The sequence below is a fragment of the Fukomys damarensis genome, unplaced genomic scaffold, assembly GCF_012274545.1.
Source record: "Fukomys damarensis isolate Sample0158 unplaced genomic scaffold, DMR_v1.0_HiC HiC_scaffold_12, whole genome shotgun sequence".
In the NCBI taxonomy this organism is placed as follows: domain Eukaryota; kingdom Metazoa; phylum Chordata; class Mammalia; order Rodentia; family Bathyergidae; genus Fukomys; species Fukomys damarensis.
The window spans coordinates 6,685,924-6,756,784 of NW_022900924.1; the positions used below are offsets into that span (position 1 = coordinate 6,685,924).

General features: G+C 46.8%; 2 protein-coding genes and 1 pseudogene across 4 annotated transcripts in view; 1 reads left to right on the top strand and 2 right to left on the bottom strand.

Annotated features, from left to right (window-relative positions):
• The first annotated feature begins 16,163 nt into the window (after nt 1-16,163).
• Nucleotides 16,164-46,474, top strand: Upb1 (beta-ureidopropionase 1). The gene is made up of 10 exons (XM_010603907.3): nt 16,164-16,357; nt 21,804-21,975; nt 24,022-24,109; nt 28,898-28,992; nt 35,930-36,091; nt 37,911-38,080; nt 41,758-41,839; nt 43,144-43,186; nt 44,409-44,563; nt 46,131-46,474. Exons 1-10 carry the CDS (start codon nt 16,254-16,256, stop codon nt 46,212-46,214), a joined length of 1,155 nt encoding a protein of 384 aa, XP_010602209.1. The 5' UTR covers nt 16,164-16,253; the 3' UTR covers nt 46,215-46,474.
• Nucleotides 46,475-60,885: 14,411 nt separating this feature from the next.
• Nucleotides 60,886-70,861, bottom strand: part of Gucd1 (guanylyl cyclase domain containing 1) — a 19,737-nt gene continuing 9,761 nt past the window's right edge. For all 3 annotated transcript variants that reach the window (XM_033762358.1, XM_033762359.1, XM_033762360.1), the window contains exons 4-6: nt 64,841-64,932; nt 62,691-62,932; nt 60,886-62,083 (exon numbers count right to left, since the gene is read on the bottom strand). In XM_033762358.1, coding sequence (XP_033618249.1) covers nt 61,992-62,083; nt 62,691-62,932; nt 64,841-64,932 — 426 coding nt within the window. In that variant the 3' untranslated portion in view covers nt 60,886-61,991. The remainder of the gene's footprint in view (nt 62,084-62,690; nt 62,933-64,840; nt 64,933-70,861) is intronic.
• On the bottom strand, nt 64,941-66,346 carry LOC104848122 (annotated as a pseudogene).

Below are 70,861 nucleotides of genomic sequence, written 5' to 3' on the forward strand. Positions count from 1 at the left end.
GATCCAATTTAAAAATGGATAACAGACATAAATAGGCCTCAAAGGATGACATAGAAATGGCCAGCGGGTATATTAAAAAAATGCTCAACATCACAAATCATCAGGGAAGTGTACATCAAAACCCCAGTGAGGGCCAGGGATTTAGCTCAGTAGTTCCGCCGCCTGCCTCATAAGCGCAAGGACCGAGTTTGATCCCCAGTACCAAAAAAAAAAAAACAAAAAACAACAACAAAAAAAACAAAACCCTGTGATATATCACCTCATTTCAGTTAGACTGGCTGTTATTGAAAAGACAAAAGATTGCAAACACTGGTAAGGATGTAGAGAAAATGGAACCTTACACATTACTGGTAGGATTGTGATTTAGTGCTGCCGTCATGATTCTGCAAGTACACTAATGGATATATATCTGAAGGAAATAAAATTAATACAAAGAGACATTATACTCCTGTGTTTGCTGCACCGATATCTATTCAAATAATAAAGAGGTGGAAACAACCTAAGCATCCATCGATAGACAGATAAAGAATACAGTATATATAGGCATATAGTATATAGAATATAGTGTATGTAATATATATAGTATATAGAATATAGTATATATAGGTATATGTAGTGGTGCCTGCCTATCATCCCAGCTACTGAGGGGGCTGAGGCAGGAGAATCACAAGTTTGAGCCCAGCCTGGGCAACTTTCAGAGAGACCTGGTCTCAAAATTTAAAAATTTAAAAAGGCCCGGTCATGTAGCTTAGTGGAAGGCCCTGGGTTTAATACCAAATCCCTGCCCCCCCCAAAAAAAGACAAAAACATTACACACACACACACACACACACACACACACACTCATACACACACGACACAATACTATTCAGACATACAAAGGATGAAATCTTATTTATGACATGAATGGAACTAGAAGTTACTATGTTAAGTGAAATAAGCCAGGCACAGAAAGACAACTTTCATATGATCTCACTCTTGTGAAATCTAAAAAAGTTGATCTCATAGTGGTTGAGAGTAAATAGTGGTTACCAGCTGCGGAGAAGCATGAGGAAGAAAGAATGGAGAAACATTAGTCCATGGGTATAAGTTATAGTTAGACGGAAAAAATAAATTCCGCCATTCTATTGCACAGTGGGGAAACTATTGATAATGGTAGTGTGCTACGTATTTCAGAAAAGTTGGAAAGAATTTTGAGTATTTTTACCACAAAGAAATAATAAAAATTTGAGAAGATATCCTTAACCTGATTTGAGCATTATATAACACGTGTGGGGGGGGTGTGAGTGAAAACATCATGGGGCCAGCTGTAGTGGTGCACACCTGTAATCCCACCACTTGGGAGGGTGAGGCAGGAGGATCAGTGTAAATGTGAGGTCACCTGCCACCCTGGGTTACATAACAAGACCCGGTTTTTAAAAAAAAATCACATAGCGGGGCACGGTGACGCACGTCCGTTATCCCAGCACTGGGGAGGCTGAGGCAGGAGGATTGCTGTGAGTTCAAGACTAGCCTGGGCTACATAGTGAGTTCCAGGTCAGTCTCAGCTACATAGTGAGACCCTGTTTCAAAAAAAAAATTGCATAGTATCTATACATATATATGTACATATATACCTGTATACATATATACATATTTATGTTAATTAAAGACCACAAATATACACACAATATTTATTTATTTATTTTTATTTTTTTGGTACTGGGGATCCAGGGATCATACTTGGAACCTTGTGCTTGCGAAGCAGGCAGCAGAATCGCTGAGCTAGATCCCTGGCCCTATACACAATTTTTAAAAGAAAAAAAAAAAGGTGTATTAGAATGACCAATGGTGAATGGCATCAAAAATCTAGCAAGAGAATTAGGTTTCAAAGTCTATTCTTGTACTGAGTAGACCTCAGTACAGGGGAAAAAATCCAGACCAGCTTTGATCCGCAGAAGAGGACAGTAAGAAGTCAGAGGGGCTCCGGATTAGATCACTGGCCCCTAAGTTTCGTGAACATCACAATGTGGGGCTGGATGCATGCGACCTTCACCAGGCTTTTAGAAAAAGGGAAACCATGAAATAATCAGAGTGATAAAGAAGGATCTTGAACTCAATTTTGGGAACGTGATCCAAGAAGACTTTGACAGGTATTAGAACGGGCACATGTGTGGATGTTTCTGCTTCTGTTTAAACGGTGGACAGTTATAGTAACAGATGAAACTTCTGCCGGTGTTGTGAAAACTTCACCTTACATGGCTATCATTAATTGCTCTGTCCAAGTGGTGTTTGTATCCCCCCACCCCAGTGCTGGGGATAACTCCCAGGGCCTCATGCATGGTCTTAAGCACTCTACCACTGTGCTACACCCCCGTCCAGGCTCTGGATTCTGATTTCTATTAGTGAGGATCAGCTCTACAGAACTGCAGGTCTTGTTTGGCCTATTCTGATGTGAGTAATAGCATCTGCCCTCTTCATCCACGGAGAAGGTGGGCAAACCAGGGGACTGACGCTTGAGACTCTGAATTCTGAAATAACCCGTGGCAGTTACTACATCATTGTTTCTGCCTGAAAAACAATTTGGACCTTGAAACTTTTCTTCTTGGATGCCTTACAACTGGGCTGACAAGGTCTCACAGGCCTGAGCCTGGCAGCGTCTCTAGAATAGCAAAAGCAGTTGCAGATCCTTAGTGTTATGGTTGGAAGAAAGTCGACCACACCCTGTTAGATTCCCCTCCCCTACCAGGACATCAACACAGTATTTCAGACCTCCAGAGTCAGCAGTGCGCCCTAGCAGAGTAAACGCTGAAGGAGGCTTGTACTATTTTTATGGCATTTTCAGTGACTTTCCACTGAGCTGTGGGAAAATTTGACAGTTGACTGTGGCTGAATCATAACCCAGAGGTCCTGACCACTCAGATCTTTTAAGATTCCTTTCATTCCTTTCCCGAAAGGGGAACCTGGCAAACTCCAATTGGTTAATCCCATTTACCTTCTGTTCCTTGCCACTACATATAGGTGCAGAGTTGTGAGCTCTCGGTGGTGGCAAAACGTATCAGAATAACGAACAGATCTAGAAGCTGTAATTATAATAGCTTATGTTTACCTAATATGTATGGTTTCAGGCACTTTTTATAGATTTTTTTTATTGATTCTTCACAATAACACGGGAAAGTATTTACACACTACTGGCACAGGTAAAATAGCTCCTGCTTTTAAAATGCTTAAGATCTAATCAATGTCTACTTCATAAATAATTATCTATAAATCAATGTGTCAGGTATCGTAACAAAGATATACAGAAGATGGGACTGTTACAGTGGGAAAAATTAATCTGAAAAGGCAGTGCTGGAAGACAGACACACAGAAACAGGAGGAATAAGGCCGCGGATTTGGCTCCGTGGTTCCGCCGCCTGCCTCACAAGCGCAAGGACCCTAGTTCGATCCCTGGTACCAAAAAAAAAAGAAATAGGAGGAATGAGCTTTCTGGCTAAGACGGCCTCCCAGCTGACACGACGATGCGGGCAAGATCCTCGAGGGAGGAGAGGATGGCGGAGCGGTGAGACTGGAGAGGGGCCAGGATGCGAGACATTTCACACGCAGTGGTGACAGCAACCCGTTCGCTGTAAGAGCAAAGAACCAGGCTTCAGTTTTTAAGTTTGGGAAACTCAAAGAAGGGTATTGGGAGGAAAATAAATTCATTTTAAGGTTTTCTGAGTTGAAAATCAACTGTTCTATTTCAGGAGAGTATAATAGCCCTTAATATAATAAGATTCAGAAATGAGACTTCTAAAATTGTTAGCAACCAGGCTTGAGTTGTACAGTAATAAAGAATTTCAAAATACTAATTAGGCCCTATCCTGCTTGGATGGTCTGCATGTGTTTTCTCTTTTACTTTCTCCTCTCAGCCAGTCTCTCTGATCCATTGTTTGGGATCTCATTTTTTCCACGGAAGGGAGATCTGATGATTAAAGTAACAAAGCTGAATTCTAAATGTACAAGAATCCATCAATCAAAAAGTAATTTCCACAACGCCTTTCTTTCTTTTTTTTTCCTTTTGGGTTACTGAGGAATGAACCCAGGGCCTGGCTCGTGCTAGGCAAGCTCCACTGCTGAGCTACAACCACCCCGCCCTGAAATTCTTCCTTGCTTAACACTGCTCTCAAACTTTTTCAGAGTTGCTCTTAGAGTGGATCTGCAATCCAACCCGGATATCCAATTACAGGTGCTCTCTGATTAAAGATGGGGCCATGCCTAGATTGTAAATCGAAAGTATCTTTAAGTCCTTAAGTGAAAACATCGCAACAACAGTAAAACCTCACAGCTGTGCTTTATTTGTAAATATCTCCAACCTGATGATCCACTAACAGCTGAGTTTAACTCTCTCTTTCTTCCTTTCTTTCTCTCTCTTTCTTTCCTTCTTTCTTTCATTTCTCTTTCCTCCTCTTCCTCTCTGTGTCTCTGTCTGTCTCTCTTCCTTTGTAAAATCTATCAGAGAGAGAGGAGGGATGATATTTCTTGAGTATCAACAGTAAGATTATTGGCAGAGGCTGCATTTTAGGCAGGTTCGAAATGGGCTTTCCAAACCTTCTTAGAAGAGGTAACATCACTGTAGGGAAGGTGGATGAAAATTAACTATTTGAGCTCCTACTGAGAGCTGAGCATTACACTGCTAATTATTTCAGATCTGCTTTTCATTTCATTCTTGAAGTAAGTATTATCATCTTATGGTAATGAAAGATAAAGGAGCTGGTCCTGCTTGTACTTCTAGCCACTGGGGAGGCTAAGGCAGGAGGATCGCTGGAGTCCAGGAGTTTAGGGCACCCCTGGGCAGCATAGTGAGATACCATTAAAAAAAAGAGTGAGGTCCAAAAGAGTTAAGTAACTTACTCAGGGCTGTAAAACCTATGCATACAAAAGTGGAAACTTAAAAACTTGGGGGTTTTTCTATGGTGCCATACTGCTTCTGATAAAATGATATGCATTACTTCCCAATGGAGGGGAGAGTTATTAAATAGTCTTACTAATGTGTAACCCTATATTTTATGCCTGTAAATTCAATGCTTTCTTAGTTTCACTTGTTTCCCTACTGTGTTCTGTACCGATTAGCTCAGGAAAAATATTGAGGGAAATATGAGCAACTCAGCCATGAAAGTTTGTCAGATTTTCTGCTAAGCCTGTGTCATAGAAACAGACCATCAGAAATAGAAATGTCTTTAAATCGGGCGTGATGGTGCACGCCTGTAATCCCAGCACTCGGGAGGCTGAGGCAGGAAGACTGCTGTGAGTTCAAGACCAGCCTGGGCTACACAGTGAGTTCCAGGTCAGTCTCAACTACATAGTGAGACCCTGTCTCAAAACACCAAAAAAAAAAAAGAAAGAAAGAAAGAAACAAGAAAAAGGAAATGTCTTTGGATAGTCAAGCTTGATCTCTCTGATTAAAATAGCATTGTATGGGTTGTGTCTGTTATAATACAGGCCAAGAAGCAAACGGCATTTCCTTCCCCTTATACAACATTTTTGAATGAAAGCTATGGTGTATTTGCCATCAGGGGCTTCGTCCATGCACCGTTAGCTGAAACTTTAAATTTTACTTGTTCCTTCTTTGAATCCTATCCGTTCACCACTGGAATACTATGCACCTTTATATATAGCAGATTCTTATCCTATTGTAAGCCGAGTTGGAAGCCAGCAGGCTTGAATTATTTAAAAGAAAAACATTTCCACTTGTCTTGCCAAGTACATTGATCAATGCTCTCTTAAGTGGTGTAATCACCTCCTCTCATTTTGTAAGCTCCCCACTCTCTGTAGGTGACTAAGCAGTCTGCAATCTTCCTTCCTTTAATTGGATAACTTTTAGACTCGTAATTTATCCTTCCGGTTTTTACAACTTTATGCAGTCATTTTCTCCTGTGAACATGAGAAAGGTTTCACAGCTAGAGTTTTTCTTCAGCACACACCTCACTAGCACTCTCTAGTTCTGTCTCGTACACATCGTCCCTAGCACAACTGTCTCTCCTCTTGAGTTCCAGACACACTGGCCACTCTGCAATGGTTGTCCTTTCTGTTGTTGTCGTTTTCCTGCTTCTTAGATTGACCTGTCTTTCTGGCTCAGAGGTTTGTCCTCCCCTCTTCTGGATCTGTGTGGCATTTTTGGTAATGTTATTGCCTAACACTGTGAACACAGCTACTGTGCTGTGTCTATACAGTTTGTCAACTATAGGCCTTGTGCAATGCCTAGCACCGTGCCTGGCACATAGAACATGCTCAAGAAACAGAAGCCTTCATTATCCTTATGATCATGAGAGCAGACACCATATATGACGTATTCCTATTTGACCTCAGTGTCTGGCACAAGGTCTGGGTCATTCCATATGTATTTATAAAATCAACCAGTGAACAGAACGAGTGTTGAGTGGCACTTGTGAGACAAACCGTGTAGCTTGCTATGAACCTGATGAAACTAATTCCATGGAGTGTGGATAGGAAAAGTACATGATTTAAAGAAATGGAGTTGTGCTGCCCAAATCATGACCCTCAGAAGCCCAGCAGAGGGCCTTGGATTTGGCCCAGTGGTGGTGCAAGGTCCAGAGTTTGAGTCCCTGAACCACACACACACACACACACACACACACCCTTGATGCTGAAGGGATGCCTGATTCTTACAGGGCACTGAAACTTACAACTTCAGCACTCACAGAAACCCAGAGGTGTGGAGCTAGGCTCCTGGGATTTAGCAACGGCAGTTAGGAAGCTCAAGTCTACGTTAGAAAGTCCAGCAAGAATTAGCAGGGCTTAATACCTAGCGTGAGACTCAAAATCCAGACTCTAGGCTTGGACAATGCTAAATTAAAAGAGGGCTGTGTAGCCAGGTGTGGTAGAGCACACCTGTAATCCTAGCACTCTGGCTGAGGTAGGAGGATGGCAAGTTTGAGCCCAACCTGGGCAACTTAGTGACTTAGCAAGACCACGTCTCAAAATTTAAAAAAAAAATTAAAAATAGGACTGGGGATGTAGCTCAATGAGAGGGTTCAATCTCAGGAGTAGATGCACTGTGCACAGATATCAGAGAGAGACCGGGGTCTCAGGAAACAAAACTGAGATTGAATCACTGGCCGGAGTGCAGGGATAGATATCGGAGCAAGACTGAGATCTGAGGAACACAAATTCTGGAGCTAAGGCCAGGACTGGTCTAATGCTTAAGATGGGCTCAACTTGCCAGCAGTGAGGTTGTTTAGAACCTGACAAGTTATTACAAAACTGTAAGCCTTCTACCTGCTGGTTAGTACAAAGTACAGCTGCTCAGAGTGCAGTGTGAGGCTTTCGGGTTGCCAGTCATCTATAAATGAATCTGTTTGGCCTGACCGAACAGCTCTCTCACTCTTTCTACACATTTGTTTCGCACCAAGACTGTGTGTTGCTTGGCCTCCTAATCCCCACACAGAGTCTTATCCCCCATCTTAACCCCAGGTACGACCATTTCCAAGTTGAAACTGTTCCTTGTGAACATGGGATGGTTGTTTCATCCCCTATTTCTGGGACTAGAACGCCCTTCCCTAAGTAGTTCCAGAATCTTGGTTCACATGCTCTTGTGACAGAGTGGTCCTTGAGCTCGCTTCAAACCCAAACAAAGCACACTTTAAAAAAAAGTAATAATAATTAGTCATAATCCAATCTGCCCATGGCCTAGTTCTGCAGTAATATGACATCTCCTGACTTTCACTCCTTCAGTTTGTCTCTTATGGTGCTATCGCCTGCTCAGGTTTTTGTTGTTGTTGCTGTTGTTGTTGTTTTGGCTCACGTTACAGCAGTCCACGCATATCGTGGCTTCTGTAGTTCACCTCCCCTCTCACAGTTGACTTTCTTCTACAATACTCCCACCAAGTGGTCATCTAGACCGCGTCTGAACACCCTAAATGGTTGAAAACTCATAGCTTGCAGACTGCCTGGCTCATCTTTTGACATCATCTGTTGGAAGTAACTGTATCGGCTGAAATATGCTTTTTGTAGTTTCTTTTTCTTTTCCTTTTTTGAGGCAAGGTCTTACTACGTCATCTGCGCTGGCCTTAAAGTCTTTATGCATCCCAGGATGGCCTCGAACTTGTGATCCTCCTGCCTTAGTCTCCAAAGTACTAGAACTACTGACGTGTGCCCCATGCCTGGCTACCTCCTTTACTTTCCTTCCATCGACTGCGGATCCCCTCCTTAAAAATAAATAGGACAAGTGCCAGGGATTTAGCTCAGTGGTTCCAGCGCCTGCCTCGCAAGCACAAGGACCCGAGTTTGATCCCTGGTACAAATTAATTAATTAATTAATTTAAAAAATAATAAATAGGACAAATAAAAACCTCTTATATGTAACCCCCTCCAGAAATCTAAGTAGCAATATTCAAGTTCATGTGCTTTGTTTTGCTAGATGAATGGTCTCAGAAACTTCAACTCTTATTGATGTTGCTAGATGGTCTCTCTAACATCTTCTCTCTCTTTTTTTTTTTCCCTCTCCCTTTTCATAGAATACAGACCTCTTCTGGACATTATACATTTCATAATTTGAGACTTTATCAGCTCTTATGGTAGCCACAAAGCACTGCAGACTCACATTGAGCTTACAGGGAGGAGAACATCCCTGAATGCTACCTATATAGTTACAGATCCCACTACATACTTACCCAATTGTTTTAAGGAGAGCAGGTAGTGGAGAGAAAGCCTCATTTACTACATTGGTACTATGATGGCATAAACTTTGATGAAATTAGTCAGCTTCGATGTTCTCAGATTATAGCCTCCCTCAAAATTATCCACCTTTCAAAAATATTCTATTTATCACCAGAAGAACTGGTAGGAACACTATATTGATCCAAACCGAAGCCATTATTACCACTGGAAAAGTAACTCACAGAGAAGTATCTAGTACACTAAAGGTGGTATAATTTTAGTTTTCCATAGGAGAATTATATTCAAACACTGTTCCCTCGACTGAAAATAACATAGAGCTCAGAATGGGAGCACACACCCATCATCCCAGCTACTCAGGGACTGAGACAGGAGTTCAAAGCCAGCATGAGCAATTTAGGGAGACCCTATCTTTAAATTTTTTTGAAATGTTGGGCCGGGGATTTAATGCAGTGGTTCCACACCTGCCTTGCAAGCACAAGGACCCGAGTTTGATCCCTGGTATCAAAAAAAAAAAAAAAAAGCGAGCAAAACAAAATAAACATGAAACAAAAAGGGGATAGGTATTACTTTTCAATAAAGAAATTGAGAGCTGAAACAGGTGTAACTTGTCTATTATTATAGGTCTAAAAGGGATGGAATGGCTAAAGCCACTCCACTGCAAGTCATACCCAGCCCTCGGCCTTGAAACATTAATATTGAAGTTTCTCCGAGAGGTGTTAGGCCGTATGTGGTATATGTGCTGTTGTGGTCAGTTTTTGTGCTACTGGGGGTTGAACCCAGGGCCTTCACATTGAGCTGCATTCCCTGCAGCTCTTTTTAATTTTTTTTTTTTCTTTTTAAGACAGGGCCTCACTAAATCTCTAAGCTCCCCAAGCTGGGCTTGAACTTGTGACCCTTCTGCCTCAATTTCTCGGAGTACTAGGATGAAAGGAGTGCACCATCGCATCTGGCTAATTATCCAGACTTAAAACAGCCTTGCAACCCACCCAATAATACAATTATAGAATTTATAAGAGTTAGCCCAATATCTTTAATTGGAGACTAGGCAATAATATCAGAGAATTTCCCTAAAGCTATAGTTATTTCATAGTAAATCCAGTCCAGTGTTCTCCCTTTTAGAATACTATTTCTCAAAATACAAGCAGGTAGCTATCTGCTACATAAAGCAAGAGCATTTAGGAAAATTAGGTCTGCTGCACATTCTTCATAACTCAGAAATGTTACAGTTAAGGATCTCACAAAATTAATCTAAGAGAGGGTTAGGAAGCTAATCAGAGAGAGATGAACCATGAGATATTAAAGCAGCAACTTCCCAGGAAACAGTTGTGCTACATGAAGCAGTTTGAGAGGGTGGGCCCCATACCCATATGTATTTTTTGATGTTTTGTTTTTCTGAGACAGGGTCTCACTATGTAATTGAGTCTGACCTGGAACTCACTGTGTAGCCCAGGCTGGTCTTGAACTCACAGGGATCCGCCTGCCTCAGCCTCCCCAGTGCTGGGATTACAGGCGTGGGCCACCACATCCAGCCCAATATGTATTTTTGTTGAAGCCTCTAAGGGATTTAGACTAGATATCCAAGTAAAAAGTCCTAGATATCCAAGGTAAAAAGAGTCTTGAAGAACCAGGCATGGTGGAACACACCTGTAATCTCAGCACTTGGGAGGCTGAAGCAAGAGGATCCCTGTGAGTTCCAGGTTGGCCTAGACTGCATATTGAGACCCTGTCTCAAAAAGAAGAGTCTTGCAAAAAGAAAAGGATTATGAATCTGCTTCAGCTAAGGGTAGTCTTTTTTAAAAAGCAGGCTAAACCTGGGTGTAGTGGTTCATGCCTGTAATCCCCGTACTCTGGGAGGCTGAGGCTGGAAGATCGCAAATTTAAACCCAGTCAGGGCAATTTAGTGATTTCATGAGACCATCTCAAAATAAAAATACAAACAGAAGCTAAAAATGTTAGAAACAATCATATTGGCTGAAATATGCTTCCTTTAGTTTCTTTTTCTTTTTTGAGGCAGGTTCTTACATCACATGTAGTCTAAACTGACCTTGCACTAACTATGGCCTTAAATTTGTAATTCTCCTGCCTCAGCCCTGGCTCAATGTGTGAAGACCCTGGCTCAATCCCTAGTAACACACACCCTAAAACAAAAATAAATATAAAATAAAAGCCAGCTAAATAAACTACTGGTTAATATATGTAAAAAGGATCTGGTAAGTGACTATATAATTATTGCAGGTAGATATATTAATTAGATTTTTGGTACCGGGGATTGAACTTGGGACCTTGTGCTTAAGGCAGGTGATGGAACCACTGAGCTAAATCCCTGGCTCCTTGGTAAATTAATTAGATATCTTGTAGGCAGTTAGACAGGGCCAGCCCACAAGAAGCCAACATGGTGGACAATCAAGACACATTCACTGTAGTCCAGCTTTGGAAAAGGAGAGAAACTCTCACAACCATGTAGGATAAATAGCGGCAACTGATATTCTACATAGATATCAGTCACCTGCGTGGGGGACCAAGCTCTTCCAGGAAAGATCCCTGACCCACCCCTTATCATGGAAAATCCTTGCTCATTCCTTGTACGTTTGCTGCATGACTTGTTTCCCCATTGGATCCCCATTTAATCGATTCACCTAAGGAACTATATTTATCACAGTCTTATTGGTTGTTCATAGTTTTGTCCACCATGTGATTTCTCATTGGGGCAGTATTACCTAAGTGACTGTGCTTGTAGTCTTACTAGTTGACTATGGTTTTGTCCCACCTTGAATCCGCCTCACCTCATGGCTTTGTCCCATAAAACACCTTTGAGAAGATGGATGAAGAAGCAACCCCCTTCCTGGTCCCCGTTCTGTCTCTCTTAGATAGAAGCTTTCTTTCTCTCAATACATTTTCCTACTCTTAACCTCTGTTGTTCCTAGAATTCATTCCTCGATTTTAGAGAACAGAAACTTGTGTTTTGGATATCTAGTAGGGTTGGGAGTTACATCTTTCCCCCCTATATCATAATCATTTACATATATGAGTATGGTGTTCAATTTGATTCAACAGTCATTGAGCACCAGTTATATGCAAAGCACTGTAGATTCAAAGACATCGAAAGACATGCTATAGGGCCAGGGATTTAACTCAGCAGGGTCCCGGGTTCGATCCCCAGTACCAAAAAAAAAAAAAAAAAAAAAAAAAAATGCTATAACTCTTACTCTAACAGGTTCAATATTAACTGCACAGAGCGCTATGGTAAGGAGGGAACCTGAGGGAGCCTAAAGGAGCCAGGAAGGCTTTATGGAAAGAAGATCCTTTCAATTGGATGTTAAAATTTGGGTAGGGATTATCTAGGTGAAGAAGGTACTGAGCGGAAACAGAGGTTTGGAGGGTTCGAGCCTCCAACAGTTTGACAATGCTGGAGCCCAAAAAAGGGGACAGGGAAAAGGCAAATCATAAGATAAACCAAATTAAAGAGCCTTATGTCATAACAAAGGCCTACACTACTGTATCTCCTTGGGAACCAAGGTCAAAGGGTAATTAGAGTTGGGAGACAGGAAGCCTGATGGAGTTGGTTGAAATATTCTAGATGTTTAGAGCCTGTACACAGATGTCTGGGGCATTTCTACATAGATTTGGGGGGAAATCATTTCATAATTAAAGTATGACTAAGCTGTCTGCAGCCCAGTGTTGCCTTGCTCTTGAGCCGGATATGGTGGGCGGAAACACAACTCCGTTTTGCCTCAGGTCACAGCTGAGGCCTCAATGGTCCATGATGCTGTGGTGCTAAATGGCAAGATTATGTCAGCTGAAGACAGCCTGGCTCTCTGAGAACCCAGTAGTAATACACAAAGAGAAAGACTTCACCTGGGGAGGGACGCGTTCCTTAGCAGCTTAATTCCTCCCAGCTACATTTGTGGGAATGCTCTCCTTTCTGCCCTCATCAGCATGAAATTTGCATCAACATAGGATCAGGATCCTGGCCCCACTCCCTGAGTCACTGATGCTCCTTCCAATTATGTACCCAATAAATAGTGGCAAGCTTGGAGTCCTCATCTTTGCCCACTCTGAGGCCCTGACCACCCAGCTCCCCCACACACTTTGAAGTTATGTAAATCTCTATTGTCTTTTTTTTCCCCATTGGCTCTCACAGCCAGAGGATTGACTGGCCTCCTAGACACAGAGATTAGCAATTAGAAAGAGGGTTGGGGATTTAGCTCAGTGGTGCCACACCTGCCTCAAAAGTGCAAGGTCCTGAGTTTGATCCCAGGTACAAAAACAGAAGTGTATGAGATACATCATCAGACAGGACATATTCCAGAAAATAATACTAAACAATGTTATCAGAAGGGAGGGGAGGGATCTCCTGACCTCAATATTTTTCCCAATGCCTTTCCTCGTGCCTGACTTTTCACCATCAGAGGCTGTTCCTGTAGGAAGCCCCCTACTAAATAAAATGGAGTTGTTAGGACATTTTAGTGTAAACCAGCTAACAGTGAGAGGAATTAGGAAAGTTTACTGGTGTAGTTGGTAACCATGCATTGTATAAGTCAAGATACATAAAAGAAAGTATTTCAAGTGTTTTTTAACAAGAAACAATAATCTGAGGCGATAGACATGCTTGATTTGATCATTTCATTATGTATGCACTAACTAGTCACATTTTCACTCACAAATACATACAATTATTCTTTGTCAATTCAAGACAAAATCTTAAAAGTAATTTCAAAGGAAAGTTTACTGGAAGCAAAGGCTGTCTTGGAATGAGATGGGCCAGGCATCCAACGCAAAAGCAGTTTGCACGGCTTAAAGGGAGACAAATTTGTGCGTCGTGGTCTTAGTTGGGCAGACCATGCTCTGCTGCAAAGTTCCCTCCCCGTAAGTTTGGGAGCTCTGCTCCAAAACTCCTTCACGTGAGACATTTAAATCTGAACAGGCCGATAGCATTAACACTAACTATAAAATAAGCCCTAGCTAAGAGAGAGAACAGTGACTTCTGAGCTAAGGAACACCATGTAGGTATGAGTTTACCCATAAACTGTGCCTTAGAAAGTTACTCAAAAATTAAGTCACCTTGGGTCAGGGATGTAGCTCAGTGGTGCTGCTCTGGTCTCCCAAATGCAAGGTCCTGAGTTCAATCCCTGGTGCCCCCCCCCAAATTTTTTTAATTACCTCAGATCTCTTTCCCTATGACTACATGTGTAATATTGGCTTCCTACAATTTCATTTCCAGTAAACGTCCAGTTTAACTTGGAAATCTGACAAATACCTAGGCCCCCTACCATTTATCTCAATATTGGGAGGATAAAATGGGGTCAGAAGATGCAAAAGCCTTGTGTGCTATAAAGTATTAAACGGAGACATAAGCAGCCTCCAGCTCACAGAGAAGATAGGTGGGACTTCAAGAAATGCTCACCAATCATCACCATAAAATTGTAGTCCTTCAGTGTCAATGAGCAAAACTCCCAGTACCTTAAATATCTTCCCTGAGGATTAGATTTAACGCATATTGTGAATTTAAAAGTAACACTTAAAAGCAGACATTAACATATTTTTTAACAAATGAACTTTTTCCATAGAACCAGGCTCTATACCGAAACTCTCTGGTAATAAATAAGCATATAGAGAAATTTATACACAACTAGATTATTAGAATCACATTTTATAAGAAGTAGACAAAACTCTGGGGTCTAGATCATCTCTACACTGTCTTCCCTCTTCCCGCCCCTCCTTTCTTACAAGAAGAAAACTGAGGTTGCTGTAGAACCCAGACTGAACGGCAGGTTTTCTGACGACTGCTCTAAGGCTTTTTTATTTTTAAATTTTTTTTCATGGCTGAGTCTCACTATGTAGTCCAGGCTGAACTTAAACCCACTATGTAACCTAGGCTGGCACTGAACTTGTGATCCTCCTGCTTCAGCCTCCATACTGAAGTCGTCTGTACTATCCTTCCAGCCCACGTTTTTACTTATTTACCAAATTATAGGTGACACATTTAGAAACCACACAACGTTGTCACAGAGTTACTCTTCAGAACAAGAAGAAAAATCTCTGGCATATGCTTCCAAGCAGGTATGACTCTTGTGGAATTTCACGAGATATTTCAGGAGGTAACTAGGGTAGAATCTAAAGTCTCTCTTAATGATTATCATAGGAGGATCTAGTGAGATGTTGTATTGTTCTGACTAAAAAATAAACTAAGCACATATAAAGATTTAACAGTTTTTTCCTTCTCAAGTTAATGTTTTTTATTTGTGAAACTGTGTCATAATGACCTCATATGGATAAACCATCACTGAATAAGGAAAGAAGACTGCAGCAATCTAGCTAGCAATATTTTCTATGCCTGTTCAAAGTCCAGCTTCCATATCACCACATTCATGAATTTGTCCTTGATCCCGTAACAATTATTTCTCCAATAATCATTTAAGGGCCGGGGATGTAGCTCAGTGTCTCCTTGCCCGCCTCACAAGCACAATGTCCTGAGTTTGAGCCCTAGTACCAAAATAATAATAATGAGTGCAAAAGTCCTGCAGGTACAAAAGTAGATCAGACCCACTTCCAGATTGTGCAACAGTGTTGGGTAAAGGTGCTAGAAGAGGTGTCAGTAAAGGGCTGAAGGAGCCTGACTTTTCCTGAGGCAGGAGGAAATGTTTCAACTGCATCTTGAAGAAGGAGCAGGAGCTCACAGGGAGGGAGAAGTGGAATGAGAGCTCCAAAGGAAGCGAAGACATTTGTTTTAGACCACTACGCAGTGGAGGTGGGAGGGAGAAAGATTTGAGCAAAGCCTGAGAGATAAATTCAACCGGACGTGACGTCAAAATGAAGGCGTTTCCGGATGACTCCCAAAGTCACGTGAGTGAACGGTCCTCATTAATGAAACGAGGACTGCAGATCAGAAAATCAAATCAGACCAGAGAAACGAGTTCAGCCTGAGGCATATTGATTTAGTAGGGGAGCCTTTTCCATGAGGTCTTCAGTGATTTCTCTTTCTAGGCTGGAAATTACTCCTTCTCCTGGGTTTCACAGCGCGGTATACCTTTTCACTCCACGTCAATAAATCCGCGGTATTTACAAGATATCCTTGGAAGGTTGTTTCCTAGGACACCAAACTCATAGACGCTCAAGCCCGGAATAGTGCAGGACGTATACAAAGGGGGAGGAGAGCCAGAGGACCGCCTCTAGCACCTGTGAGATGCTTTCCCCTGAGGGAGGACGGAAGGAACAACCGCCCTGCTGGCAGCTGCGTGGGGGTGGGGCCGTGGGCCCGAGGTACTGCGTATAAGAAGGGTGTTTTGCCTCAAGTCAAAGGAAGTGCAAAGCGCAAGGAGGGGCCCCGCAGACGGATCTCTGGAGCTCTGATTGGCTGTGTGCCCGAAGGAGGGCGTGTCCTAGCGCGTGTCTAAAGAGGTGCGAAGGGCAAGGGGAGGGCCCTGGGGCCCTAATTGGCTGCTCTAGGAGGGGGCGTGTCCACACGTGGCCCTCTCCGGCCCGGCCTAGGATAAAGGGGAGGGAAGGCGAGCTGTCCTGGCAGCCGCCTTCGCCAGGGTGCAAAGAGCAGTCAGCTGGGGTCAGGCACTGAACCCTGACGCTTGTCAATTCCGGCCATGGCGGGAGCCGAATGGGAGTCTCTGGAGCAGTGTTTAGAGAAGTACCTGCCGCTCGCAGACTTCGGAGAAGTGAAGCGCATTCTCTATGGCAAGGAGACCAGGTCCTGGACCTTAGACGTTGAGTTGCTGGTTTATGAGGGCCGCTAGGTGTGGGCCTCACGGCCCAGGGGGAGGACTTCAGGGTCTGAAGGGCTCTGAGGGCTGGTGATTTGAGTCCTGCATGGGCAATGAGGGACGTGGGAAGTCTAGAAGTGACGGCCCCTCCCGACGGGGTGTTTAAAAGTCATTCTCGCCTACACTGCCCAGAACTGGAAGGGAAAGGACGAGGTTTTACTCTCCAGAGCTATCTCTTGGCCACCCCAACCCTCCTCCCCACTTTGAGGGACCAGCTTCCTCCCAGAGCTGGGCCTGCACTGTGGGTGTCCGGCCAGGTTAATGGCTCCAACCAGAGATCCCTCGCAGGTGCACTTAACTGTCAGCCCCAGCCCCTCCGCCCTTGCGGTGACTGTGAGACTCGGCGGTATCTGAATCTAATTAGCAAAGGAAACCTACCCACCAACAAGCTAGGGGAATTGGAGCAAATGTTTTCCCACCTCCTGGAAGTCACAGACCCTTCACCAGGACTTTCTGGGGGGCGCTACAAGGCTGGAAAAGACACTTCACCCTGTGCTGTCATTTTTTTCTCAGTCCATTCTTAAACTGCAGCAACCGGAAGGACCTCTTTAAAATGTAAATGATACCCCGTTGCTCTTTTGCTTAAAACTGTAGGAGGGATTTCCTGCGCACTGAGAATGAAAGGCAACTCTGACCTCAAGCAGCTCCTGGCTAAAATTCCTGCCTCCTCAATCCAGTTTAACTGCCTGTTCCGTGACTTGTGCCAGTGACCTTGCACAGGAATTTGATCAGCTCACTTGTAACTGAAACATGTTAATTGAATCAGTGGTTCCTAGACACTGTGGACTTTTGCAGGGAGGTCTGATCCAAGTTTTTTTTTGGTGGTGGTGGTGGTACCGAGGATAGTACCTAGCAGTGCTCTATCACTGAGTTACAACCCCAACCCCCTCCCCATTTTTATTTTGAGGCACCGCCTCCCTAAATTGCCCTGACAGGACTTGAACTTTTGAGCCTCAGTGCTGGCATAACAGGTGTTCGTCACTGTAACCTGACTTCCAAGGATATTTTCACAGGTAGTGGATGGTAAAAGGTAGGATAGCTGCCTTGGGGATTTGTCAGAAAGGTTTTTCATACCCAAAGAGAAGCTAAATAGTCTTCAAGGCCCTCCCAATAAGCCCATGTTGTACTCTACTTTCTGCTGTACCTGTGAAAACTGCTCACTTGGAACATATCATAGAGTTGAACTTCCCAAAGAAGATGTCTTCAGCAAGGGGTATCTCAGGCTACGGTTTCTTGGGGTTTTTTTGTTTTGTTTTTTCGTTTTTTTGACACAGGATTTCACTATGTAGTTGAGTCTGACCTGGAACTCACTATGTAGCCCAGGCTGGTCTCGAACTCCCAGCGATCCTCCTGCCTCAGCCTCCCGAGTGCTGGGATTACAGGCGTGCGCCACCATGCCCAGCTCAGGCTACAGTTTCTAGGGTTGCAATTAGTTTGTTTTAGGGTTGAAGAGAGCATGTTCTGAAAAAGACAGTGCAAGATGTCAGGTGTCAGGAAGAGGCAAAGCTGAAAGGTATTAGGAGAAGAGAAAGAAGTTTCCCAGAAAAGAGACCGTTTGGGGCACATTCTGGAGTAGGGCTAAGGTCAGGCCAGGGACTACTATGCAAGAGGGATTTTTATTAGCATTTGGAAAACTCCAGAATGGGGAGGGATTATAGTGGGTGGTAAAACACCAGCCAACAGCTGTTGACCAGTGATTGCTAGTCCCCTGGGGCTTGGCTCCCGGTAATAGGAATGGTTTCCCCTTTTCTACCCTCTTGTTTCTCTTCCACTCAGCATCCAGGCTTCCAGGCTTCATCTCTAAGGTGTAAATCTCTATCCTTGCTCAGAATATCCAACTGAAGAGAGAAAATCAATTCTTTTCATTATGTAACTGGCTTCCCACTCACACTCCTGTTTGTTTCTCTGAGCCCAATCTGGATATGGCTTTGAAGTTACATCCTCAGCCCCTCCTCTGGGCTCCCTCCGTGCTGCACAGACAAGACTCTTCTCTGGATCGCTTCCTCTGCCCAACACAAAAATCCTTAGTGAATGTTTGCTCAATGAATGAGCCAATGGGCCTGGGCTCATGCCAGGGGGATGAAATCCCCAGAGAACATTATCTGTCAGTTCCAAGATGGCCAGAACCAAGGAGCATTCATTCAGTCAACGGACATTTGTTGGTCCCTTGTTTTAGTCTTGGGCACCAGGGATACTAGGATAAGTAAACCATGATTCCTGCCCCTAGGACTTTTCTTTTCTCAGTGTTGGAATCAAACTGCTTCCTGCAAGCTCTGTACCACTGAGCTGCGCCTCCGGCCCCCGCTTTCCATCTTTTGATGGTTGTCTTACATTGCGAGAAGGATTCAGGAGAGAGCCAAAGAGAGTGTGCAGGTTTAGAGTTTAGGGAGGACAAAAAGGCTTCCCAGGCACGCTGTGTTTGTGCTGCACCCTAAAGGAGACAGAGAAGTGTGCCCCCAACATCAGGGACCACGTATGAGAGAGTGGACTGAATGTTGTCACAACGGATGCCCAGGGGAGGTACTTGGCTTGTGACAACCAATCTTCACTTTGTCTTCCCATGTCCTTCTGTTGTCCCTGTGTCTCTCCTCTGGGTATCTCCTATAAGAATACTTGTCACAGCCGGCCCTGGTGGCGCACGCCTATAGTCCCAGCACTCGGGAGGCTGAGGCAGGAAGATCGATGTGAGTTCGAGACCAGCCTGGGCTACATAGTGAGTTCCAGGTCAGTCTCAACTACACAGTGAGACCCTGTCTCAAACAAACAAAAATACTTGTCACCAACATTATCTTGAAGTCCATACCTTAATTAATCTGTGGAGATCCTTTTTCCAAATAAGGTCACATTTATAGCTGTATTAGAATGAGGACGCAGTTTAGCCCCCTACAGACACCCTTGGATGTCTCTAGGTGGAGATTCCTGTGGCTGTTGGCAGTGTGGGGATGGGCCTGCTGGGGGAGCTGTTCTGGAGTTGGACATCCCCCAGTGGAGGAGAAATAGTTGTGAGACAGGCCCAGATGGAATTCTGGAGAACCTGGATGTTAAAAGGGTCAGAGAAAGCAGTTGCCTTAAAGGAGGTGTAGGTAGCTTGTAGCTACATGTAAGTAGTGGGACAGGAAAAGGTGTCAGGTGCTACTGAGATAATCCGGTGAGGCACTGGCAGATTCAGTATCTAGCAAAGGTCCATTTTCTAGTTCACAGCCGGTGACTCCTCACACGTGGTACAAGAGCAAGCAACCTCCTTCAGGCCTCTCTTATTTTATTTGTGTGTATATATTATATGTTTATTTTTGTGGTACCAGGATTAAAGCCAGGGCTTCAGGCATGCTAGGTGAGTGCTACCGCTGATCTACATCCCCAGCCCACAGTTATTTATGTGGCCTCAAGCTTGTGATCCTCCTGTCTAGGCCTCCCAAGTATCTGGGATTACTGGCATGCACCACCCTGTCTAGCAAGACTCTTGGGGGACCCAGGGCCGTCACACTGATCTATACCCTCGTCCCTTTTAAACTTTTAAAATTATGAGACAGGGTCTTGCTAAGCTGCCCAAGCTGGTTCAAACCTGCCTGCAATCCTCCTGCCTCAGCCTCCTACAGTGCTGGGATTATAGGCATGAGCCACTGCGCTTGGCTGGCAGCATGCTTTCAAAGGGGCATTAATCCCATGCATGAGGGCCCCATCCTCATAACCTAACCTTATCCAAGAACCTCATCCCTTTAGTGTTTCCATCTGTGATTTGGGAGGTGGGGAGAGACATTCGGTTCATCACAGTAAAGCCTAGCTTGCCTCACCTCAGGTCTAGGAGAATGAGGTCTGCGGGGAACTGGGACCGAAGGGGTGCACGGCTTGGCCAGTAAGATGGAGGCAGCACGAGGCATAGATAGAGGGTGAGGAAGTCGACGAGATTGCAGAATAATGGGGCTGATGAAGGGTGGAAAGACAGAAAGAGAACAGCTGTGGGCCCAGGCGAGGTTGGCGAGAAACCTGCCCGGTGAGGGTTATAGCCGTGCTTGTCCTGCCTGACCCTTTGCTGCACTGAGACAAAAGGGCCAGCTTCCAGTGGGCCATCTGGCTCCTGCGCCCACCAGCCCTTGGGAAGCAGGCACACACAGAACCTTCCCGTGTTTCTCCTTGGACTGCCTGGGCATCCTCGGGTTGGAGCTCCAGGAAAGCTTAGTAACCGTCTACCCGGGAGGACTTGCCCTGGGCCGAGTCCCGTGAGAGGGGCCCTTCTGCCAGCGGGTGGGAGGGCTGTCTGAGGCAGTCACAGCGCAGGAAGGGAGGGAGGCGAGGTGTGGGCACCGCTGCTATTTCTAACCTGCCAGAGGGAAGGGAACCTTGACTATTTGAAAAGCAGGCTGATTGTCAGGGGCGGAACCGAACGGGGAGCTGTCAGGGCCATCACTTGGAAAGTACCTGGCAGGGGGGCGGTGGCAGGGGGCTTAGGCTGACAGGGCTGTGATTTTGAAAGAAATGTCTTTAAGAAAGTGATTTGAAGTAGGAGAGAAATATTATTATTAGATAATGGCTGTCAGGTTATTTTTGATGTGTTCTCTGGGTATTTCGTAATCCTCTCCCCCTCAGATGGTAAGCCCTTCCTGGCCTGGGGCCGTGAACCATGTCTCTGGGAGTTTTACCCAGTTCCCCCACACAGCAGGTGTCAGGAGGTCTTGCTGCCTGACCAATGGTCTCTTTAGCAGGAGGTTTTATAAATAAGCCGCTAGCCTTTATTAATCACAAACTCGGATGGGCACTTGGGCCTTTGGTCTGAGCACCTACACCACATCAAGGTGGGGACTCACTGCCCTGAGGCTGTACTTCCTTAAAGCTGAGTGGCCCCAGGGTCTGCCTCACGCTGTCAGTTTTTGATCTCCATTCTCCAAAGCCCCTCTCTGTCATCACAGCCACCTCATTTACTACGCTCCACGTAGCTCTCTGATACTACTTCAGAAATATTTTTTGGAACTGATTCTTCTCTGTACACAGCTGAGACTTTAATCCCTGCCCTGAGTTTATTAACTCCAAAACACCAACCTCTCAACTGGACATGTACACACACACACACACATATACACACACACACACACACACACCCCTCCACTGCCAGGCCTAACCATGCCGCCTCCCCGAAGACTGCTGACCTCAGATAAAGTCCGGGCTGAGTGTTGTACACACTCACAGCCCAGCCCGCCTGTCCCCTGTCCCCTTTAACTCGGGCAGTGGGATGCCCCCACCTCTCTACTTAATAAATGACTACAAAGGGCATGAGGGGGATTTTTTTTTACCGTTGTTCTGGGAATCGTTCTGAGGGTGTGTCTTAAACGCAGCAAATCTCATCGAAATCCTCTTCCCTCCTCTTTCGTGCCCATTTAGGTCGCTCGATCTGCCCAGGAGAGCCTTTGAAGCTGCCTGCCAGGGCAATTTTGAGCTACAGGGACATGGCTTTGAGGCAGCGGAGGAGCAGACGAGACACCCCCAGCTTGTGCGAGTAGGGCTGGTGCAGAACAAGATCCCCCTCCCCACGGAAGCCCCCGTGGTGGAACAGGTACAGCCCCTCTTGACCATAGATACTTGCAAGGGGAACGGGCTCAGCCTTTGCTTTCAACACATCACAGTCCCTGAGTGGCCACTCGTTCAAGGTCCACGGGCCCAGGCACCTCAACGGGCAACCGACCGAGATACTTCTGCCCTGGCTTCCCTACTACTTCTCTCTAGCTTACACATTTGGTTCTTTTATTCCTCTTCTGTTTTGTTGCTGTTATTGTATTTGGTGGTTTTGGTTTTTTGAGGCAAGGTCTTGCTGTGCAGGCCAGGCTGGCCTCGAACCCGCAGTGATTCTCCTGCCTCGGCCTCTTCGATGCCGGGATTAGGAACATGAGCCTGGCTAAACGTACTTTTCTTTGTGGGAGAGGCCTTATTGGTGATTGAGCCCTGAGTCCTGTGCATGATAGGTAAGCACTGTACCACTGAGCTACAATCCCAAATCTCTTCAGCCCTCCCTTCCAAATTCCCATCACACAGTTAATCCAGAGTTCCATTTACCAACCAGCAGAGCGCCCTTTGTCCGACTCGAGCTCTGGGCACGGGACGCTGCCTCTTCAGCTGCCTGCCAGGAGGCTGCCTGCGTGGACAGGACTGTCCTGTGTGCCTCTGCCTTAATCCTGAGGGCAGGGACTCATACCATCAGCTGATGGTGCCTTCAGGTTTACAGGAATATGACAGGCATCCACTACAGTTAGTAAATAGATGGGACGGTCCCTTTGTACTTCTCTGCAGCAGCGTGTCACGGAGTAGAGTGTGTCACGTGTACAGCGTTCGTTCTATTTTCGCCTTCATTGCCTTCCTCCAGCTCCTCGAAGTTCGATGGCTTTCTGTACAGCTTTCCTCCGAATGCTGGAGACTTATCAGGGAGGGGTTCTGGAGAAAGCTAAGGTGGCTTGGATTCCAGATCGGGTTCTCCACCATCATTCCCTTTGCTCCTTCCTTTGCTTCTGTTGGACTAAAATTTGTCTGGGGCGTGGGGATGTAGCTCAGTGGCAGGCATGTGTGAGACTCTGAGTTCGATACCCAACATCCCCACTCACCCACCCCTCTAAAGGTGTCTGGTTCTGTTTACTGTGGTCTCTGGAATTGTGGACGTGCCCCTCTGTCATTCAAGATGGCCAGGCTGTAGCCTCAGAGCTGTCATTTCTCCCCCACACCCAGCACCTAGCAATACACTGCACATTGCCGACTTGGGCTGATGCTGGCAGGAAATTTCCGTGGAGCCTGGGGTACCCGGCCTCTCAGGGGAAGAGCACTGGAGAGAGTTTGTCCTCCCTCTGGGTTTTAAGCCTGATTCCTTTTTTCTGCCTTCGAACAAACACTTCTGAATGTCTCCTGGGAGCCAGACTTGGTGCCGAGGAAATAGAGATAAGTGTGCCTCCTTTCTGTACCCCGGGAGCCTGTGGGGTCCTGAGAGTGCCAGACAGCAAAGAACCAGCAGAGGCACAGAGGGAACAGTGCCCTGCAGGGACAGCCGAAGGTGGCTGGGGGCATAAAACACAGATGACACCTCCAGGAACACAGGATGTGGGGAAAAGCACATTCCTGCCCAAGGCCACACTCCGAAACATGAAGATTAAGAGCCAAAAAGATGATTTATTGACATAAGATTCACCCCAGAGGTGGAAGAGGCCACACAAGGCAAGCCTAACACCTCAAATGCAGGACGGTGCTAAGTGGACCGTGCCAGGCAGAGGGAGTAGCTGGTTTTGGGCTGTTGTCTGTGTGCGGGTGCTGGGGCACCCTGTGTCCAGCAAGCGGAACCATCCTCCTCCACACCTCAGCAACCCCGCTAGGCAGGCAGTAGCTTCCCTGTTGCCAGGTAAGGAACTGGAGGCAGTGTCCAGGGCTCTCTGGGCACCCAGGGCTCCTGTGCCTCTAGCTAGTCTCGCAGAGTTTGGTCTGATGAGAGAACCGGATATCAGAACCTCTCCGGCCTACTCACACCTGGTCGGGCGGAAGTTTGTTCTGTGTACACTGGGATGAACTTAAAATTGCCTCACCAGGAGAAGTGCATGGGTTCTGATCCTCACCGTTCAATCATCAGGTCTCTGCCCTCCACAGACGCATAGAGGCCATTGTCGAGGTGGCAGCAATGTGCGGAGTCAACATCATCTGTTTCCAAGAAGCGTGGAGTAAGTCTCTCTTTTGTAGCGTTTCTCAGCCACCTTCTAACAATTGTGTCTTACCTCCACCTCGCCCAGAGTGTCTGCTACCCAGTTTGAAAGTAGTTTTCCTTTCCTTTCTCATCCATAGAAGGCGATTTGTCAACACCACCAAGAACCCTGGCCCGCTTCCCTTTTGCCATCCCACTGTCATTCCGTCCTTCTGATTCTGCCTCCCCCATCTTTCTGAATCCATCTCACACCTCCCGTTCTCTGTATCACTGCCCTGGTCTAAGCCACCAGCAGTCTCTGGAGATCAAACCCAGGGCCTGTGTGCGCTGAGCTCGTGCTCTGCTGCTAAGCTACACCCGCCAGCCCTTCTCAGCCTTTCTAATCCCTCTACCTCATCTTTCTTTTTTCTGGTGCTGGGTATTGAACTCCGGACCTTGCGTTTGGGAGACAGGCAGCGGCACCACCGAGCAAGATCCCCGGCCCCCCTGCCTTGTCTCTTGACACCCTTTGCTTTGCCCTCCTATCCCAACTTCACTTCAGACCTCAGCTCAGGACCGGCTCCCCAACCTCCCTATCTACAGTTGAGTCCCCTGTTATACATCTTCCTGGTCCCACATACTTTTTCTTTATGTTATGTGTTGTTTTACAGTTTTTATCAAGGTTATATGTGCTCATGATTTAGAATCAATATCAATCTACGAGGTCTGTTAAGCAGAGTATCTGTTTTGGCAAGAGGCAGTCTCTTTCAACACTTAACTGATTCCCTTGGAGTTTACTTTTTTTTTCCCCCCTTTGTGGTACTGGGGATGGAACCCAGACGCTTTACACTAAGCTACATTCCCAGCCTCTTTTAATGATTTATTTGTTTGTTTGTTTATTTATGTATTTATTTTGAGGCAAGGTCTCACTGAGCTGCACAGTTGGCCTTGAACTTGCTTTCCTCCTGCCTCAGCCTACCGAGCTGCTGGGATTATAGAGGCCCAATCCTTACATCTAGCTGGAATTCACCTTTGTTTCTGTTGCTGCTTCCTAATGTTTTTTGTATCGCGTGTTGACTTCTCATCATGAAAGAAGTCAGTGTTCGTCGTTTGGCACCTTATGCCCCTTTTCCACACATTCGTTCTTGTTCTGTCCACATCCAGTCTCTTCCAAGCCATTTTGTCAATGTTGATTTCTCTTCTTGAGTCATTTTCTGTTTTTCCTACAGGTTGCTTTGTTTTCTACATACTTGCCACTAGTCCGACCCTATACTTCCGGTCAGTCCCTTAACCTGTTCAGACACTTCAGGCGGTTAGTTCCATCTCCTCGAAGCAACCTGCCCCAGAACCTTCTCACCGTGCCTGTCTGGATTAGTCGCCCCCTCTGCTGGCCACCCAGTGGTCATCCAGGGTCTCCCTTGACCATCATCCTCCAGGTTCTTTCCCTTCCTTTCTGGGTTGACTCCCTTAGGGGGTAAATACTTTGAGACCTTGTGCATCTGATAATATGTATCTCTACAGCTTGCTTGGTGATTTGGATTGGTATCAAATTCTTGCTTGTTTGTGTTGGTACGGGGGGATCGAACTCCAGACCTTGTGCTTGCGAGGCAGGCTGCAGAACCACTGAGCTAAATCACCGGCCCTATCAAATTCTTGTTTAGATACCATTTTCCTTCAGAAATTTGAACTTACTGCCCTATGATCTTCTAGCTTTGAGTTATTGGTTAGCCCCAGATCATTTTGATTTATGATCCATTGTTTTGTGATTTGCTTTTCCCCAGAAGTTTATAGAATCTTCTGTTTCTGCAGATATGCTGCAATTTCATACTGATGTCCTACTGGGCGCACCTCATTCTAACCTGTTATTTAGCTCACACCATCGATTCTTTCAGTCTAGAAACAGGTCTTGTAGATCTAGATTTCCTTGTTTTATTTCATTAGTTATTTTCTCCATCAAAAGACAAAGTTAAAATTAGTTTGAGTTTTAATTAGCTTTGTTTGTGATTTCTAGAATCAGGCTCACTTTTTTTTATACAGTAAAAGTTCTAGGGAGCCGAGCAGAAGAGACTGGCTTCAAAGACTGAGAAAGACTGAACAAAGTAGAAACAGGACAAAGAGAGGATTGGTTGTTTTCAAAGTTTCCTTCCTTGTAAAGTGGGACCAGGGAGACAGGACATTAGCAAAATAAGTGATTGACATTAGGTTACTTCTTTGGTAAGTATTAAAACACAGGCAATGACATTATCATGCTAGTTGAAACTGACCTGTTTGGGAAATTGGGTTATCTTTTCTCTTTCCCGAGGTCAGATAACTACTTTTCTGTTTGATAACACAGAACTTTAGCATGGGTGATATTGCCTTGATTTTTAGTCTTCTCTGTTGGGGCCCAGTACAGGAGCTTAGTTCAAAACAGTGCCCTCCTACAATTTTTATTTCACCTTAATCTCTTTTTTCCTTCCTCTCTTCCTGAATGTTCTACTGCTAGGATGTTGGAACCCTGGACTATTTCCCTAATTTTCTTACGCATTTCCTCCTATATCTTTTTGTCTTATTCAATTTCTTCTAATTCATCATTCAAGCCTTCTATTTCTCCTTTCATTTCTGCTACCGTGTTCTGAACTGACAAGCATTCTTTTGCCAAGGGTCCCTGTTTTATCATATTTTGTATCATTGTTGCAATATCTTCTCTCATCTCTAAAGATACTAATGTTAAGTAAAATTTTGTTCCTTTTGTAATCCCTACTTCACTTTGATTTTTTTTGTGTGTGAGAGTATTTGCTTATATTTGAAGAGTTGGGGATTAAAAAGCTGACTGTGAACTCTGCGTTTGTGGAAAGGGTTCATTCACTGAGCTCCATTCCAGGAGGATTGGATTTATGGTAAGCCTGATATTCGTGTCTCTGAATCATTCCCTTCAGATTGGTCCAGTTCCTCAGAAAAGATCCTTTTACCTTCTTGCCAAGACAGGAAAGATGATAAGGGTCTAGAATAGTGATGTTTGTGTTGTCTTTCCCATTTCCTGTCATGTTTGTTCTTTCACTCTTGTTTGTGGACTTTTCATTGGTCTGCTGCCTCCATTAAACTATAAACTCTAGGAGGCCAGTGCCTATGTTAATTTGTTGGTTTGGTTTTTTGGGTTTTTTTGCCCATCACTACCCACCCCATGCTACCTGTCATAGCTACTACAACCCCTGGTGCATGACAGGCACTAAAGATACTTATCGTACAGCTTAACCAACTCCTGCCCTTTGTTAGCCTGGAACTCCTGCTCATTTATCAAATGTGGACACCCCCTTCTTGGTGGGGCTCTGGGGACTCCCCCAGGCATAGCTGAGCACTCTGTCCTGCCGGGATAAACATCCTAGGTCATAATTTGCCTTTTTCACTCTTGGGAGTTCCCAAGAGCAAGGCCAGTTCTGTTTTGTTTTGTTTTGTTGGCACTGGGGATTGAACTCGGGTCCTTGTGCTTGCAAGGCAGGCAGCAGAACCACTAAGCTAAATCCCCGGCCCAAGGCCAATTCTAAATCAAGAGCCTGACACCATGTTGGGTCTATGAATATAGGAACCCCTTCCCCACCAGTTGGAAGTTCCTGGCCTCCCTCTAACCTCCACTCCACACTCTCCTTTTGAAAGTTTATGTTAGAGTATTTGTGTAAGCCGGAAAAGAACCTATTAAAATGGAAACAGAAATTTGGACCCTTATCAACTTGTAATGAAATCATCATGGTAGATTTTATTCTCTGGGGGCACTTGAGTCATCCCTAATGCTCTAAAAGCTGAGAATTAATGGCCATTAAGGAACATTTTTGTTATCAACAGATTTTTGTTGTCTTCCTTAAAATAGTTCATCTTCACCACAAGGGCCCAAAGGACCCTTGAGCCTGGTGCTAAAGCCCTGGGGGCTGTTGCTGGCAGCACCTGTAACTTGCTTGGGTGGCTGAGAGCCTGGCTATGCCGTTGGTGATGTGCTCACTCTGACACGGTCTTAGGTCCAGGCTTCATGAGACCAGAAGGAATTAGGAAGCTGAGTCTTCTCTTGTTTCTCTGAAGTGAGAATCACAACTGTTTCGTGGCGCGTTGCCACACCAAAACCATGTCTGGGAGATACTGGCTGTCGTTATTTCTCCTAAATAGGCACAACCCCCATGCCAAGGACAGTTAAACACCCTCCAGCCACATCATGAAGACTCCTGTGAACACTTCTTGCGAGATGGCCAGTTCAGAGCCAGTGGAACCATAGCAAACATCTAGAAACTGCCATTAGGTTAATCTCTCTGAAAGAAATGGACTTGGGTTCGTGCGAGGGAGTGGAGCTAAAAAGTATGCTGAGTTGGCCTACAAGTCCTGGGTTCAATCACCAGCACTACAAAGAAACAGTAACACCAAACATACATATACACACACTCCAACCCAAAAGCAAAAAGACCTGGTAGGCTTATGACGTTTCCTATTGAATTAGCCATCTAGTAGGCACTGGCAAGAAATCCTGAGAATAATAGTGCATGGACCGTTGGCCGCATCCAGTGGACCAGTGGCTAGACTCCTAGTGGGATCATTCAGTGAGTGCCTTTTCTTATTTCGGAAGATGACTCCCTGGGGAGAAGAGAGTCTCCCCCACCACCCCGTGACTTCCTGCTGCTGAGTCAAAGAGCACCCCTCGGGCTGTGTGTAGTGAGACTATGACCTTTCTTCTCTCTCTTGTTTTGTTTTTTTTGTTTTTTTTTTTTTTTTTTGGTACTGGGGATCGAACTCGGGTCCTTGCGCTGGCGAAGCAGGCCACTGAACCGCTGAGCTAAATCCCCGGCCCCGACCTTGCTTCTCTTTACAGCTATGCCCTTTGCTTTCTGCACGAGAGAGAAGCTCCCTTGGACAGAGTTCGCTGAGTCAGCAGAGGATGGCATTACCACCAGATTGTGTCAGAAGGTAAGAAATCAACCGCCTCTCTGACTGCCGCTGCCGAACCTGCACAGGCTTCAGGACACAGCCAAAGCCATCCGAGGGTGGCCCTTGACTATGGGAAATGTACTTGTTGGATGCTTGTTTTATCGAGTAAGATTAAGTACACGTATTTGCCTTTCTTTCTTTCTTTTTTTTTTTTTTTGGTGTACTTTTACTTAAGTCATAGACTTTCCGACCCTGAGGAGCCCTTCGTGACTCTTCCAGGTAAAGGAACTATGGGCTGGGGAGAGGTGGCTCGGGGGTGACTTTGTGCCGAGGCTGGTGAGTGACAAAACTAGCTCTCGAGGAGCAGGGACATTGATTCCTAGTCCACAGCTTCGCATGCTGCACTTGCCGCTCCCTTGACTCACTGCCTCATCGGCATAGAGATTGGGTTTGATTTTTCTTTATTAAAGCTTCAGAATACACATGATAGGACCCCATTTATACGAACTGTCCAGAACAGGCTAATCTCTAGGGACAGAAAGCAAATTCATGGTTGCAGCGGCTGAGGGAAGGGGTGACTGTTAATAGGTACAAGGTTTCCGTTTGGGATGATGAAAATTGTTCTAAAATTAGATTGTGGCGATGGTTGCAGATCTCTGTGAATGTGAAAAACATTGAATTTGAAAAGAGTTTGGGAGCTGGCGGTACACTTCCGGGTGAAACACTAGCCTGTCACACATGAATGAGGCCCTGGGTTCGATCCCCAGCACTGCCAACGAGAGAGAGGCAGAATTCGAGGCTGCATGGATTAATTGGGCTGTTATCGGACAACCCCATTCAAAGAGGGAATGGATAGCCTATCCTTTTTCTCATCTCTAACAAAACTCCTTTGATTTCCTCTGTGTTCTTTTAGACTTCATACATCATATACTTAGGGTCTGGGGAAGCAGAGCTATAATCACAGTGACTTTACTGATACTTAGTTGGGATCCTAAATATCTGTATTCTTAAGCTATGGGGAAACAAAGTATTCATCGGGTTGCTGCTGTATGAAGGAGGCTAGCGCTACTGGTGACCCTGAACCAGGGTTGGGAGAGGGTGTGAATGAGACCTGGTGCCGAGGGCACCTGTCAGCATCAAGCGGCTGCCCATAGCACCACCCCAAGTGTTGCCTTCCGAGGGTGCCTTCCCTTCTCTGCTGTCAGCAAGGCCGGCGGTAAGGGAGAACTGATGAGACTTGAGAGCAAATGGGAGCTGGAACTGTTTATCCTTATGGTTCTTACTTGATGCAAAAGGAATTTAGGGCCTTCTGGGGCTTGAATGTGTCCCCAAAGTTCAATCGCTAGAAACTTAATACCTAATGCAGGCATTGAGATAGGACCTTTAGAGGTGATTCAGTCGCCTCCCGAGGGGAGCGAGGCCTGTTATTTCAAGAGTGGCTCCCTCTTGAGGGAGTTTGACTCCCTCTCTTGTCCTTCCATCTTGGGCCATGGGATGACACAGCATAGAGAACCTCACCAAATGCTGGCTCCTGGATGGTGGACTTCTCAGCTTCTAGAACTACAAGAAATCTCTGTTCTTTATAAATTTCCCAGTCTCTGGTATCCTGTTATGGCATCATAAAACAGATTAAGTACCAAAGAACTGGTTCTTTTGTTTTGTGTAGATGAGAAGCAAAATGCTTTTTTTTTCCACTGAGTTTATTGGTACTTTTTAGTATACAGTACAGTTACATTCATCATAGGAATCTTATACCTTTACATGACACATCTTGGTTCTCATTTTTTCCTATACCCCCGCCCTCCCTTTACCCCCTCCACCCTCCTAATGGTAAAGTTTATGGATTATATAAGACATTTTATATATCTAAGTTATAATATGGTGTATTTTGATAGGTGTCTTTTTAAATTGAGTTTATTGGTACTTTTTAAGTATACAGTACAGTTACATTTATCATTTGGATCTTGTAACTTTGCATGACAGAATTTGGTTCTCATTTTCCCCATTCCTCTGCCATCCTTTCACCCCCTCCACCCTCCTCTATTTACAAAGACTTTATTTCCATTTTTTTCCTTTTCTCATGTTTTTTCTTTTCCCTATTTCCTTTCCCCTACCCTTCCCACTTCCCCTACACCTTTAGCCTTTTTCTTCCTATTTCACATTATCATTTATACAGTTTGGATCTTACTTACACTTTTAGGTTTTCACAACAGAGAAACTATTCGGTATTTACACGTGCATATCCTATTTATTTCACTTACGAATATGGCCTCAATATACATCCATTTTCCTATGAATGACTCTAGTTTCTTCTTTGTTGTTTTTTGTTGTTGTTGTTTTGTTTGTTTGTTTTGAGACAGGGTCTCACTATGTAGTTGAGACTGACCTGGAACTCACTATGTAGCCCAGGCTGGATTTCAAACTCACAGCAATCCTCCTGCCTCAGCCTCCCGGGTGCTGGGATTACAGGAATGCATCATTACACCCGGTTTAGTTTCTCATTCTTTATGGCTGAGTAGTATTCCATTTTATAGAAAAATCACCCCTTCTTTATCCCAGTAATGAACAATTGGGCTGTTTCCAAGTTTTAGCTATTACAAACTGTGCCACTGTGGGTGTGCATATATCTCTGTGGTATGATTCCTTTAATTCTTTTGGAAAGATATGCAGCAGAGGGCTAGCTTGGTCAAAGGAAACCTCTAATCCTAGTTCTTTGAGGTGTCTCCATATTGATTTCCACAGTGGATGCACTGGTCTGCACTCCCACCAACAATGGAGAAGGGTTCCTTTCTCCCCACAACCCCGTTAGCATTTGTTATTGGTTGATTTCTTGATAGCAGCCATTCTTTCTGGGGTGAGGTGGAATCTCAGTGTTGTTTTCATCTGCATCTCTCAAATGACCAGTGATGTTGAACATTTTTTTCATATATTTATTTGCTGCTTTTATTTCCTTTCTGAGAAATGTCTGCTCATTTCAGATGCCCATTTTTGAATTGGGTCTTTATATCTGAGGTGCCTGATTTTTTTGAGTTCTTTATTTTAGATTTTTTTTTATTTTCTTCATTCAACTTTGGTAATTCATAAGTATCTAGAAATCTGTCCATTTCTTCTGTGTTTTCCATTTTATTAGAATACAGGTTCTCGAAGTGGGCATTGATGATCCTCTGGGTTTCTGCTGGATCTCTTGTGACTTCACCTTTTTCTTTCCTAATTGCATGGATCTGAGCCTTTTCTTTCCTTTTTTTTGACAAGGTTGGCTAAGGGTTTATCAACTTTGTTTATTCTTTTGAAAAACCAATTCTTTGATTCATCATTTTTTTTTGTATCATTGTCTTAGTTTCCATTGCATTGATTTCTGCTCTTTATAATTTCCTCCCTTGTATGAGTTTTGGGCTTTCCTTGCTCTTTTTTTTCTAGGCGCTTAAGATTCAGCATTAGGTTGTTTATTTGAGCTCACTCTGTTTTCCTAGTGTGGGCATTCACTGCTATGAATTGTCCAGGTAGAACTGCTTTCATGGTGTCTCATAGATTCCAGTATGTTGTATTGGCATTATCATTTATTTATAAAACCTGACTAGTTTCTTTAGTTTCCTCTGTGACCCATTGACTGTTCAAGAGAGTGTTGTTCAATTTCCATGTGTTTGTGAATTTCTTCCAGTTTCTTATGCTATTGATCTCCAGCTTAATTGCACTATGGTCTGATAATATACATGGAATAACTTCATTTCCTTTGCATTTATTTAAACATTTTCTATGAACTAATATGTGGTCTATTTTGGAGAATGAACCACGTGCAGCCAAAAAGAATGTATATTGTGATTTTGTGGGGTGGAACACTCTGTAGACATCTATTAAGTCCATTTATTCAAAAGCTTGGCTCAGTTCTAGTATCTTGTTGATTTTTTTTTTGTCTAGATGATCTGTCTATTTGTGATAGTGGGTTATTTAAGTCCCCCACTACAATTTTATTAGTGCTTATTTGGTTTTTCATGCCCCTTAATATTTTTTATATAGTTGGGGGCATTAATGTTTGGTGTATATATATTTATGATCGTCATCTCTCCCTCTTGGATTGTTCCCTTTACAAGGATGTAGTGGTCTTCTTGTCTCTCTTAATTAGTTTTGGTTTGAAATTTATGTTGTTTGTGAATTAGATAGCTACCCCTGCTTTTTTCTGGGCTCCTGCTGCATGGAGAACTGTTTCCCATCTTTTTACTTTCAGTCTCTGAGTTTCTTTTTGAACTAGGTGTGTTTCTTGTATACAACATGTTGTTGGATTTTGCTTCTTAATCCATTATGCCAGTCCATTTCTTTTGATTGGTGAATTGAGGCCATTAACTGATTTGGGCTTTTAACTGATATGTATTGATTTATCATTGTCATGTTACTGTCCTGTTGTTGGCTCTTTTTAATTTTCCCCCTCTCCCTTTAGTTTCTTGCCTTGCCTGATTGCTTTGCTCTGTTGGGCCTCATGGTGTTGTGACCTTCATTGTCTTTTTCTAGGATATTGTTTAGAATTTTTGGAGTGCTGCTTTGGTATTCATAAAGTTTCTCAGGTGTTCTTTGTCATGGAAGTATCTTATTTTTCCATCCATTTTAAAAGAGTTTTGCAGGATACATCAGTCTAGGTTGGAGGCTGTTTTCTTTTAGAGCTTGAAATACCTCACTCCAGGCTCTCCTTGACCTGAGTGTTTGTGTTGAAAAGTCTGCTGTGATTCTAATGGACTTCCCTTTGCATGTGATTTGTTTCTTTATTGTAACTGCTTGCAATATTTTGTTTTTTCTGTTGGGTTTCCAGGATCTTGACTATTGTAAGCCTTGGTGTAGTTTTTTGTTTGTTTGTTTTTTTGTTTTTTTGGTTTTTAAATCTTGGCTAGTTGAGTCCTATATGCCTCACTTATCTGTATGTCAAATTCTTCTCCTCTGGGAAGTTTTCTGTCATTCTGTGAACAGCTTCTTTTTAAGTCATTTGTACTTTATCCTGTTACTTCATGGGTTCCTATCAGTCTTATATTCTTCTTAGCATCATCAAGCAGTTGTTAGATCGATTTCTCATGATCCCTTACAGTTTTTAAGAGATCTGTCTTTTTTCATGGTCACTGACTGCAGTCCTATCTTCTATAGCTGAAAATCTATTTTCACATTCATTCATTCTGCTGTGAATGCTTTCTATAGAGTTTTTAATCTCCTGGATATCCTGATGTTTGAATCTGTTTCATGGATTCCATTTCTTTCCTATGTTGGGCATTTATGTCTTCTATCATGGTCCTGAACTCCTTTTTTTTTTTTTTTTTTTTTTTTTTTTTTTTTTTTTTTTTTTTAGTTCTAGAGTCAATCATGTCTTTCATTGTGCTTACCATCTCTGTAGTTATCTGGGAAATTATTTCTGTTTTGAATTTTTCTAGAGCCTGTTTATCTGTTTTGTTACTTCCTGTGCTGAGTTCAGGGTATCCTGGTGGTTGGTTGATTGTCAGACTTTTCCACCTTGTTTCCCCTAGAATTTGCCATTGGTGAACTGGAAGTCTATATTTGTGCCTTGCTTAAGTGTTTTCTCATTTTTATTTTTGTTGTTGGGCTATCACTGTCCTGGGTTAGTACTTTGATCTTCCTGATATAGCTGCTCTTTAGGTTTTGAGTCTCTAATGACTCAGAGACACTCTCATTTTCATATCAGGAAGAACAACTCATTAAATCAGTCACAACCCTTTAGCCCAATTGATACAATCAGCAACACAATAACATCAAGAACAGCTTAGAAATTGACCATTTGTGGTAGTTATTAATCTATCACCTTTAACCATGTGAATTAAATCATAATCAAGGACCAACCCAAAATGTGTTTATCATGAATAAACTCTTTAATATCATAACTTTACCCCTCAGGATGGGGACTTCGAAAGGAGGGGAATAGATAGGTAGAAGGATAGGAGGTTTCAAGTGAAGCCAGAGGACACAGGATGATCATGCAAACTCTAGGAAACTGTTGAAGACAAGAGGGAAAGACAGAGTGCAAGAACACAGACAAGAATAGAACAGCTTAACAGTAATAGGGAAATTATAAGTTATATTCACTTTCCTTTGAAACTAATGACAGTCAAGTGCAGGAAAAAGCGAGAAGAAAAGAAAAATCCAAATTAGGGCATAACAGGAACAAAAAGGGAGATGAAGAACAGTGTGGGGGAGCAAGAGACTGAGTGGGAAAAAGAAAGAGAAAAGGAAGAATTTAAAGAATGGGAAAAATAAAATTTTTAAAATTAAAATTAAAAATAAGAGGAAAAAGAAAAAAATTTGAAGGGCCTCCTTTATGGTATAGCTCTGCTATCACAATAGACAATGTGGGCAGCAAGTGCAGAAAACAGCTTAGCTCTTCGTGTTGGCTGGGAAGCCCTCACTGGTCTGCTCCATTGATGGCCCAGGGTGCTGGAGGTGGGGGAGCAGCAAGCTCCCCATGCGGCTGGGCAGTCCTCACTGGTCTGTTCTGATGAAGGCCCGGGGGAGCTGGAGGTCTTTCTTTGGTTTTTTGAAGACAGGGTTTCACTATATAGTTTGGGCTGGCCCTTGACCTTACTGTGTAGCCAGGCTGGTCTCAAACTCATGGCAATCCTCCTGCCTCAGCCTTCTGAGTGCTGGGATCACATGTGTGCACCACCATGCCCAGCAGAACCATCTCTTCAAGTTCCTGCCTTTAGCTCTTTTAGTTATATACCCAAAAGTGAGATTGTGTGATTCTGTGTTTAATTTTTTGAGGAACCTTCATAAGGTTTTTCACAGTGGCCACACCATTGTATAGTCTCATCAGCAGCTCACAGATGATGACCATCATGGCCATCAAGACAGCACTGGCATTTAGTATTCCTAATAAGATCTGCTCCAAGTGATAGCTCTGAACCAAGCCTCATTGTTTAGTAGGCTCATTAAATGCACTGAAAAGGTACAATTGATTTGAATGTGGAACACTGTGAAATTCATTTTCCAGCTGGCGAAGAAGCATGACATGGTGGTGATATCCCCCATCCTGGAACGAGACAGAGATCACGGGGATGTTCTGTGGAATACAGCTGTGGTGATCTCCAATTCTGGAGCAATCCTGGGCAAGACCAGGAAGAACCACATCCCCAGAGTGGGCGATTTCAACGAGGTGAGCTGCCCCTTGGGTGACCGGCCCAGCTTGCTTGTCCCCCTTCTGTGTACAGGTCTCCCCGGGCCCTTCAGTGGGGTAAGTTCCGTGTGGGAGAATGCCACCTAGTGTGAGGCTGCAGCATGTGGCTGTGGTGAAGGTGGGATTCATGTGGCACTCGGCTGAGTCCCCAACATTTTAGCACAGAAGGTCTTTTCTTATATGGAGGGTTTTTGTTGTTGTTGTTGTTGTTTTTCTTTTACTGTAACCTTATTTGGTTTTTTAGAAATTCTCCTTTGAAGGAAGTAGAACATAAATTAAAACCAAAATAAATAGTGGAGAAATGTGAAATGATTCCTTCAGCTCCTTCAAACTCTGACCTCCTAGCTGACCATGACCAATCCCATTTTGGGGAGGTAGCATTCCTTGTTCATAACTTACATACCTATTTTTTGTTTGTTTTGTTTTGTTTCTGTAGTGCTGGGATATGAATCCAGGGCTTTGTACTGAGGTACATCCCCAGATGTTTTCACATTTTTTAATTTTTTGAGACAGGGTCTCACTCAGTTGCACAGGCTGGGCTTACACTTGCCGTCCTCCTGCCTCAGCCTCCCAGAGTGCTGGGATTATAGGCGTGTGCCACTGTACACAGTCTGAGTTGGCCCATGTTTGTGTGTCAGGTTAATGTTCCTGTCTGTGTACCTGTGTATCATATGGGACTTTTTATGCCTGTGATCAGGGCATAAGTCAGGAGGCTACTTTGACTGGTTAATGCCAATTCATAGGTAGGGGAGACGGAGGGAGTGGATGTTTAAAGGAGGGAAATGAACTCCACCTAATGCCTAAGATATTAAACCTGAACTTGATTTTCAAATAAGTACAGTTATTCAGGTTGTGATATCACCTGTCCTTTTCCCTCTTTCTCTGATCATGAGGGCTGGGTCATACTCAGGCTGGTGAGGAGAACGAGAAACCATCTATAGGGCTAGATGAGGTTCCCTGGGCAAGAGAAGAACCCAGGTTGCTCAGAAACAGGTGGAGGTGGGGGCAGACAGACATGGCCCTTGCTGTTTACCTTTGGATTAATCGTTAGCTCTCTGCAGATAGGGCAGGGCTAGTCTCAGTGCAGCAGGCCTGCCCCACTGTCTAACCACATGCACACATCTGGGTTGCTGCCTGAACCTGATCGATTTTGAAATTAATAGGAAGTGGAAAAAGGCTCCTGGAGCGGATCTGTTTGGGAGTCAACTTGCCCTCTGCCGTTCCCTCGGTGCTGCCCTCATGAAAGTTCCAGGGCTGGGCAGGCAGAGAGGCAGGGGTGGGAGAATGGAGTTCCCACCTGGCTGCCCTGTAGGCAAGTCCCAATCCCATCAGGTGACAGTTTTTTCTAGAGGGTTGCTCTGGTTGAATATGAGTCTCTTCAGCTCTGGCATTCAGAAAAAGAACATGTGCTTGCTGAGGACTTCGAGTAACTCAAGTTAACATGAGCCAGTCCTCAGCCTTATGCCATGATTGAAACCTTACCATAGTGCATTCTTGAAATATCACGGAAAGTCACTCTGGCAATTTTTGACTCAGCACAAAGGAGATGATGGATGAATACGTAAAGCTACAGTGACTTCCCCCTGGGAGTTGGTTTACTTTTGTGTCTGGATTTGTATATGTGTATTTTTTAACACTTTCAAATTTCTGCAGTTTAGAGTCACACCCAGGAGTGTTACTTTTGGGCTCTTGGTGTTATTTCATGTTTTCTTCTGAGTCTAAGGAAAGACAAATTCTTACAGTGCTGAAGCATCAACATAATGGCCTTTTGTTGTTTGTGTGTTTTTTTTTTTTTAAGTCGACTTACTACATGGAGGGAAACCTGGGCCACCCCGTGTTCCAGACCCAGTTTGGCAGGATTGCAGTGAACATTTGTTATGGGCGGCACCACCCCCTCAACTGGCTCATGTACAGCATCAACGGAGCAGAGATCATCTTCAACCCCTCGGCCACCATTGGCGCACTCAGGTCACTCAGTGGGCGGGATCCGGGGGCTTCAGGGGGCCCAGACACCAGTTCAGGCCCAAGATCATGATACAGGGTTCAGAGGTGGGTTTTATAAACTGCAGCAGGCAGGTGTGGCTATCAGAATGTCTATCAGATCTGGGCCCTGAGGTTGTAGGTTGCTCATTTAACCAACTTGTTAGTGAAAAGAATTCTCAGGACGACACAACTGATCTCTGAGGAGCTGCTCACCCTACTTTGACTCTGAATTGCTCACTCTGCTGTGATTCTGAAGTCTGAAATGAAAATAGTAACCCCACCTCCTGCATGATAGGATTCAGAATGTCCTACTCCGTAGTAGGTACCTGGCTAGCATTAGCTTCCGGAAAAGGCCTATCGATTCCTACAATGGAGCCAGCAGCATCCATCCAGGGAACACAGACATCCAGGTGAGACAAGGAGCAGGTGAGGGGTTGGAGCCCAGAGGATGCTTAAGAGGCCAATCCCGGAAATTTAGCCAGTGAAATGGTTTCCTTGGTAACACCTAACAACAAGCGTTTGGGCATCAGTATCGGAAAACTGCTCTGCTTGAGGCAGTGCTGGGGGCAGGAGGACCTGGCAGCTCCTGGGCAGGAACCCCAGGGCCCCTCATCTGATAAGGGCAGCAAGTAAGCTTAGAGAGCCCTGGCATGACTGTGCTTCTGCTGATTCACTCTTCCCCTTCCTGAGCATTTGGGTGGTTTCCAGCTTTGCATCATTACAAGTCACAGAACTCTAGGAATTTTTGCTGTCGTTTTTCTCCCCAACTCACTTCCTCCAAAGCAGGAAGCCTGCAGCAAGAGGTCCTGGTTTCCACTCTCTGCGGTCCTGGGTGGTCAGGTCCCATCAGGCCTAGGCCCAGTGTTGGGGGCCAGTGGAGGGGGAGGTCTGATGGGCAGCTCTGAGTTCTCTGTTGTCTGTTTCTAACTTCTGCTTTCTAAATGTCAGAACGTAATGTTTATTTTACCTTTTCTTTTATACCTGGTGCCCCTCTCTCCTGAGTGGCATCCCCTGTGCTTCTGAGTTTGAGTAGCAGGTCCCTAATCAGGTCAGAGTGTAACCCTCAGTCTCTTTCTTCAGGTCCACTGCCTTGTCTGTGGTGTTGGGTAGAAGTAAAAAAATAAATAAATAAGGCCTTGGGCCTTCCTTAGGGTTTCCCCTCAGATATACCAAGGTCTCATGGTGGCTTGCGCACCGTTCCATTGGTGTCCATTGGTGGTTCTGAGGCCAAGTGATTACTGGTCATCCAGCTGCTGAAGAACCTTAGTCCCCCAAGTGTCTCACTCTGACCATTTATCTGTAAGACATTCTCGTGGCTCTGTCTTCCTTCCAAGGATCAGTAGAGAAACCTGAAGCCCAACCCCTGGGGCACCTGGGCCTGAACTGGCTTCTGGCTACAGACGCAAGCAGCCACATCACCCACTGCACCCGCGCGGCTCTCCTTGCCCCTGCTATCTCAGGCTTTTACAAGCCCCAATTAAGCAAACAGAAGTGCCCCAGTATAATATGCACATGACCGCTTGTGTCCTGGCAGCCTGTTAGGCTTATTAACAGTGATCGACTTCCCTTCCTCACCCAAGAATTGCCCAGGCTTCAGCCTTCAAGGGTGTGGCGTGGCTGGCTGGCAGTGAAAACTGTTGCAGGCCTTTAGGAAAGCGGCATGTCTCGTTGAACTCCTAACTTGTTCGTGTCCTGTAACCAGATGATGACACTCCCAGAACTGTAGCCTAAGGAGGTGACGTAAGAGAGGAGGACAAGTGTGTCTGTGTGAAGATGTTTATGGCAACAAGAGAAATGTCAGGGTGAAGTAAATTTCAACCCATCTTTTCCATGGGTTATCGCCACTGAAGAGTCATTATGAAGATAATGAGGCATCATGACAAAAGCCCACAAGCCGTAAAAAGATGTATCTAGGCTGTGGTCAGAACTCCATAAAACATTTTGGACCATGAGCAAAGATGGTCGTGGAGTATGGAAAGGTGACAACAGGTGGTTTATTGGGGTGGTGAGATTTGGTCAATTTTTAAAAAAAAAGAATTACTTGAAGAATTGATAGTGTTTTGGGCACAGCGCCAGGAAAAACCCCCACGGTGGGTCACAGCTTCCAGAACCCTCCTCCCAGTCCCTCCTCCGGTGTCTTTGCCCTCCCTACCTGGCACATGTGTGCCGCACTGTGGGCTGGCCGGGTGTCTTTGCTCAACTTTGTGTCCCATAGTTCCGAGCCCAAGTTAGACTGCAGGGGCTTTTTTATTCATTGTGTCATCCTGTGCCCAGCACAGCCTGAGTAGCTGAATATTTCCGCTTTGTTCATCAGAAAGTCGCTGTCCCATGCCCTTGGTACATTATTTTTAGGGATTTGTGTATATTACACTGGGAATATGGTAAATGTCCCTGTCTCTCCATCAGAGCCCGCACACTGGACTCTCACGAACCTCCGGCTTCCTTTCCCTTTGTGGGTTTGAGAGCATACATTTTATTGCCAGCTGTGGGTTTGAGTCCTACACAGAAACACCTCCCTGGAGAATTGCAAGAAAGATGTTTTATGGCAACTGCTCTGCAAGTGTCTATTTAATTCCTGAAAATGTCATCTACGGGTGTATTTCTGTAAAAATCCTTTCTTTAAAGTTTTGTCAGCTTGGCTTAGCATTTGGGGAAAAAAAGCGAAATGAGTCCCCTCAATCAAGCCCTTGATTTTTTTTTTTTTTCGTTTATCCTTTTCCAGACTCATGACTCCTCCTGAGAATCAGGTGTGTGACAAGCACACACCCCCTCCACCTACTCCATGGTTTAAACCAGGTGCATGCAGACAGGAAGGCAGATTCCAGGGCATTTGGTCCCGGTCCCTCAGTGTTTCTAAGTGGGCATCGTTTCTGCCAGTCCGGAATCGTAATGATGTTACTCCTCCGATGAAACATAAGCAGTGACTAGAATGCCCAGAGTCCCTACGGGCTGGAATGGACAGGGTCTCTGGTTGGGATGCGGTCTCCCACTGCACTCTGCCTTTGGTGGCTCTGGACCGAGGAAGGCCCACAACTCAGCTGTGCCTGTGGGGTAGCCAGTAACGGAACAAGGGAGCCTCTGCTTGAAGACATAAGGTTCAGAGCGGGAAAATGGGAAGGTCCTGGGATGCAGATCAGAGGTGGCAACTCTGCTGCGAAATGTGACCCCTCACACCCCATTACCTAAATTTCTTTCTCGTTTATTCTGCCTGAATTCTCCCCTTTGGAACTTTGTATTTTTTTCACGATAGCCCAGCAGGGTAGGAGAATTAGTGGGGTAGGGCAGAGAAGGTACGTGTTCATCCCTCACAGGAGCGCCTCCGTGTGCAGCGTCACGTCCTGATCATTTATTTAGTCTTCACAGTTTCCTTCTGAGGGAGTTTAGAAGGAGCTCAGGATGAGGATCTGATCCCAGGCCGTCTGACAGCTCTGATAGACCACAGCCACATGGCCTCCCCTGCAGCGGGCCCTCCCCAGAAGGCTGCTTAGGGTTAAGCCAGGTGCTGAGGATAAGCAGATCTGCCTGCAGGCCGGAGGTGACCCAAGGGTACGATGAGTCTCCCTGGCTGGCCCCACCTGTGGCCTGGGAAGCTGCAGCTCAGCCTGAGCATCCAGAGTCCGGCTGGAAAAGCCGGCGACCTGACTCCTCCTGCTCTCTTACAGTGAGTCCTTGTGGCCAGTCGAGGCCAGAAACGCAGCAATTGCCAATCACTGCTTCACTTGTGCCATTAACCGTGTGGGCGAGGTGAGTCCCAAGGTCTGCCTGAGGTGAGCCACGGCCACCTGGTGACCCCGGGGGACGTGTTACATTACCACGTGACCACCGGTCTTCTCCTTGTCCCTTGTACACGTGTGCCACAAATTCTAGGGTCCCAGAAGTGGAAAAACTGACTGGGTCTGTTACTTTTCTGTTCTTTCACTAAAACCATCCTGTAAGAATCTTTGGTTTAGCAGTTTTCACACACTCACTTTCCAGTATCCAGTTTGTTTATTTTACTTTTGTTTATTTTGCGTGGTACTAGGGACCAAACCTAGGACCTTGTACAGATTGGGCAAGCACTCTTCCACGGGGCTTCGTCCTAAGCCCTTTTCAATTTGCTTATGAAACGGTCTTACCTACCTCCTCAGGCTGGCCTTAAACTCACAACTCTTCTGCCTCAGCTTCCTGTTAAGCTGGGATTGCAGGCATGGTGTCCTGCTGTCCTGTTTCTTAATTTCTCCTATTGTTGACCCCATACACGAGGAAGAGCTTTGACTACCAAACACAATGCAGTTAGTTGCATAATAACTCTCTTCTTTGTTCTTTCGAATTGAATGTCAAACTCCGCTCAGAATATGATCAGTATGAGAGAACCAAGGTCTCCACACTAATTCTACCTGATTTCTGGCAACATAAGGAAACCCAGTGCTCGTGTTTGCCATGGGGGGTGGTGTTTGTTTTTCTGTACTGGGGCTTGAACTCAGGCACTTCTACCACTAAGCCACGTCCCCAGCCCTAAGTTGCCCAGGTGGGTCTTGAATTTGTGATCCTCCTGCTTCAGCCTCCCTCAGTGCTGGGATTACAGACATGCACCGCTGTGTCCAGGCAAAACCTAGTATTTTAATTGGCCTCTGCGACCCACGTTCCAGCTCGATGTGTAGTTCCCGTCAAGCTTTGGGGAAAACATTAAAAACCGATGTGTAGGATTCCCTACCCGCTTCTTGCTTTTTCAGAGCCCAGCCTGAGGTCTTAACTATTTCAGGCAAGCCAGCCTCCCACAGCCTTGAGAATCGATCAGTGCCTGGTGTTTGTCTTCCCGGATTAGAAACTCCTCAGAGGCAAAATCTAGGTCTTTACCTTGCTTGCTAAATTCCCTGCTGGCTGCCCAACGCTGGTGCTCCGTGGGACATTTAACAAGTGGTTGCCCAATGAGTACAGACGTTTTCCTTCACTTTAACCGTTGACTCTGCCTGGGTCAGCTGGCTGTGCTCGGCCTGGCTCAGTGATCTGCGATGTATGTCATAGTGGTACCACCTATACGTTCCTCTTACCTTGTTGTTGCTTCACAGGAACGCTTCCCCAACGAGTTTACCTCTGGAGATGGAAAGAGAGGTATGTTCCATGAATTTTGGTGGCAGTGGGCCTCATCTCCCTCCTCCACCTGTTTCCTCTGGGCAGTTTGCCCCACAGACTAAGCCTGGAACCTAGGAGGAGGCACTAATGCCCCTCTGCTTTACTGCTCATAGTGTTGGAGTTTGACTGGCTGGGCGCAGACAGGCAGCCCTGGGCTTGTGACCACTTCATTCCTCAAATGGGAATATAATGGGAATTGGATTGCACTCAGTCCCTTCCCCAGGACGGGTGAGAAGATGATCAGAGAGGATTTGAAGGAGCCCTTTGTGAGCTTCTGAAAGGGGAAGTGCCCTGTGCAACCTGTAAACCTCCCTTCCTCTTTTCCTTTGGTCCTCTCAACCCTCACCCCCGTCCCCCACACCAGGTACAAACGCCTTTCAGTTAGCATGGATTGCCCTGGGTTTCTGGGGATTCGCAGCCTATTTTAATTAGAGGACTCGCCTCTGCTGGGAGCCCTGCGCCCTCAGCTCCCACCTCCCTGGCTGAGATGTGAGAAGGAAGGGTGCCCCTCTCACCAAGGAGGCGGCTGAATTGACTTGGGCTGTCCGCCCCAGGAATATGGAGGATACTGAGCAGATCTGTTTCCCAAGAAAACATTTCCTGCCAGTGTCCCAGATCCCCACCATGAGGCCACAGATTGCACCCCGGATTTACAGATTCTCCAGTCCCAGTTAACTTCTTTGCCATGGAAGTACAGACCTGGCAGGAAACTCGGGATCTAGGCCTGTGCTAGACTGGCCCAGCCCTGCACCCACCTACTCCTCCCGAGCCGCTAGGGTGGTTCTTAGCATCCTGTGACCGGCAGGGGCCTGAGGTGTGGAGGTGGGAGATAAGCAGCTTCCCTTTACTCAGTGAGGCCACCACAGGAAGCAGGTCACACAGGAAGCCCCCACAGCTTTGTGATTCCCTTGGGGTGTGTGTGTGGTTGATGTTGAGAATGAAAAGCCACATCTTTAATGGGTGACATTTAGAAATTTTCTCAGGAGCGGAGAGGTGTGATTCAAGGGTGACCTTTGCAACTACCTGCTGGGCCTTCGGGCCTAAGGAAGGAAGACAAGCCCTTTGGGCCTCAGCATTTCGCAGGCACAGGGGAGGGTGGCGTGGATACCTTGTCCTGAGTGTCTCGCTGTGCTCTGCCTTCCTGCCGAGCCTACACTGTGTCTATCACAACTCACAACCTGTTTCTCTCCGCTCCTTATAGCTCACCGGGACTTTGGCTACTTTTACGGCTCCAGCTACGTGGCGGCCCCTGATGGCAGCCGGACTCCCGGGCTCTCCCGTAACCAGGATGGGCTGCTGGTCACTGAACTCGACCTCAACCTCTGCCGGCAGATGAGTGATGTCTGGAACTTCAAGGTAAGGCCTGAGTCGTCTTCTATACCCCTGCTGCTGTACTTTGGTCTCGCATCCTTCCTAAAGGGCTGGTAACTACAGTCGTGGGGTTTGCCTTCAGAGACGGCTTACAGGAGGTGCCCACTCCCCACCTGAGAGTTCTGTGGTGAGCAGACGGCTGATCCCTGCCTCCTTGCTGACTGTAGGGAGGAACCGTTGGGCTGGACAGTGGACAAGCAGCAGGCTTCAATAAATTCTCCTCTCATCTGATTTAGATTCTAGGCACCTTCAAACAAATTAATCTCAATTTCATTTGTCCAGAGAATAGATTGGATTGGCTTCTCTAATCCTTTTTCCTTTCCAGGCATTTGCACTTACTGCAAGATAAATGTGCATGTCTGGTTCTGCCTGCGGCCAGACTCCACAGTCTGGACCTTGACAGTCGAGGGAAATGGGTCACTGAGAGAAATGGAATCCAAGTTGGCTCTGTCTCTGCCTTGCTCCATCACCCTGAGCAAGTGCCTTCTGCTCCCAGGCCTGTAAAATAAGAGGCTTAACTTGAAGGCTCCATGCTGCCTTTGAGACCAAATGGCCCTCGACATCAGGAGTCTGAGAGCTGTGTGGGTCCCTGCTTTCCTGGCATGGGCCGCCTGGAAGGGCTCGTGTCTGTGGGATTTGTTGTATTGTGTCTCTCTGTATGTCCACCAAACGAGCCCTATTTATAAGCAAGCCACACAGCAGTGAACGTCACATCTTTTTCTTTGGTACCAGGGATCGAACTAGGGTCCTTGTGCTTGTGAGGCAGATGGCGGAAACACGGCGCCAGATCCCCAGCCCTGAATGTCACATCTTTATAACCGAACACCTTTGCCCAGTATGAAGAGCCTTCGCTTCCCCACTTGCCTGAGCATAGGTCCTGGATCACATCTCCCAGTGTCCAGTCCTTGTCAGAGAAGCAGAAAGTCTTCCCCCATGTCGCTCCTCTTGAGCAGCTCGTACCAGTGCAGGATTCCACTGAAGTCAGAAGTTACAGCCGAGAACGCTAGGCAGCACTTTTAACGAGTCTCACCGGGGACAATAAGTAGAGTGACACTGTCTTGGAGCAGAGGCCTTCCCAGCTGTGGCAGTGGGCATGAGCTCAGGCTGAGGCTTTTGGAAGGAGGGAAAGACATGAGCAACCCACTGGGCTTTCCAGCCCCCCACTCTCCAGGCCCTGTGTACGTGACGTGCCATAGGGAGCAGACAGACGTCAGATTTGGCCAGGAAACCCAGGTTCAAGTCCCCAGCCTTCCTCTCTGGAGGAGGCTGCAGCAGGACTGCAGGACATCCCACCGCATCTCTGGGGTATATGGACATGTGTCAGAGGTCACATCAAGCTGGGCTGGGCTGTGTGAGCCGTCTTGGCATCTCTGAACCCTGCTGGAATCAGTGCCCAGCCAGTGCTCACATAGTCTGAAATTGATCTGTCAACCAGCCTAGCCTGTGCATTCCTGTCCCGTGGCTGCCCCCTAGTGGCAGGAGGTGGTGCTGAGAAAGTGACAGGTGATTCTAAAACAGGAATCTCCAAAGTCCACCTGTGTTTTGTTTTCAGATGACGGGCAGATATGAGATGTACGCTCGGGAGCTCGCTGAAGCTATCAAACCCAACTACACCCCCCACATCATGAAGGAGTAGCTGGCTGCACCCCTTCCTGCCCCGGGATAGGTGTGGGTGCCTCTTGCCCTCAGTGGAGGAGCTTCAGGTGTTCCAGTGCTCCCTGATAAGGGTGTCGCCCAGATGGGTTTTTCAATGCCCAGGTGAAGGGGAATAAAGGGGGAGTGGCTGCTAAATGGGTACAAGGCTTCTTCCTGGAGCCATGGAAATGTTTTGGAATTAGACAGAGGTGATGATGATTGTGCAACACTGCAAAAGTATAAAAGTACCACTGGATCATATGCTTTACATGTTCTGTGTTATGACTCCTACCTCACTTTTTAAAAAATACTCAGACACTGCTTGTGCCCATGAATTTGCAGTTATAAAGATGGGCTGGGTGTGGTGGCACACGTCTATAACCTCGGGAGGCTGAGGCAAGAGAATTCTTGGTTATTTTTTCCCCATATCCCTGCCCATACTTCACCCCCCTCACCCTTTCCTATAGGCAAGAGAAGTGTTGTGAGTTGGAGGCAGCCTGGGCTAGGCTGAACTGCATAGTGAGACCCTGTCTCAAAAAAGAAAAAAAAAAAAGAGGGTCAGACAGATGGGATGCCCCAGTCCTGAGGTGACATCAGCAACTTGAGAGTCAGCGTGAGCATCTGTTGTGATGGCAGGAAGAGGCTGAGCATAGATGCAGAAGGACAGAGCCTACAGCGTGGCCGCAGGTGTGTCAATTTGCTTGGACTGCGGTCCCCTGGCTAATTACCCAGGCTGGCCTTGAACTCTGGGATTCAAGAAATTCTCCTGTCTCAGCCTCCTGAGTAGGTGAGACAATCTGTACACAGAACCGTGCCTGAGTTTGTTGTTTTTGTTTTTGTGGTGCTGGTATTCAGGCTCTCGTGCATGCTAAGCAAGTGCTCTGTCGTGGAGATATACCCCAGCCTTTTTAAAATTTTGAGACATGGTCTCACTTAGTTGCACAACCTGGCCTCTACTTTATAACTTCCTACTCACCCTTTTGAATAGCTGGCTTTACAGGTTGTGTGAAAGTATTATCTAGATGTGGTTGAAGTCTAAGGGAGATTATCCCCTATAACTCGGGTGGTCCTGAGTCAATCTGAAAGGCAGACCAGATTCCGTGTGAGCAGACAGCAGCTCTAGCCCCTGAGCAGAGCTCCGGCCTGCTGCTGCGGCAGCCTGCTCTCAGGTTGGGCTTGTTTAAGCAGCCCCCCAGTCACTGGCTCCAGTTCCTTGTAACAAATCTCTTTTTATTTTTTAATATTTATTTTTGCAACAAATCTCTTTAATATATATCCCACTGGTTCTGTCTTTATCACTGGGTCTGACTAATACAGATTTTGGTACCAGAACTGGTTCCAGAGAATGAGAATCCTAGGGATCAGTCTTCTACATTGGTGCTAGGTTTCCTGGAATTCTCTCATTTGGTTGGACTTAAGAACCTAGTGCATGGGCCGGGGATTTAGCTCCGTGGTTTCGCTGCCTGTCTCACAAGTGTGAGGTCCTGAGTTCAATCCCTGGTACCAAAACCAAAACAAAAACATGATGTTTTGGACTGGAGATTTAGCTCAGTGGTTCTACCACCTGCCTTGCAAGCGCAAGGACCTGAGTTTGATCCCTGGTACCACCCCCCCCCAAAAAAGAACCTAGTGACAATTTTGAATGGTGAAGAGGGAAGTGGCAGTTTCTGGCATGATGCAGCCATGGAAATTTATATGTAGCATGGGCCATTAGCCAGCATCCAAGAGTTCCAGCCCGCCCTTCCTGACAGCCTACCCTTGAGGCTCTCACACTTTCTGAACCAGCCCCCATCATCATGTAAAGCAATTTCCACACTGAAGCTCTCCGGGTCCTCTCTCTCTCTCCATCCCCTGGTGGTTCTGCTTCCGCGTTTAAGCCTCAACTTTCCGGTCAGGTTCGTCACCTCCCTACGCTTTGGTTTCCACATCTGTAAAAGCAGATCGTGTGCCCTGCCCGGCTTTGTGTCACAGAGGGGTGGTGAGACAGCCTAGGTGAGCCGGGGGGCTCCCTGGCGATGGTCAGTGCAGTGCCCGGAACCGCAGCTGAGCAGGGTGAGGGAGTGGGGTTCCTTAGTCCCACCTTGACAGCTCCTGGTCAGAGAGCGCAGCCTCAGGCCTCCGCCGGCCCAGCGAGTCAGGGCTGGACACCCCTTGGATGGTAAAGCCTGATGGAGTGACCTGACTGTCACTATGCTACTCTCCTTAACCCCTCTGAGCTGCGAGTACAGCGGTCCACTTTGTACCTTATTTTTTCTTCATAGAAGACAGCCCTGTGGACATGGTGAGCTTTTTTTTTTTTTTTTTTGGTCTGGCCTTTCCGGATCTTTGTGCTTGTCATTTCTAGAAGGAGCATGTAATAAGCCAAATATAGACATTTTGATGACATGTTGTATGTTTGAGTAGTGCACCAGGCGCTTTGACTATCCATGCCTTTAGAAACAACAATCGGGCTTATCCCAGAGTAGGCAGACCCTGCACAGATAGGGTGTTTCCAAGATTGGCTTTGTGCCTGGAACACAAAAATGCTCAGAAAATATTTGTTGATGTTGGTCATGATGGCACAGGCCTATGATCCCAGCACTTGGGAAGCTGAGGCAGGAGGATTGCCGTGAGTTTGAGGCCAACCTGAACTACATAGTGAGACCCTGTCTCAAACCCTCCCCGACGAAAAGTTTGTTGAATGAACCTGGAGTTAAGGTTTTATGCAAGTGTTATTGATGTCATGGAGAAGGCTCACAGCTGAGAACTTGCTTTGGTCAGTACCCATGGCTTGCAGGCCCACTGGCCCCTCTGCAATCTTGGATGAATCAGTCTGATCCCTCAATTTTCTCACAAGTAGACGGACTCCAAATTCTTCAGTTCTTCCAGCTCTGGCAGGCAGCCTTCCTGCCAGGACACAGCTTTATTTGTTGCCAGGGACCGACCCCAGGGCCTGGCGCATGCTGAGCACACACCCTACCCCAAGCCCGACGGCTTCACTGTCGGCCTCTGGAGTGGGTTCAGGGTGGCCAAACTACACTGTGCCCAAAAGAAAAAGAATTCTCAAGCACAGACCATGAGCTGAACCACAAAGCAGTCTTAGTAAGTTAAAAATAGCACCATCGTACAATGTGTATTTTCCAATCACAATGGACTTAAGTGAGAAATCCATAGCAAAAGGAAAACCGCAAAATTGAAAAGCAGGTGGAAATCAGCGCGCTACTTTTTTCTTTTGCAGCACCAGAGATCAAGTACAGGGCGTTGCACAGATTAAACAAGTGCCGTACCCCTGAGCTACCCCCTTGCCCAGCAGCCCATTCTTAAACGCCCAACGAGTCAGAAAGGAGATCACAAGAAAAGTTAGAAAATATCTTGAGGCACATGAAAAACACAAATAACACAACATATGGAATGCAATAAAAAGCTGCTATCCTTACACTGAAGATCTCAAACCAATTACCAAACTGCACACGTTGGAGAGCTCTGAGCGTGTGCATGTGCAAATGAAACCCAACCCTAGCAGAAGAAAGGAAGCGATCAGAACAGAGGTAAAGAAAAAGCAGTAAGCCGGGCTGCACTGTGAGTCCAAGGCCAGCCTAAATAATATAGTAAGACCCTGTCTCAACCAAAAAAATTAAATGAATGAATAGAAAATCTGAAGAGATGTCACTAGTAAGGAGAGTAAGATCTCCCAACCAAAACAAAAACAGACAAAGATGCTTTGGACTAGACGGTTTCATTGGTGCAAACCATCTACCAAACATTTTAAAAGCTAACACCGAACCTCAGAGTCCTCCCAAAATTGAAGAAGAGGAACTACATCCTAACTCACTCTCTGAGGCAAGCATTTTCTTGATAGAGACACCACAAGAAAACTGCAAACAGCCAGGCATGGTGGTGAATGCCTGTCATCCCAGCACTCAGGAGGCTGAGGCAGGAGGATCGCTGTGAGTTCGAGACGAGCCTGGGCTACATAGTGAGTTCCAGGTCAGTCTCAACTACATAGTGAGACCCTGTCTCAAAAAAAACAAACAAACAAAAAAGAAAACTGCAAACAAATGTGCTGTAAATATTGTTTGCTTTTTTTTGAGAAGTGAATTTGTGCTGTGGTCCAAGGTACTGTCCTTATGTGATCATCTCAGTTGATCCAGAAAGAGAATTTGGAAAAATGCAAAAATCTTTTCCAAGTAAAAAGATCAACAAAGTAGGATTAGAAGAAACTAACATAGTATAATAAAGGCCATGTATGAAAATCTAGTATCACACTCAGCATTGAAAGACTCAGTGATAACTTTTCCATTTCTATTGAACATAGTACTGAAAGTAAAAGCCAGAGGGATCAGGTAAGAAAGCCAGGCCTAGTGGCATGGGCCTGTAATCCTAGTACTTGGGAGGCTGAGGCAGGAGGATTGCTGTGAGTTTGAGATCAGCCTGGGCTACTTAGTCAGTTCAGGGCCATCCTGAACTACAAAGCAAGATCCTGTCTCAACCACACACACACCCCCAAAAAAGGAAGAAAGAAATCGGGCAAGAAAAAATCTGTTTGCAGGTGACCTAATACGTAGAAAACCCTAAGAATTCCACCAAAAAGTAAAAGCTGTTGGAACTGATAAACCAATTCAGCAAAGTTGAAACCAATTCAGCAAAGTTGTAGGATATAAAATTAAATTAACACAAAGAATTTGTTTCTGTACACTAACAATGAACAATAAGGAAATTAAGAAAATAATTGCATCACAGTAGCTAGCATCAAAAAGAATAAAGTATTATTTCAACATTAACTCAAGAGGTGAAAAACATATGCACTGAAAAGTATAAAAACACTTGAAAACGAAAACCTAAACAAGTAGAAAGACAGCCCATATTCATGAATTGGAAAACAATTTTTTGAGGCGGGCTCTTAGGCTGTAGGACAGGCCGGTCTGGAACCGATGACTTCCCTGCCCTCACTGCCGCCTCCCTCTCCCAGTGCCTGGGCATTGTAGGCCTCAGCAAGTGTCTGTTGAACAAAGGGAAGTGTGACTCGGGGCAAGAGAATTCCGTGGCGCAGATGGTGGCAGTCAAAACAGAAATCAGCTTTACTTTTCCTTTGGTAGGAGATACGGAAGATAAGGGAAGATACGGAGAAAGGAAAAGTTCATCTCTAGTTTTCCAGAGATAATCCATAGCTAACATTTTGGCAGGTTTTTTCAGGGTTTTTTATGTTATTTTAATGTCACTGGGATCATAATGTCTGTAATTTGTGGCATTCCTGGTTCACAATATTATGTTAGCATTTCCTACATCATGAAAAGCTGGCTTTAAACTGGGCATGGTGGTGCATGCCTGTAATTCCAACTGCTGAGGAGGCTGAGACAGGAGGATTTTAAATTCATGACCAGCCTGGGCAATGTAGCAAGTCCATGTCTAAAAACAAATAAAAACATTTTTTTTAAAGACAGGAGAGGATGGGCCGGGGATTTAGCTCAGTGGTTCAGTGGCCTGCCTTGCAAGCGCAAGGACCCAAGTTCAATCCCTGGTACCAAAAACAAAAACAAACAAACAAAAAACATAACTATCACATTAAGAATTGTGAAGAGTTAAAATTTTACCATGCACTATTTGCAAGCTGACAGGTTAGCCCACAGATTCCTAAATGCTGGCAGAAGGACACGCTCCTGAGTCAAAGACAGGGACAGTTTATTACAGCAACAGCAGTGGCCAAAGGACCGGCATTTTCTTGCAGCGGTTTCCTAAACCTCAGTTCCCAAGGGGTAACACAAAGGACCCTGTGACTCCTGCACACGCGGTGGGTTGCTTTGGAGAAAGGAAAACAAGAGAGGTCAGAGAATTTTCCTCTTTTATCCTGAACGATCAGTAGGCCTGCCGCTTGCTCTAGAGGAGGGCCATGTCTTTATTTACCAAGGTCACTGGATCACCTGCCCTCTGCTCTTATCTTCTAATCCTGTTCACTATGCAAACTTCCTTGAAAACAATTCCATGACGAAGGCATTCACAGTTTTAGCTTATGAGACACACAGAAATATGCAGGAAGGAGAAAGCTCTCCCAGCAGTCTACCCTCTCTTCTCTACACTATCTTGTCTCCTGGCTGTTTTCCCATGAATCCCCCTACCTTTAATTTTTTTTTTTCTTTTTTTCTGTACCAGGGATCAAACTCTGGTCCTTGCGCTGGCGAGGGAGGCAGCAAAAGCACTGAGTTAAATCCCTGCACCCCTCCCCAGCCGGGCGTGGCGGCACATGCCTGTCATCCCAGCACTCGGGAGGCTGAGGCAGGAAGATTGCTGTGAGTTCGAGACCAGCCTGGGCTACATAGTGAGTTCCAGGTCAGTCTCAACTTGAGGAACCATTTCACTCATCTGAGAGACCTTACATGGGTTACTCGGTTTACTTTACATAATTAAGTCTAATCCGGGTGTGTCAGCCAACTTTCCATCAAGGTGACCAATAAGATAACTCATAAAGAGGAAATCTTTAGCTGGGCATGATAGTGTAAGCTTGTAATCCCAGCACTCTGGGATGCTGAGGCAGTACAATTCCAAGTTGGGGCCCAGCCTGTGCAGTTTAGCAATTTAGCAACATCCTGTCTCAAAAAATTTCATAATGGCCGTGGGTCCATTCCCTAGCAGTACTGAGGGGGTGGGGGGGTTCATTTTAACTCACGGTTTCGGAGGTTACAGTCCATGGTTACTTTGCTGTGTTGCTTCTGGGCCTGGGGGGAGGCGGTACTTCCTGGTGGACAGCAAATGGTGGCAGAAATTCACCTCCGGGCAGTCAATGGACTGTGTTCCCAGGATCCCCTTGGAGGGCACACCCCAACTTCCAGTAGGGATCCTCTTTAAGACGCTCCACCATCTCCCAGTAGTGCCACAGGCTGGGGGACCTTTCGCATTTAAACTGTAGCACCTAGTGTTGGAAGGACTAACTCTGGATAATTAGTCCCATCTATTCCGTTTGTCCAGGCCACGCGCTGGGTGACATCTGTCTTCCCCTCAGACAGGGTGAGCGAGTTCTATGGGAACGAGAGTAGAAAAGACATCTGATGGCACTGCAGGTGTGTTTCATGGGAGGAACCGAAGCCAGGGATAGCCCTTGCTGTTTCTCATACATCTTCTGGCAAAGTTAATGGAAATTGTGACCAAACTGGGATCAAGGCCCCCTGAGGAGAGAATTAGATCGACAGTCATATTTTGGGAGAGGTACCCTGTGTTGTCTTTGTTCATGAGGAAGGTTCAAGAGGCATTTCTTTTGGAGTCAGGGTCTTGATATGTAGTTCGTGATGGCCTTTGACTCACGATGTACCTACCAAAGGCTGCTGGCCTTAAACTTGTAGCGATCCTCTTGCCTCAGCCTCTGGCTAGCTGGGATTACGGCATGCACCACCATGCCTGGATTCAGAGGCAATTATGAAAAACAAAATCACTAGGGCCTTTCCTTTCTTATCTCCTGGGACAAAGGTGTTTCCCACCTAAACACCAGAGCATTTGGCCCTCCTTCAAAGTTGGTGTTTCTCGTTCCAGGCTCTACAATGCCTCCTCTTTTTCCAAGCATTCTTTTCTTGTACCCAGACCTTTTGTTTGTCTGGTACAAGAGGAACAAGGATGTTTTGTCTCGTTTGAGACAAGGTCTTGCTATGTAGTTCAGGCTGGGCTTGAACTCACTATGTAGCCCAGGCTGGCCTCAAACTCACAGTGATCCTCCTGCCTCAGCCTCCCGAGTGCTGGGATCCCAGGCCTGTGCTGCCATGCCCAGAAGAATCATAGGTTTTTAAAATAGGTTCCTATAACCTTCTTATTCTTTCTAGAGATGGCTGTGTTCAGCATCTAAAAGACTTCAGGAAAGTGTGTGGCCCGTGGAGTAGCGAGGGAGGTAGAGTCACGAGCCCTTCTGAGTTGCTTCTGTGAGGAAGCCATTCTCACACTCTGCAGCACCAGCTGCCCATGGGTGGCAGAGCGTGGGACGCGCCCTCACTGTCAGCGATGGTTGAGTGGAGTGCTGGGTAACAGTTGTGCCTCAGTCAGACTCCACATGGCAGAGAAAGCCAGAAACACGACACAGATTAGCTTCGAGGGCCCCAAGTGGTGTGCTCAGAGTTGGCTGATTGGATTGGCAAATCTAATAAAACCGAATAAACCCCAAGAATAAGCCCCAAGAGGAGACCAAAGGTCTGATGAAGTCTGTCTGCCACGATCAGGCTAGAGCTGCGCTTTGAGATGCCTTCTTTTTATTCTTCCACGCCTACCACTGTCAAAAAAAGGTGGCTCGGCACCTTTTTTGGACTCTGGGTATCAGAGACAGCACGTGCCTTGGGTGGCTATGCTTCTTGATTATTTCTACCACCGACCACATACACCAGCACCTTTTGGGTGAACCCAGCTGCATTGAAGCGGGCTGTGCCATTCCCTGTGCAGTGGGCCAGACTTTGACAGGACTACAAGCCTGTCGCCTGGTGCCCCTCTCACAGGTGTTAGCACACCCAGCACAGTGGTGGATAGGATTGTGCAGGCTGCAGTAACGGGCTTATTCCAATTAGTCTGGACATGCAGTAGGATCTTCAGAGTCAGGCTGAGGTAGGAGGGTTGTGAGTTCAAGGGGATTCAAATCCAGCCTGGACTACATCATGAGAACCTGTCTCAAAAGCAAAGGGAGGGGATGTCTGGTGCCCACATATCTGACCCAGACGGGTTGATTACAGCCATATTTTCGTGATTGATGGCCCCGAAGAAGGGTGTCTTTAATCTGCCAGATCAGGTTTTCTAAGTGGCAGACAGAGAAACCAGGCCATTGGCAACAGCCCAAGAGTTCGTGAAAATAAAATAAGGCCTGTCGTGTGCAGCACTGGCCCAGAGCTGTGAGTGGGTGCTGCCTCCTGAGCAGAACGAGCGACTCACGTCTGTTCTGTGTTTTGTGCGGCTGCTTCTGAGGATGAACGGAGGACCCTGTCAGGTTTCAGCTTAAGTAAACCATGAGTGTATTAAGATCCCCCCTGACGCAGTGGCTTTGCTTTGGTGGAGTGAAGAGATTTGTTTCGCCTAAAGAGTTCGCTCATGTTTCCTATAAGGTTGAGACATCACCGGGGCCAGGCTAGCTGTGTTCCTGCATAGACCGCTTCCATTTTACAAGCAGGGTTTTCAAGGGCGAGGTGTTCCATTTTCATTAGAGCCCCGGTTAGCTGTGAGCTTTTTCAAAAGGACTATACCTGCTTACCATGTCAGGGACACATTATGTCCCAAGTCCGCAGGGTTACCGCTTCCCTCTGCCAGAGGCTCCAGTTAGCAGAATGACCAGTCACAGAGACTTTTATAGCTCGGCTTTGAAGAGCCCATTCTCTTTGTTACCCAAATTGTCGAGAAGTATGAAGGGTGCTATTTGCAAGTTTGCCTGTGACAGTTTCATGGATGTTAGTAGAAGACATGATGGTCTTGGATCAAAGCAAAGGACAGTTTATTATAGCAATATATGTAGCCTGAGAACCAGCATTCTCTTGCATTGATTCTTTTTGTCTGTTTGTTTGTTTGTTTGAGACAGGGTCTCACTATGTAGTTGAGACTGACCTGGAACTCACTATGTAGCCCAGGCTGGTCTCGAACTCACAGCGATCCTCCTGCCTCAGCCTCCTGAGTGCTGGGATGACAGGTGTGAGCCACCACGCCTGGCTCTTGCATTGATTCTTAAACCCCACTTCTAAAAGGGGCCAGGGACATATAACTGCAGTGGTCATGAGAGGAACCCTGAGTTCAGAGAATCTGAATCGCCACTATCTTGCCGAGCATGATGGTACATGCCTATAATCCTGGCTACTTTTGAGGCTGAGGCAGGAAGATCATTTGGGCCCAGGAATTTGAGGCAGCCTGAACAGCATAATGAGATCTTATCCTAAAAATAAAGAGAACAAAAAGCAAAAAATGTTTGAATCTAATGGGCAGTATGTCTACCTGTCTTTTGCTCCGAAGGGAGAAAATATCATTATAAAAACATCTTTGAAAAGATTATTCAGTATCTTTGAAAATGTTATTCAGGACCTGGCTCTCAACATAATCTTTTTTAAACAATTTTTTGGCCTGGAGGATCAAAAGTTTGAGATCAGCCTGAGTGACCCTATCTCACAATGAAATGAAATAAAATAAAACAGGCAGGAGGGGTAGCTCAATGACAGGGCACTCGCCTAGCATGTGTGAGGGTCTGGGTTCAGTCCCCAGCACCACAAAAAACAATGGTGGTTTTCGGTTCCCCCTTCCTGAGCCACATCGCATTGGCTGAATCTGAGGGTGTAGAACCCAGTGATACGGAAGGCTCATCGCACTGACAGATTACTTTATAAAAAACAGCATTCATGTATCCTTTCACCCTTCCTTGTAGGAAAGAACGTCAGCTCTGCCTGACCTCAAAAGTCCAAATACAGGTCCCGCTGTAATGATGACCTGTTGTTCCAAAGAGCAGAGGAGAGCTGCGAAGCCCATGACATTCAAGATCTAGTGCCAGGCCAGCAGGGATGGCATGGAATTATAATGCCAGGGGCTCAGGAGGCCGAGGCAGAATTGTGAGTTCTAGGGCAGCCTGGGCAACCTAGTGAGAACTTGCCCCAAAAGCCAACAAAGCAAGTAACAGCAAAAGAAGACCAAGCGCCTCCCCGCACCGATTCTCGTGTGTGGAAGGTGATCGGCTGGGGGGCTCTGACTCACAAAACTGAATGTAGCTGGTAGGAGTGGGGTCTATCAGAAGAGGCAGGTCACTGGGCACCTGACGAGGAAGGGTGTACTGTGTGTCCACCCCGCCGGCTCCTCCCTTCACTCTGCTTGGGGGCCTCCGTCAAGTGAGCTCCTCTGCCAAACCTGGAGCCAGCCGACTGCCAACTGGGCCAAAATAAAGCTCTCGTCCTTTAATTGGGAGCCTCAAGCAGAGAGGAAAGTGATGCAGACACAGCGGCGCACTGAGGTTGAGCTGGGCGGGAGGAGTTGGAGGTTCTCCTTTAGGAAGTGGTGACATTTGGGTAGAGTACTGAGGGGGAGACCGGATAGGGGAACAACAGGTGTAAAGGCCCTGAGGGAGGAAAGGACTTTAGCAGATGGGTGGTACTGAAAGGAGCCCATTGTCTGTGCAGAGAAAATAAAATGTAGGAAACTGGGTAAGGTGGCCCACCCTGTAATCCCAGCACTTGGGAGGCTGAGGCAGGAGGAGTTCTAGGGCAGCCTGAACTACATAGCGAGACCCTGTCTCAAAACAAAACAAAGAAAGAGAGAAAAACGATGCTTCTTGGTGTTCATGCCCTCTGTCATCCCCAGGGTGTGTTGGATTTACCCACTCAACCTCCTCCTTCCTTCCCTCTCTCCCTTCCTTTCTTCCTTCAAAATGTTCTCTGTGCTAAACTTGGTGAATCTCAGCAATTTCCTTAAGTTCAAAAATCTTTTGCTGATAAGAGCTGTATTCTGGGCGCTACCCAGTACATGCCTGCGTACCCTGTACCACACAGCTGAGGGCTTATTTTCGCTTCACTCAAAGTCGAGGACACACTGGCACTTAGATGCGGCCACTGACCGCTGCGGATACTGAAGACAATCTCTTGGGTACTGACTCACTTCTGACACTGCAGAAATGCAGGCTTCACTGGGGCTAACAAGTAGAGCACTGCAAAAGATGGTGGCTTCCATTCTGAGCCACAGAATGGTCCCCCCACCCCATCCCCACCAGGACACTCAGGAGGCCTGTGGCCAGCATCCCTTCAGTGAGTGCGGACGCAGACACTCCAGGACACCTAGCCCTGAGAGTGTGCAGCCCCAGCCAACGGCTTGACTGAAAAGTCACGAGAAACCCTGAGCTAGAGGTACCAGCTCAGCTGTACCCAGATTCCAACTGGGATATTAAATGTTTTTTTGTTTTAACCTACTATTCGTCACACAGCAGTGAAATGGCAGGAGGCCTTCTGTAACCGTGTGTGACTGGGTCGATTGGTAAAACTGTTGGTTATATGAGTAATAGTGGAAGCTGTTTTGTGATGTGTGGCCACACCTCTTCCTGGCAGCGGATGTCCAGTGCCTTCTGGGGACCCCTGGTGGTCCTAAGAGGGAGGTGGCTGAAATGAGGCGGTGTGCCAAGAGGCGATTCCCAAGCAACTGGGCAAGGGGTACCATCCTCTATCAAAAACCTGGGGATTTGGCTCAGCGGTTCCGCCACCTGCCTCGCAAGTACAAGGGCCCCGGTCCCTGGTACCAAAAAACAAACAAACGAAAATCCATCCTTGACAATAGATTAGCAAAGTCAGGTGACAAGTGTGCCCTCCCATCCCTGCGTGCCGTCCCTGATGTGGCACCTTGGGCTCAGATCCCCGCATTAGCCTGGCTCTTTGGCGCCCAACTGATTTCTTACCAGAGTCCTGACCTGTGCCCACGCTATCCCCACCCTACATCTTTGTCCTTCCTGCTTCAGCGTTGCCCGTATCCGACAATTCTAATTGCATCTGGTGGCCACTTGGAGCCCACAGCCCAAAATGTGTCCTTTCAGGAGGGGCCCTTCCTTTAGGTGGGCCAGAGGCTCAAGCGGAAGGGCGAAGGGCAAGGCTGCTAGCAGGGTCCCCATCCAGTTGGCAACACACAGGGGACACCCAGTACACTAACTGGTGCAACCCAGCTGGGCACCCACTGCCGGTGCTTCCTGCTGCTGCCTCAGCGATCAGCTGAACCGCAGGTGAGTCAAGGGCTGCTCTGCAGTTCAGAGGAAAGAATGTCTGTTAATGTACGTCCGCATCCCGGGCCGAGGCAGGAAGACTCCGTGACGGAACTGTCTGAAAAATAAAACTAGCGAGTTAGGAGAGGCCGCCGAGGAGCTGTTAGCACGAGGACATCAGGTGAGAGGCCCAGACCCTACCAGGAAGCTGCAGTGGCTCTCTCAGCCCCCTCGAGGGCCTGGGCATCGCACAGGATTTCCAAACACTTCCTTTTTCAGAAGTGAAATTTTGTTCCTCAGATACTACAAGTAGCCACTGCCTGGCAGGTAAGTGGAGCTGTGGTTGGGGGTGGAGGGTGCCGGGAAGGTCGGAGTCCTGCCCGCTGGGGTCCCTCTTCTGTTCCTCCCTGGGCTTCACCATCTTTCTCATCCCCCACACCCCAGCCAGCTGCTGCTCCCCACCCTCTTAGTATCTGAGCCCAGAAACCCTTCTACTGCACCTGCGGCAGTCCACGGGCATTGCCTGTCCAGGCCGAATGGAGGGGGTGGGGCCTGGGGAGCAGAAAACTGGATCCTGGTTCCAGCTAAAACTGGGCATGGCAAGTCAAGGACACAGGCTCCCGACTGCTCATTCCTGGGGACTTGGGGAGCAGACAGGAATTCTACAGATGAATGTCCCTTCACAAAGGTCAGCCAAGGACTGCCACCACTGTGCAGCGAGAATGTTTATTGAGAATGGCTCGTTACAAACAAAATAGATTTATGTATAAAATCTGCAATGCCAAAGATCCCTTTTGTCCTCCTGTGGGAACAGTGGTGCGCACTGTCCCACGTGGCTCCCAAGCCTCCCCTGGGCTGTAGTGTGAGGACAGGCTGAGCCGTTGCAGTTGCTACAACCTCCATCCAGGCTCTTTCTCCAACCCCACTTCTGTGACTTGCGGAAGAATTTTAACACGGGGCTGACATCCTGCCTGTGACCTCAGGCAGGTGGTCTTGTGAAATCGCAGAGAGGTGACCTCTACTTTGTAACTTGCCCATGAAGCCATCCTCTGGGCCAGGGACTGAGCACTTCTAGATGTCCTAGATGGCTAAGGTGTTGTGTCCACTTTCTGTGGAGGCCGCTCCCCCGACAGCCACACCAGCGTGTGCGCTGTGCCCTGTTCGCAACCTGTTATCTTGAAAGCATCACTTCCTCCCACTGGTTTCCTTCATGCAACTATTCTAAGTTTTATCTGGATTTCTCCTGAGGATGTCCACACTCCACAGATGCCGTATGTGGTACTCCTGGGTTTGGAGCCAGAGTTCCCTGGGACTTCGGGGGATCCAGCATTAAGGCCATGGAAATAAGACCAGACTGAAGGGCTGGGATTTATCTCAGTGGTGCCGCTGCCTGACTCACAAGCATAAGGACCAGAGTTCGATCCCCAGTACAAAAAAAAAAAAAAAAGACTTTGAAGCCAACACAGGTTTCCAAAACCCAAGGTGGCTGCCTAGCTAACAGCACCTTGGCTCAAGGCTGCATCTGGTAATGAGGAACGGTAGACAGCCCTTGTAAGCAAGACCCACCTCTGCCCCTCTGAGCTACAGCAGTGGGGCGGGGGGTGGCTGGCACGTAGGGAAGCACCTGTCTCTTCGTCACAGGAGCCCAAAGGAATGGGTATCCCCAGCCCCGGTGGGAATAACCCACTTCCCTTATTTCTTATAGACCTGGGTTGAAGACCCACTGTCCCGGGCAGACTGTCCCCAGACTGGGCTGGTTGCCTCCTCTGTAAAGCAAGGGGCATGGGATTCAGACCACTGGCCAAGCCCCTTCTCTTCAAAAGAGAACTTCGGCTGGCTTACCTGCTGTGTGAAAAGAGGTGTTAGTAGTTCCAAAGTACCTGCAATCTCACTATTATTCCAAAAGTGAAAACTTAAAACCTCAGTAAAATAAGCTGGGTACAATGGTGAACACCTATAATCTTAACACTTGGGAGGCTGAGGCGGGAGGATCACTAATTTGAGTTGTTTGGGGGCAATTTATCAAGACCCTGTTTCAAAATTTAAAAAAAGGGCTGGGGACGCTGCTCAGTGTGAAGGCCCTGGGCTCAATCTCCAGTACCACAAATACAAATACTGTTGCTCTACCACTACTGCCCCTCTGCCAGAAAACAAGAAGGCGAAGAAACCAGCTCCAGTCGGTGCTCCTTGGATGTGCTGTACGATCCTGGACAGGCACTGCTCATGTCCATCAGGGACAAGAGACCCAGTGTTCTGTGTGAAAGGTCTTGGTGTGAAAACCAGGGGTGGGGGTGGTGACCGCAGGCTGCCCGTGCTCACGGCTTTGGGGCTCCCCACTCCAGAGGCCTCCACTGTCAGGATTTAGGTGGGTCAGCAGGCCTTGTGAGTGAGGGGCCAGGGGGCTGCAGAGCTGTTTATTCCTGAAGCAGCTCCCTGATGCTGGCCACTGGGCCCAGCCACTACCGAGGGCCCCACCCTATAGAAACGGAGTACCCAGAAGGCTGCGGGGACCCCGGCATCCCCAGGGGCCAGGGCGCTGCCGAACAGCGTGGCTATGAGGCGCATCTACGCTGCACAACAGGGGCCGGAGGCCTTGTAACCAGTCACTGAAACGTGCCCCCACTGGGAGGGAAGAGGAAGGAGGCGGTGGTGATGGCATCCACCATGGGGACAGGGAGCTCTGCAGCACTTCCAGGAGGCCGGGGCTTAGCGTGGTCCCAGGGGGTTAGGTTCCTCCGTACCCTCTAAACCACATATGCTGCCCTGACAAGTCCTGAGGTCTGTGAGGGTGACCGACTTAGGCCTCTCCCCTCGCTGTGGGTCTCTCTCTAGGAAGCAACAAGGGCACCCCTAGGCCTGCACTTCCTCTGGGCCTGACTGGAGTCAGGTTTGATGTCCTGAGCGAGGCTTCCATCTAACGGCCTGAAGATGCCTCCAGCAGCCAACAGGTGCTTGGGGTAAGCAGCAGGACAACACAGCCCTGCCGGACAAAACAGGTGTGCCAGTTTCCCAGAATTCCGGGGCACTTTGTCAGACAGCCTAAGGCTCCAAGTCCCAGCAGCCCCAGGCCTGGGTGTCCTGAGTGGGCCTGGCAGGGGTAGAGCGTGCGGTGGGAGGACCTGGGCACAACAGGTCCTGATGTCAGCTATCCAGATAGACAAAGAGGATGTCCTCATCCGTGCCATAGCTGGTTCTGGCTTCCTCAAAGTTACCGATACTGGTGCTGCACATTCCTGCTGGGGACAAGGAGAGAAAAGTGGGGTCAGTGATTGAAGACAGAGTGCTTCCCCCACCCAGTACCCGCAGGAGCCGGATGAGGTCTGGGTCCCACCTGCCTGCCCACTTCTCCCGGCCAAGCCCTCTACCCCCGAGGAGCCCTCCTCGTCATTTTCTCTGACCCCTCCCCAGGTCAGCAGAGGAAGTGAGGCCTAGAGAGAGGAAGGAGGATGCTCTGGGCCACGTGGGCAGGTCAGGGGAGTGGCCCTTCCCTCGCCCTGAGGGCAGCGGGCAGTCTGGAGCAGAGGCCAGGTCTGGCCAGACTCTGATGACGGCACCGTCTGTCCTGGGAGCGGACGGCAGCCTGTGCGGCACGAGTCACGGAGGTGGGGACCTGGGCAGTGCGGTGTGTGTACGTCTGAGGTGGAGGGGGTTAGCACTGCTGCAAGCGTGTGGCTGGTTTACCTGCCTGAGAGGGCGGTCCAGAGGACCAGAGCATGCGCAGGAGGAGCAGGCGTTTTGGGGAAAGGCAGAGAGAGAGATCGCGGCCACAACAGTTTGACAGGGAAGCAGCCGAGGACGGTGCATGTCATCACCCCGTCCCACCCCGCCCCCAGCACTCACGGTCCGCGTAGGCTGGGTTGTTGTAGAAGATGCAGCCAGTGGCCCTGTTGTAGCCCCGCAGCACAATGAAGTGGCCCTGGTAGTCAGGGGTCCGACAGAAGCAGCGATGTCCGTTGGGGGCGAAGCAGCAGTACTTGACGGGGCTGGAGCACAGGTCGCAGTGCAGCACCCCTGAGTTCACCAGCACAATGGCGACATGGCCCTGAGCCAGGTGCACCTGGATGTCCTGGATGCTCACCGTGCTGTGGGTGGGAAGGGGGTCAGCTAGTGGACAGGTCTGTCTGCAACCCCGCTTCTCTGTGACAAAAAACGTAGTGACCTGGATTGTCTTCCCTCTGCCCTGAGACCCCTGCATACACCTAGAAAAGTCCTTGCTTGTCACTTTAGCCCAGGCTCAGGACAGATACAGGGGTGGGTGGCAGAGAGGTGATGTCGGAGAGAGCACGGGGACCAGCTGGTCTTGGCAGGAAGGGCAGGTAGGGGGTCAGATCAAGACGGGTCCACTAGAGTAGCAACTGCAATTCCACCCCTAGCCCGGATGGCAAGTTTTGGGCCATGCTCCATTTCTTCTTTACCCCAAATCCCCTGTGGTTTTCCCTGGGACCTTCTAGCCCAATTCACTTCCCCAAGTCACAGTCAAGCTTGGCTCAGGCAGATCCCAAACTGAATGATTTTCTAAAAGGGCTATTTTTCTTTTTCTCCTAAGGTTCCCTGTAGCAGGAGGCATCCTCAGGCCACGCTGGTCGGCAGCACTTACAGAGCCACAGGTTCCGCTGAGGCATCCTGGAGGCAAACTCACGGGAACCATTCTGTTCTGTGTACCTCAGCAGGCAGCAAACCCAAGTAAAAACTTCAAAGGAACCAAAGGGGCTTAAAGGCCCAGGCCAGGAGTGCCCATCTGTTGAGCGGGCTCACCACGGGGCCACCTTCATTAATGGTCTCCGCAGGCCGGCAGCGTCAGCACGCTGGGCCTCAGCTGAGTCACGTGGCATTTTGGTTTGCTGCCTTGGCCAAGGAAACCTGTTATTTTTCACTTTTGAAGAGCTGGTAGTGTTCCCAATGAGGTATATAAAGGGAGCATTTCAGGTATGGAAAAAAGCAGGAGCCAGGCGTGGTGGTTCACGCCTGTAATCCCGGCACTCTGGAGGCTGAGGCAGGAGGATCGCTGTAAGCTCAAGACCAGCCTGGGCTACACAGTGAGTTCCAGGTCAGTCTTACTACACAGTGAGACCCTGTCTCAAAAAAACAAAACAAAAAAAAAAAGCAGGAGCGGCCTGGAAGGGCCAACTCCAGTTTCACAGAATAGTGAGTATGGACATTGGGGACGTGGGTTACACACAACCACATCTTCTCCAATCAATGTGACCACACCCAGGAGGGCCCCTAAATAAACGTTTGCTGCCTTTCCTTCTAACATATACTGATGTGGTCAAAGGATGAGTAGAGATCTGTGTCCCCACTTTCCAAATCATCTATCACGTGGTAACATCGTATTAATCATGAACACATCAATCTATGAAGTACGGGAAACTCTGAGAAGAACGGTTCCAGACAGCCGGGCTGGAGACCAGAGGCATCAGACTTGAGCAAGGCTTCCCCAGCAAGCCTGGAGAAAGACTGCCACTCACATCCAGGCAAGCCGCCTCCAAGGTCTGCTTGCACGCAGCCTCTAGCACATGTTCAGGAGGGAGAAGGCCCGTGTAAGGTCAAAGCACATGGCACTAGGCTTCCCTAAATAGCTGCCCGCTGGGTCCTTCCTGGTCCCTGTCCCTGTCAATCGCCCTGTCGGCACATTCCTTAGGCTATCACTTGTTCATTAGAGCATCTGTGTTCGGTCCCAGGTCATAAGCCTGTAACAGTCCAAGGGTGGGCCACAGTCTGTCTTGCTCACCTGTCCCTCCAGCATCGGCTCAAGATCCAACTCAGGCTGGGGTCTAGGTTCTGTAGCCCCACCGACCCCCATTTTACAGAAGGAAAAACCAAGGCTCGGGAGGACAGTTCAGCGCACCCAGCTCCCAGGGTAGGAAACTCCTGTGCTACCTGACTCCAGAGCTGCAGCCTTTTCCAAATGCCATTCTGAGCAGCGCTTCAATCTCAAGTCTCCCCATGTTAGTGGCTGTGTAAGGAAGAGCGGAGCGGGGAGAGCTCACCATTTCTCCACTAGCACCTTGCAGGCCTTGGCTTGTGCAAACAGCTGGTTCACCCGGGTCTCCTCTGTGTCAAAGTGCTTCCTATAGAAGGACTGAAGACAGAAAGACAGGCCGGAGTGAGCACTACTTGGCCACCCTCATGCCACTGGGATGTAGCAGAGTATGCTGCGGAGAGACGCGGGTGGACAGAGGCGCCCTGCTGGGGCGCAGGCGGGCATAGGACCGTGTCTAGTCACAAACCTGTGTCTGTCCCATGCTAGAGGGCACAGGGGCACACAGAGGACTCAGGAGAGGAGTGGCCAGGCTCAGGCCATCCTCTGGCAAATATGAGCCTGAAGCAAATAAAGGCTTGTGAAGGGAGGATCCAGCCAGAAAGGGTCCATTGATCATAGTATTTTTTTTTTTTTGGAAACTAAAAAAAGACTTTATTGAGGGCAAGAGGATGCAAACAATATGAAAAGCAAAAGCTCATCTAGCATTTAACTAGCTTTCCCGTCTCTACTTGTCCAGTGAGAGCTGGATGTCATCTGTACATTTCCGAAGGGTCCTGGTCTGCTCATGAAATCTTTACCCAAGGGGAAACAGAGGGGCAGCTTCCGTAAGTGGAGAGCTCTCATCAGGGCGGGGTCAACGTTCAAGTCTGCCCACTTCTTTCCCTTCTGCTTTACGTGTACTGCAACATAATCCCTACACGCAACGGTGAGGCCCACAGTCAGTGAACAGAAGCTCTGGAGGCCCGCTTTGCCATCTCAGCCCTGGTCCAGCTCCTTCATGATCTTGTCCCCAGCCAGAGGATCTTTTCGATTTTCCAGAAACCCAGGGAACCCCTCTTCCACAAGCACTCGCGGGTCCGCCTTTGTTAAGCAGCCTTTTGCCCCCGGCAACTGTGTGGTTTCCATGGCGCGTTGCATTTGGGATGGCATTTGGGCGAAGTCTGTGGAAACCTGGGCGTGCAGGCAGCAGGGAGTGGGGAACACGGAATGGGGCTACTGAACCGACTTTATTTGGTACAGGGACCTTAAGTGGGCAGAGAGCCCCCATGGGGGACGCCGAAGAGAACCTACTTCTCAGGCCCATTTCTCTGCCTCATCCAGGCCAGATTTATTAGCTTTCTTCCCCTGGCCCGGAGGGTTCACAGGACAGGCTAATTTGGCCCCAGCTACCATGTGACGGTCTTCTATCCAGTAAGGTCAGCAGTGACTCTGCCGGTGCCAGGTTCTGAAGCCTAGGCCAAAATCTGCTTCGAGGCAGGTACAACTGGCCCTAGCTCTGCATGGGGGTAGAACACACTGGTATTCTGGTAAGGTCATCTAGGTTGGCATTATTTTTGAAGAGGAAAAAAAAAAAAGGAAAGACAATATTGGTTTTTATTTCAGAACACCAATTGCCAAGCTTAGAGCTGGCTGTCCTGATGAGAAGGAAGCGAACAGGCAAATGTGCCCAGCGCAGCTGCATGTCCCTGTAATCCCAGCTACTCAGGAGGCTGAGGCAGGAGGATCAAAAGTTCAAGGTCACCCTGGAACTAGCAAGACTTTGTCTCAAAGTAAAAGGGTCAGCAATACAGTTCAGTGGCAAAGCACTTGCCTAGCACAAACAAAGCCCTAGGCTCAATCCCCAGTACAACAAAACAAAAACAACAACTAAAAAAAACAAAAACAAAAACAGACAAATGATGCCCACATAAGATCAGAGTTATATGCTCTGAGGCCCTCAGCCTGCCTTGTGCCAGGAGATGGTAGGAAGAATGCAGAAGCCAGATGCTCCTCTGCATATCTTCCAAGTATGTAGGAAGGCAGGCAGGAGCCAGGACTCGAAGCTTAAATGTTCCAAGCACAGTAGACACCAAGGTCCCCTTTCTGACCGGCTTGCAAATCCTGCCAATAGCCCATTTGCCACTGCCTCATTCTCTGCACTCGTGGGTCCACTTGAATGCCTTGGCCTTAATCACCCTCTCTTCTAACTACCACAACTGGACCACCTAGTGTGGGAGCCCGCTGGCATTTGACATTGGAAAAGTAACTTCTTCTACCATTGAGGCATACCTAGTGTGGGAGCGCTGGCATTTGACATTGGAAAAGTAACTTCTTCTACCATTGAGGCATTGACACAATCTATGACTCTATTTGGCTTTTCTGAGATGAGGGTCTCAGCTATGCAGATGAGATTGACCTGGAGCTCTCTGTATAATCCAGGCTGAGCTCACTGTGTAATCCAGGCTGGGCATATGGGATTATCCAGGCTGGGTTTATGGGATTACGGGTGTTGACCTGGAGCTCACTGTAATCCAGACTAGTCTTATGGGATTACGGGCGTGCACCACCACGCCCGGCTCAAGGACTTTGTTAAGTTTGACCTTTGATCTCCTCCCTAATATTGCTTGATGTTTCCTGTTGGCTTGCCTTTAAAAGGAGCTGTTTCTGTGTAATAAATCGGACCTCTTGTCTCCACACTATTGAGTGTGCTGTCCTTTCTCAATCCTCACTCCCCAACTCAGGTACATTCGTGTTGTGATGGCCGAACCGCCACAAGTGGCGCCCAACGTGGGGCCTGGGTATCGAGGGATCCAGTGAAGGACACCGCAGAGAAGAAGGAGGCCTCAACGAAAAGGTAAGGAGCGGTGAATTTTCTTGTAAATATTAAAAATGGGAGCCAGCATTAGTTACATGTTTTTTGTACATATTTTTAAAAATTTATTGAGTGTAGAGGAACCTGAATCTTATGATGAAAGTGAAACTATTGTTCCCACGGCTCCTCCGGAGCCCCTAGGCCCTGAGGAAGAAGCTGCTAAATATTATGAAAATGTATGGCAGCCTTCAGTGGCAGCAGCCCATACTAAAAATTCGCAAAAATTTCAGTTAGAAGACAGGATGGAAAAAATAGAAAAAATGATGGAAAATCTGTCTCAACAAATGGAAGCTCAATGGACTAGTCATAAACCTCCTAAAAACATGCCTAGCCCAGTGGCAAATCTTAATCCTTCCCCTTGTGACAATCGGTTAGAAAAGGAACCTTCTTTGATTGCTTTGGCTTCAGGACCTTGTGAAGGCTGGAAGCCTGAGAGAGTAAACTCCCAACTCCTTAAGTCTCCAGTTCAACAGGGTTTACAACAAGCCCTTAAAGAGGGTGAGGATGTATCTGCATTTTCTCTGGCCTACCCAGTTTTTGAGACTCAGGATGCTCAGGGAAACCTTGTTCGTCAACATGCTCCAATTCCTTTTCAGCAATTAAAAGAATTAAAAATGGCTTGTGCCCAATATGGGCCGACTGCCCCTTTTACTTTAGCGGTGCTAGATTCTCTTGCAACTGAGGCCTTGCCACCTTCTGATTGGAAACAGATTGCTAAGGCTTGCCTAGCTGGAGGAGATTATTTGTTATGGAAATCTGAATATTCAGAACAATGCCAGAAAGTAGCAGATCTTAATAGACAGCAAGGAGAACTTAATGTAACTTATGAGATGCTAGCAGGAGAGGGATCTTATGCTGAGGTTACTCAGCAATTAGGTTTTCCCCCAGGTGTGTATGCTCAGATTAATACTGCTGCTAAGAATGCTTGGAAAAAACTTCCTTCATCTGGACGAGCCTCAGAAGATATTTCTAAAATCAGACAAGGGCCAGATGAACCTTTTCAAAATTTTTTAGATCGTTTGTTAGAAACGGCCAGCAGAGTCATAGGAGAATCTGAAGCTGGTATAGTTTTAGTAAAACAATTGGCCTATGAGAATGCTAATTCTGCCTGCCAAGCCGCCCTTCGTCCTTTTAGAAAGAAGGCTGATTTATCAGATTATGTTCGCTTGTGTGCGGATATAGGTCCTTCTTACACTCAAGGCCTTGCCATGGCTGCAGCTTTACAAGGAAAAACTATAAAAGAGGTTTTATATCAACAACATAGAAGGGGCCCTCCAAAAAAGGGAAATAATGGAAATTGCTTTGGCTGTGGTCAGGCAGGACATTTAATACGAGACTGCCCACAACGTAAAAAAAATGGATCTTTTTCAAAGCCTCCTAAAGAACCTGGTTTATGTCCTAAATGTAAAAGAGGAAAACATTGGGCCAATGAATGCAGATCTAAAAAAGATATTATGGGTAATCCTATCCAGTCGGGAAACGGATGGAGGGGCCAGCCTCAGGCCCCGTATCAAATTTTTGGGGCATTTCAGAATCCGAAACCTCAGATCAGCCCTCAAAATCAGTCAAAAAATCCGTTCAGGACTTATCCCGAGCCACCTCAGGCAGCGCAGGATTGGACCTCAGTTCCTCCTCCTATGTAGTATTAACCCCTGAAATGGGAATGCAAGCCCTACCCACTGGAGTTTTTGGGCCACTACCTAAAGATACTTTGGGTCTCTTGTTGGGTAGGAATTCCTCTGCTATGAAAGGGCTTATGATTTCCCCAGGAATTATTGATGAGGACTATACTGGAGAAATTAAAATTATGGTTTGTTCACCTTCTCAAATCTCTGTTATTCAGCCTGGACAGCGTATAGCTCAATTGATTCTTTTACCCAGAATAGTTACCTCAGGAAAATATAAAAAAGCCATTAGAGGGAATAAAGGTTTTGGGTCCTCAGATGTTTATTGGGTGCAGTCTATTGGAGCCAATAGGCCAGAGATAAAATTGTTAATTCAAGGAAAATCTTTTATTGGGTTATTAGATACTGGTGCTGATGTCTCTGTTATAACTGCTGACCAGTGGCCTTCCACATGGCCTTTGCAGGAGACTGTCTCTCAATTACAAGGCATTGGTCAAAGTAAAAATCCTAAACAAAGTACTGATATGTTAAATTGGAGTGATTCTGAAGGACATTGTGGGACTTTTCAGCCTTATGTTGTTCCTGGCCTCCCGGTTAATTTATGGGGAAGAGATGTCATGCAACAGATGGGAGTCTATTTATATAGCCCCAATCAAAAAGTTTCTAATCAAATGTTTGATCAAGGATTCTTGCCTAATGTTGGTTTAGGAAAGGAAGGTCAAGGAATTCAATTTCCTGTGACTCCGATAGCCCATTCTCCTAGACAAGGCCTGGGATATTTTCCCTAGGGGTCATTGACATGCCTGCACCCCATGCAGATCCAATAGTCTGGAAAGATGAAAAACCTGTTTGGGTTGATCAATGGCCCTTAAATAATGAAAAGTTAATAGTCATCCGACAGTTAGTGCAGGAACAATTAGATAAAGGCCACATTGAACCGTCTGTCTCTCCTTGGAATTCCCCAATTTTTGTTGTAAAGAAAAAATCTGGTAAATGGAGATTATTACAAGATTTAAGAAAGATTAATAAAACTATGGAAATCATGGGAACATTACAACCTGGTCTCCCCCTTGCTTCCGCAATACCTAGAAATACTTTTAAAATAATTATTGATCTAAAAGATTGTTTTCATACTATACGTCTAGCTCCTACAGATTGTAAACGATTTGCTTTTAGTGTTCCTTCTATTAATTTCCAGGAGCCTATGCAAAGGTACCAATGGAGAGTTTTGCCTCAAGGTATGGCAAATAGCCCTACCTTGTGTCAAAAGTTTGTAGCACAGGCACTTTCCTGTGTTAGACAAAGTTATCCTTCTGTTTATATGATACATTACATGGATGATATTCTTTTAGCAAATGAAGATGAACCATTATTGCTTACTGTATTTGTTTATTTACAAAAGGTTTTAAATGATTATGGATTAGTTATTGCTCCTGAAAAAATTCAACGGGAATCTCCTTTCTCATATTTGGGATATCAACTTTATCCTCGAAAAATATTTACCCAAAAGTTACAGATTCGAAAAGATAATTTGAAAACTTTTAATGATTTTCAAAAATTGTTAGGAGATATTAATTGGATAAGGCCTTATTTAAAATTAACTACTAGAGAATTAAAACCGTTATTTGACATCTTGAAAGGGGATCCTGATCCTTCTTCCCCCAGGACCCTTACATATGAAGGACGATTGGCTCTTCAAAAGGTGGAAATAGCCATTTCTAATCAACAGATATTTTATTTTGACTATCAAAAACCCTTAGAAGCTTTTATT

Excerpts from the sequence above, each read along its gene's own strand:
- Upb1 (XM_010603907.3), top strand. The coding sequence starts at position 16,254 with ATGGCGGGAGCCGAATGGGAGTCTCTGGAGCAGTGTTTAGAGAAGTAC. Across the intron at positions 24,110-28,897 it reads CTGTTTCCAAGAAGCGTGGA|CTATGCCCTTTGCTTTCTGC; the intron begins GTAAGTCTCTCT and ends TTCTCTTTACAG. Across the intron at positions 41,840-43,143 it reads CCATTAACCGTGTGGGCGAG|GAACGCTTCCCCAACGAGTT; the intron begins GTGAGTCCCAAG and ends GTTGCTTCACAG.